General features: G+C 40.5%; 1 protein-coding gene and 1 non-coding gene across 8 annotated transcripts; one reads left to right on the forward strand and one right to left on the reverse strand.

Moving 5' to 3' along the window:
* The first annotated feature begins 15,358 nt into the window (after window positions 1-15,358).
* Window positions 15,359-52,659, forward strand: LOC141140519 (sulfotransferase 6B1-like). Of its 7 annotated transcripts, none has more exons than XM_073627807.1 (4): window positions 15,384-15,705; window positions 18,461-18,570; window positions 33,350-33,444; window positions 52,489-52,659. In XM_073627807.1, exons 1-3 carry the CDS (start codon window positions 15,507-15,509, stop codon window positions 33,419-33,421), a joined length of 381 nt encoding a protein of 126 aa, XP_073483908.1. In that variant the 5' UTR covers window positions 15,384-15,506; the 3' UTR covers window positions 33,422-33,444; window positions 52,489-52,659. The 7 variants fall into 7 exon arrangements, with proteins under 7 accessions (XP_073483902.1, XP_073483903.1, XP_073483904.1 ...); XM_073627806.1 differs by lacking the exon at window positions 52,489-52,659 and adding an exon at window positions 45,290-45,347 and having other exon boundaries at window positions 33,350-33,448; XM_073627805.1 differs by lacking the exon at window positions 52,489-52,659 and adding an exon at window positions 45,290-45,347 and having other exon boundaries at window positions 15,385-15,705.
* LOC141141930 (U2 spliceosomal RNA) lies at window positions 34,714-34,913 on the reverse strand. Its single transcript, XR_012244276.1, has one exon. It is a non-coding gene; the product is annotated as a U2 spliceosomal RNA (small nuclear RNA).
* Window positions 52,660-72,089: the final 19,430 nt, after the last annotated feature.

The raw sequence follows: 72,089 nt of genomic DNA on the forward strand, positions 1-72,089 counted from the left end.
CCTTTCACACTGGGGCGGTGGGGGCGTCGGCGGTAAAACAGTGCTATTTTTAGCGCTGCTTTACCGTCGTTTTCGCGGCAGTATTCGGCCACTAGCGGTGCAGTTTTAATCCCCGCTGGCGTCCGAAAAAGGGTTAAAACCGCTCGCATAGCGCCGATATAGCCATGGTATAGCCGCGGTATAGCCGCACTGCCCCATTGATTTCAATGGGCAGGATCGGTTTAGGAGCGGTGAATACACCGCTCCTTCACCGCTCCAAAGATGCGGTTTGCAGGAGTTTTTTTTTTCTCTCCTGCCAGCGCACCACTTCAGTGTGAAAGCCCTCAGGCTTTCACACTGAAGAAACAGTAGAGGCAGTTTTAGGTCGGTTTGCAGGCGCTATTTTTAGCGCAATAATGCCTGCAAACCGCCCCAGTGTGAAAGGGCTCTTAGTGCATTGACTATAATCCTGTTTTGTTGTATGCAGTATTTACTTAGCATTTTTGCTTTTTGAGGTAAATAAAGGGATGGTGAATTGACATTTTCAATATTGCATGCAATATTTGGGGAAAATGTGTCACGTGACCCAAATAGTAGTTCTTAAAATTTGGGAAACCCATGCCCCCATGTATAGGTATGTACTTCTTTCTGATCAGTACATGAATCTCTCATATGCACCAACATTTGTCAGACGTATGCGAGGCACAGTTCTAAAGAGTGTCTGTGTCACTCTATGAATTGAGAAAGGAGTGTATTTTAGTTCTGAAATCCTTAGCACATGGTGGCAGCCCTGCCTACTTAATTTCTGATGGATTAGAAAAAACACAGTGCTCACCTGTTCTCTCCTCCTCCTTATCGTCATAACCCCATCTGAAGAACAGGTAGCACAGGAAATTATCAACTCGTAAGAATACTGGCAAAATCAACAGTTTTTTTAAATGTTGCACTTGTCCAAAAGATATAACAAAACACTTTCAATAGTATATTTATCAGACCAAAAAGGAAACAAATAAGAGGAGTTCATTGTTAGGGTTTACAGTATATGCACTTCAACACATTGCCCCTGGCATTACATCCAGGGCCGTCTTTAATATTGATTGGACCCTGGGCAAAAATTTTCTTGCCCCCCCCATGCAATTTCACTCTCCACCTGCTCTGAGACATGCAATAAATAGCAGCTAGACTTAAAATCAATTAACTGTATCAGATCAAGCAGCAATTGCGATTGGTTGCCAGCGGTTACAGCATATCATTACTGCTTATTGACTGGTTGCTAGAGGTTACAGCACACATTACGACTCACTGATTAGTTGCTAGAGGTTACAGCAAAAGATTTCTGCTTGTTAATTAGTTGTTAGAGATTACTGTACAGTATTACTGCACACTGATTGGTTGCTAGAGGTTACAGCACATCATCTCCTCACTGCAGGGAAGTATTATATACATATGAATGCCGCCTTTATTTACATGTCAATACCACCGACCGCAGCTATTTACTTATGAATGCCGGTTATTTACATGTAAACACAGGGTCTGCAGGTGAGTCATCTGTATACAACAATAAGGGAGAGCTGGACAGCATTAGTACCAGCACTTCACACTGAGATATCGGGACACAACACGGGACTAAAACTTCAAAGGACAAGGAAATTTAAACTGGGATAGTTGGCAAGTATGAGGCAGCTGCTTTGGGCCCCACAACAATGACAGGGCCCAGGGCAGCTGCCCCTTTTGCCCTGCCTTAAAGACGGCCCTACTTACATCTATATGCGGCATCCTGAAAGTGATACTTCTTCTGAGGTAAATACGTACCAATCAGCTTCTATATTTTATTTTCAAAGCTTAACTGAACAAGCTGAAGATAGAAGCTGACTGTTCGTCATGTACAGCTGCTCCAGATTCTGTCTGCCAAAGTTTTGATATATTCCCCCCCAATTTATCCTTTTCTCCCAGCCAAAGAAATAAAATATCTGCGTGTAAAAAAAATAAAAAGTAGATAAAATATTTCAGATTATGTAATGTATACATACTGTATATGGTATCGCCAAAATTTATTATGAGTTTTTTTGTTTGTTATTGGGTAATGACAATGGCAATATCCTGAAAAGAGCAAAGTATAATTGATGTACTAAGTAGTTGCAATGATATATACAGTTTTACTAACACATGTCAAAGTTGTAAAGCAGCAGTCAGGCACTATGATTTGTTTTATCTTCAGACACTAAGGGGCTAAGTAGGTGCATAGTTCTGTTTTTAAGTGCAATATAAAGTAAAGTGTGCAATAGCCATAAACTCTCAGTGCTCTCTATAATCTTCCTATTAGGTGAACTAACCTCTGTACAAAGTTTTTTATTACCTTTTTCTCAAAGCCACTGGACCTGTTTGGTTTTTCTTTTCTCTTTATCCTTCTTAAGCAATATATTCATTTACCAATAATTAACAATAACATTTGATACATGATCCCTCGTTTTGAAGTCACTTCAAGTTTATCAAAAGATTGTAAAATATCCCTTTCTCACCAATTCACCAGGTGATAAAAGGCAAATGAATAAATATAATAAAAACGATGCACTCATTCAGCGTTTTCATTCAGCAGTAATAATGAACATACAGTGAGTTGCCTATACTAATGACTAGTTGCTATTGTTTTTTGAGCAGCATTCTGCATCGGTGTGCATGTGGGAAGGTTGAAATAGTTAGTTAGGTGCTGTCCTGGCGTGGGTAGGAGTTAATGCCTTTCCTGGTTCATTGGTCTTTTTGAAGGGTTCTTTTCTGGGTCCAGTTCTCTGGTCCTGTGTGCAGTTTCTGGTACAGAATTGAGTTTGGCGCTTCCCTCTGATGACAGCACCAGAGAGAACTTCTCTGAACCATGGGAGCCATGCACTCCTCTATATGGGAGAACTAAAGGTCTCCACCCATGACACAGGTGGACACTAATGAGAAACACTGATGAGGGAGTGGGGTGCTCCTGCCCAAAAGAATTTGGTCAAAATCCATACAATAGACAAACAAGATATTTGGGGGGCACACCCTAAAAGATGCATTAAAGATGGTGCAGCCATAAGACCATACAACAGAACAAAATATTACAGCGCGCACATGCAAAAAATACATTTACCTCCTGTAGGGCTATTTAAAACACCTAGACATTTTCAAAAAACATTATAAAAAAATATGGGGATTTGGTCACACCATATTGTTACATGGTGCTTAAGCACACTTACTGCAACAAATTACCCCATGATTAGTGGGTCCTACACTATCCATAGACTGGGAGATCCTGCATCCTGCATCTTTTAGGGTGTGCCCCCGAAATATCTTGTCTGTCTATTGTATGGATTTTAACCAAATCCTTTTGGGCAGGAGCACCCCACTCCCTCATCAGTGCCTCTCATTAGTGTCCACCTGTGTCATGGGTGGAGACCTTTAGTTCTCCCATATAGAGGAGTGTATGGTTCAGAGAAGCAGGATTTCCCAGTCTATGGATAGTGTAGAACCAACTAATCATGGAGTACTTTGTCGCAGGAAGTGGGTTTAAGCACCATATAACAATATGGTGTGACCAAATCCCTATATTTTTTTTAGGTGTTTTAAATAGCCCTGCAGGAGGTCAATGTCTTTTTTCCATGTGTGCGCTGTAATATTTTGTTCTGTTGTATGGTCTTATTGCTGCACCATCTTTAATGCATCTTTTAGGGTGTGCCCCCAAATATCTTGTTTTTCACAATTTGTAGGATATCTCGCTGTTTGGTAGGACTGGGTGACTGGCAATAAAGCACAGGAAATCTCAGGATTTCTCAGGCTGTGTTGGACAGTCTCTGACACTCAAAGGAGGACAGCTTGCGCTGCTGAGAAAGGAAGCGCTGCACCCACATCATCGGGATCCTTTTGTTGAATCTAAAAATACTGGATGAACCCTCTGCACACTGCTATACCCTTTCAAGCAAACTCTGCAATAAAAAAATAGGGATATTTAATTCACACATATTGCAATACATATTTAAGCTGGCCAACTGCGTCATGGGTGAGCACAGGTGTATCTTGTTTCCATTGTATTGCAGGTCAGGGGCCAGACCTAAACCATGTAGCTGTCCCCCATTTTGTGTCTGTGTGCCCCAGATTGGCATTGTGTCCACAGTAGCATTTGCAGTGGCAAAGCAGAGTAGAACTGGATAAAGATTGATTACTTTGACGCAGTTGGCCAGCTTAAATATGTATTGCAATATGTATGAACTAAATATCCATATTTTTAGTGCAAAGTTTCCATTAAAGGTTATAGCAGTGTGCAGAGGGTTCAGCCAGTTTTTTGTGTTAATGTGGTCACACCACTTTAGCACCTGGTAGATTATATGCATGTACAAGCTACTGGAATCTGAGCACAGGTATATCTTGTTTCCTCCTGTTGAATCAGTGCACATTCCTTGCAGTTGTAGATTTCAGTAGGTTCTGCCTTGGGGGGGGCGTGTTTTGCTCCTTGAGGGAGCACGAGATGGCTGCTGTGGGCAGGACAGGGGCTACTTCGATGTCCTCTCAGCTAGAGTCAACATTCTCCCCTGGGCGTTCCACCGGATAGTGAGACAGAGCGTCAGAATGCCAGTTAAGCTTTCCAGGCTTGTGGTGGATCTTACACTTGAACCGTGCCAGGCAGCAACCCCCCTTTGCTACATTGCCCCTAGTTGTGCTGTATCCAAGAAAGCAAGGGGGTTGTTGTCCGTGAAGACCTCTATGTCCACCCCTGTGAAGGTACTCTGCAAACTTTCTCGATGATGGCCCACAACTTAAATTTTGAAGGAGCTGTAATTATGAGGGTTCTTTTCAGTGGGCTTCAGGCTGCAGTTGCAGATCACCCATTCACAGCTGTCTTGTACCTGAGTCAGTACAACTCCCAGGCCTTATAAACTCCCATCTGTATACGCACAGAAGGTCTTGGAGTAGCCTGCATAGGCCAATAAGGCTGCCAAAGTCAACTTTTGTTTAAGCATTTCAAAGGCCTATTGTTTGGAGTGGTGTTACTGGGCTTGGATGGTGGGCAGTCTTTGGGGATGCCAGTCCTGTATAGCCTGTACCTTAGCTGGGTCTAGGGAGACTCCCCCCAGCTTCTACAGTATGCCCCAGATACTGGATTCTCTGTCTCATTAAGCACAATTTACTGGGCTTGTTTTTCAATCCATACAGTGCTAGGCAGGTGAACACCTGGTCCAAGTGCTTAGTATGGTCCTCAAAGGTCTTGAAGAAAATGATGATATCGTCCAAGTAGGCTAGAACGATCTTAAAGTTGAAGTCTTTCAGGCATCTCCCCATTAAGCGCTTAAATGTGCTGGGGGCAGTACTTAGCCCAAAGGGCATTCGAGTAAATCCATTCGGGGACCCGCCCCACACCTGGATTACATAAGCAGGTGAGCTTGATTGCCTTACCATTTCACTATGTGTTTTACACCCGAGAGGTAGCACACACAGCTCATTCACTGGATACACACATGTAAATTATGTACCTTTTTCTTTTCATTTTTATCCTCACACATGCAATATACCTATTTATATTAGAATATATATAACACTTTTTTAATATATTTTTTTTCTCTTCATATTAAACACACGTTTTTTCACTTTCCACATTTTTCCATTTTTACATATTTTTCACATTTATATATCATTTTTTTCAGAACACATTTGCAAACATCCTCACACATGTGGAACGTGTTGTGGTGATCGAGCATTCTATGTGGATGTTTTCTTGGCTGGGGCGGGGTCCCTTGCCTCAGCTCCGGAACAGACAACCCATTTGGGGTCCCATCTCTCTTGATGCTAGCCCAGCACTGTGCTTTAGCCAAACTGTGAGTATAGATCTCTTTCTCCCCATGAGGTTTTTTCTCCCCTTATGGGTAGAATATATGAACTTATACTACATATCCATTTTTATTTACAGTTTATTTCTGTACCCAACTCCTGATGAATGGCATATAGCCATGAAATGCGCGTCGAGTTTCCATGGGGTGCCCAGCCAAGTCTGGCTCACGATCTAGTTACTGGCCCATACATACATTCAAAATTAATTGAGTACTATTTACCTTGTTGTCACTATTCTCATCGCACTGACTGTACTAATTTATTGTATTGTAATGCTGATTTGTTCAATAAAATCTTCTGTTAAAAAAAAAAAATTGAGTACTATGTAACTATCTATGCGGATATGTATTTTTGTTTGTTTCTATAGCAGCTCTGTTGCATATGGTGTACCCATGCCCGTTAATAGGAAATATCCTGTATTATATCTACAATTAATCATGCTCAAGATTGATATTTTTTACCTTATTGCCAAATGCCTTTTCTATGACATGTTACATATTTGTATTTATACCTTTTTATCAATATCCAATACTTCTCATGTGCTGCCAAGCTGAAACATTTGTATCCATCATGGCCATGCCATGTGTGCATGTGCATGTGTATATATATGAAAATACTTTTTTACTTGTTTCATACTATTATTACTAATAAACAATGTTTACTAACCACTCTACCTCCACAAGTTAATTGCCCCATTTACAGTCCCACATTCCTTTCTTATTTATAGGAAGAGAGCAAACCACTTCCTGAAGGGGTGCCAGGAGTAGTTTTTGTTTGGGGAGTGTAGGGACAACCCCCACCTGTTTGAGTTTTTTCCTGCCTGCCCTCTGGTGAGCTTCATAGGCTTCTATCATGTTGAGTCACACAGCTTGCAAACCACAGCCCTATGCACGCCGGCTGAAATGCTCAAATTTGGCCAGCCAGCAAGATAAGTCCTTCAACATGTTCATGCCCACAACAATAGGTACAGCTGAACTCATATCCAAAGAGACACTGGGAGTGCTGCACGTCATTCGCCTAGGTGAGAAGGAAAGATGGGGACAGCACCAAAACCTTCGCACAAAAGAGGTAAAAAGGTAAACAAATAAGAGAGATATGTATGTAGCTGAGTGGGGGAGGGTTGGAGTGGAGGATAACTTGGTGAAGATCTGCATTAAGTAAAAAGTCTCTACTCATTTAGGAAATCAACCTCATTATAAGAGGAACATCAGTGCTTTGTAGAAAAAATCAAAGCAGATTATAAAAAAAACCATACTGATACACAAGTCTACAATCGAGCCTTTTGGCTGTATAGTGACTAATCTAACAATCCCATGTGTTTCTCTTGCTGTAATTAGTGGTTTCCTAAAATAACATGTAGCATCCCAGAAATAGCAGTTAACGGGGTCTAGGCTGCCTAGGTTCTGGTGGTTCCTGAGGTGAGGAACTCTACCTAGGATATTAGCACCTGACAGGTGCCTATTTGCAAGTAAAGTCTCTATGTCCATAAGGGCCCATTCACACTACTGCATTGCACAACATGTGGTAAAACACACACACATTGGGGGTTATTTACTAAAGGAAATTCCACTTTGCACTGTAAGTGCACTTGAAAGTAAAGTCGCTGTAGATCCGAGGGGGACATGCAAGGAAAATAAAAAACAGCATTTTAGCTTGCACATGATGGATGATAAAATCAGCAGAGCTTCCACTCATTTCAGATCTACCCCTTAGATTTAGAGCTACTGCACTTCCAAGTGCACTTGCAGTGCAAAGTGGATTTGCCTTTCGTAAATCACCCCCATTACCACCATTACACCATTAGAACACCATGCACACATTGGTGCATTGTACTATCTTTTATTTTGAATGGCACATCCATCTATGTCCAGAACAGAGCTGCTTTACAGCCCACCACAGCACATATAATGTATGGTAGTGTGCTGGGCAAGAAAATGCAGCAAGGTCTATTTTTTTCTATGTGGAGGAGCATTACAGCACAGTAATTTTGGTTGCCTAACGCAATACAAAAAAAATGCGTGAGCTGTGTTCCACTGCAGTCAAATGTGAATGGGCCCTACGGTCCCATTCATACCTTCCTGACGTGTTAATGTATGTTGTGTTAATGTACATTAACTGATGCTGTTTATTTTAATAGGCTGCGAACATACCATGACTGACCAGAAAATGCGCATGCCAGATGAAGGGTCCCTTCGAGGTCCCAAAATGTGACCATCCAATAGAGAAAACTGATGTGTGCTGAGAACATATCTTATCCATGTTATCTATCAAGACCAGTCAGGAGTAATTTCAGCAATTCGATAACCAAAGGGTCATATCAGTATGGTATGAGGTGGGAATTTGCAATTCATCCTGAACTATTATCTGATGTAAAATGGTACACTGTAATGGGCATACATCAGAGATGATGTCCTTTAGTAAGTTGGGGTGTGATTCGAAATAATGGCACCACGTTGCACAGCCCTGTTGTATATGGTGACCAGACGTCCCCAATTTCCAGGGACAGTCCCCAGACTGAGTGCATGGTCCCCACTTTTGCCGTGACGATCCTGGGCAGGCAGTTTCCCAGTGGACGGGGGCCACATTGGCTGTGAGAGGAGCCAGGTCTGTGACTCGCTATTGCAGTAGTACTCGCAAAGTAGCTGGAGAGGAGGCGCTGGAGCGGCTCCAGCCTGACTGTGTGCTACTTGTAGCCACCACTCCTCCTCTCCATATGTCAGCTAGAAGAACTGGTGTTCTTTCGAGAAAGTTCCCCTCGGTGGATAACGACCCCCCTGTCCCACGCAGGCGCAGCGCTTGCGCAGTAGGAACAACAAGGGAGCCGCCGAAAAGAGCCAAAGCTTAACACCTGAGTCAGCTGTACACGGCGCCTGCGTGTCAAGACTATTTGAATAAAAAAGACTTTGTAACAGGCCCCTTGCGGGCTCGCTACGCTCGCCACGCTTCGGGCACGGCTTCGCTGCGCTCGGCATATTATTATTCTAACTCTATGTCCACTTGGATGGTGGGGCTTTAACGTGGACATAGGATAGATTGTAGTGCGCAGGCGCCGTGTACAGCTGATGATCAGCTGTTCATCTTCGTCTATTTTCGGCAGCTCCATAGTCGTTCATACTGCGCAAGTGCAGCGCATGCGCAGTACAGGGGGTCCTTATCCGCTGGGGGAACTTTCTCGGCAAGACACCGGCCACGATCCCGGGGACACATGACCGCCCCCTCTCCCAGCATCCCGCCCCTCTCCTCCTACCTCTGCTCCCTCATCCAATCACTCTCCTGGCAGTAGCAATACATAGGGGAGAGAACAGAGCACAGCATTCCTTCCCCTCCTTCCTGTACTGCAAAGAATTATGGGTATTGTAGTCCAGAGGGCAGGATTGCATGGAGCTACAGAGTGTAATGGCCACAAGCACAAGAAAGAGATGAGTTTCTATTATAACATTTTAATAAGTAATTTTTCTCCTTCACTGGTGGGCGCTCATGCCGTGGCAATGACAGGCGGCACTGATGGGCACTAACAGGCAGTGTCACTGATAGGTGGCACTGACAGACAGTGGCACTGATAGGCACTCATGCGGTGGCACTGACAGGCTGCACTGATGGGCACTGATAGGCAGAACTCATAGGCACTCATGCGGTGGCACTGACAGATGGCACTGATAAGCACTGACAAGCAGTGGCACTGATGGGCGGCACTGACAGGCAGTGGCACTGATATGCATCACTGATGGCACTCATGCGGTGGCACTGATAGGCGGCACTGACAGGCAGTGGCACTGCTAGGTGGCACTACTGGGCACTCATGTGGTGGCACTGATAGGCGGCACTGATGGACACTCATGCAGTGGCACTGATAGGCAGCACTGATAAGCGGCACTAAGGGACACTCATGCGGTGGCACTGATGGGCACTCATGCGGTGGTACTGACAGGTAGAAAAATCATTCTATAAACACATACCACATACACTGCATATATAATTTGAGGAAAATATGCTCATACAATAGTTTACCATTTGCCAGAAAAAAAAAAAATGGCCCCAGATTTCATTTTGAAAATCTGGTCACCTTACTGTTGTATGTGTATTACCACAGCACGTAGGTGTGAAGCAAAACTAAGAGCCAGGCTGGAGGAGAGATGAGTCTGCAGTGGTCTCATCACCTGCAAGTTATCTACTGTATTGTTCTGCTGTATAAAGGGCCAGCTTTACTGAATTTTGCTTTTGTTCTTAGTGCTTATCCAGCATTAAAATATTTAGTTAGCACTCATAACAGCAGGCTTATTTCCTTGCTACTTGCCAAAAACAATGCAAGGACTAGAATGCCATATCCCACCTGAACTACACCCTACACCCTCTGGCTGCAGTCGCAATGAACACAATCTAGTTCCCATTTCTCATCTTCCCAAGACCAGACTCCCTTTCTCTTGCACCCTTTGGAATGCCCGCTCTGTCTGTAACAAACTCACCTCTCTCCATGATCTCTTTATCGCTAACTCATTTAATCTACCAGCCTGGCTTCATGAATCTGACACTGCGTCTTCTGCTGCCCTATCCCACAGTAGTCTTCTGTGGACTCACCCCCCCAGACCCAGTGGACGCAAAGGAGGGGGTGTTGGAAGACTTTTAGCCCCATATAGCACCTTTCAGGTACTTCATCCACCTCCCTCTCTGTCATGCTCCTCATTTGAGGCACACTGCATTCGTCTCTTCTCCCTAGTTTCTCTAAGGATAGCTGTGATCGACCTGCCCCCTGGACCGGTATCAACCTTTCTTGATGACTTCTCTGCCTGGCTACCCTACTTTCTCTCTTCTGAAATCCCCACTATCATTCTTGGGGACTTCAACATCCCTACTAATACTAACACTCCTGCTACTTCCAAACTTCTCAATCTAACCTCCTCCTTTGACCTGAAACAATGGCTCCCACCTATGCACTCTGTGCAACCTCTCCAACTATCAACCCTTCTCTTCTCTACTTTGCTAATGACCACCTCTATGACAAAGTCGCACCCCTGTCCTGCACTAACCTAGCCACTTCTGTCCACAACACTTCACTTCTAGCCTCACTGGACACACTGGCCCCCCTCACTACACACAGAATCAGGCCCTGTCCCCTTCACCCTTGGTAAACAGATGACACTAGAAGTCTGAAAAAACACAGCTGTGCTCTTGAGTGCCTGTGGCATAAGACAAAGTCCCAGAAAGATTTCAGCCAGTATAAATCTGCCCTCCAAAAAAAAAGAAAAAAAACCTGCCTCCTCACTGCCAAGCAGACCTATTTCATCTCTCTCATTAACATCTTATCATCCCGTCCCCGTCAACTCCTCTCTACCTTCAACTCTCTACTTCGTCCTCCACTGCCTCCACCCATCTACTCACTCACAGCACAGGAGATTGCCAATCACTTCAAACAGAAGATTGATACAATTTGTGAGGAGATCTCTACTGCTCAGATACCCTCCACACATTACACTTCATGCCCGCAGCTACAATCATTACCTCCCTCTTTCAACCCCACCACTATAGATGAGGTTGCTAAACTAATTGCTAACACCCATCTTACCACCTGCCCTCTGGATCCTGTTCCCATCAAATGCTACGTTCACCCTCCAGCTCTATTCTACACTCTCTAACCCACATCTTCAATTTCTCCCTCTCTTCTGGTATCTTCCCCAACTCTCTAAAACAAGTGCTTGTCAGCCCCATACTTAAAAAGCCCTCACTGGACCCATCCAATCTTAACAACCTACACCCCATCTCCTTGCTCCCCTTTTTATCCAAACTCCTTGAATGCCTGGCCTACAACCGACTGAGCAACCACCTTGCTGATATCAGCCTTCTTGATCCCCTTCAGTCTGGATTTCATCCTCAACACTCCACAGAAACTCCACAGAAACTGCTCTGTCCTTCTTTTCTTTATGCTCTGCTAAAACTAACAAACGATCTACTAACGGCCAAAACCATATTCTGTACTCCCACTTCTGGACCCCTCTGCTGCCTTTGATATGGTTCACCACCCCCTCCTCCTCAAAAAACACCACGCCTCTGGTCTCCGTGAATGTACTCTTCGCTGGTTCTTTTCCTACTTATCCAATCGCACCTTTAGCGTTACTTACAATTCTACCTACTCCTCTTCCTTTCTCTGTTGGGGTCCCCCGAGGTTCTGTTCTCAGACCTCTCCTATTTTCAATCTACACCTCCTCCCTGGGTCAGCTGATAGCCTCCCATGGCTTCCAATACCATCTCTACGCTGACGACACGCAAATCTATTTCTCTACCCCTCAGCTCACTCCTCCAGTCTCCTCACGTATCACTAATTTACCATCAGATATATCAGTCTTGATGTCACACCACTTCTTCAAACTTAATCTATCCAAAACTGAACTTATAATTTTTCCTCCCCCTTGTGCCTCTTCTCCTGATCTCTCTGTCAAAATCAATGGCACAACTATAAGCCAATCCTCATATGCTAAGGTCCTAAGTGTAATCCTGGACTCTGAACTCTCCTTTAAGCCCCACGTCCAATCACTGTCCAAATCTTGCCGCCTCAGCCTCCGCAACATCTCCAAAATACGCCCCTTTCTAACCAACAACACAACAAAGCTCTTAATTCACTCCCTGGTCATCTCTTGCCTCGACTACTGCAACTCCCTCCTCATTGGCTTACCTCTACATAGTCTATCCCCCTTCAATTCATCATGAATGCTGCTGCCAGACTCATCCACCTTACCAATCGCTCTGTGTCTGCTGCTCCTCTCTGTCAATCCCTTCACTGGCTCCCGCTCACACAACAAATTAAATTCAAAATACTAACAACTACTTACAAAGCCATCCACAGCTCTAACCCCAGCTACATCACTGACCTAGTCTCTAAATACCAACCTAATCGTTCTCTTCGTTCTTCTCAAGACCTCCTGCTCTCTAGCTCCCTCATCACCTCCTCCCATGCTCGCCTCCAGGACTTTTCCAGAGCTTCCTATGGTACTCCAAGCTCCTCATTCACTCCCTTGTTATCTCTCGCCTTGACTATTGCAACTCCCTTCTCATTGGCCTGCCTCCCCATAGGCTATCCCCTCTTCAGTCTATCATGAATGCTGCTGCCAGACTTATACACCTTACCAACCGCTCAGTGTCTGCCAACCCTCTCCTCCAATCCCTACACTGGCTCCCAATCACCCAGCGAATTAAATTAAAAATACTAACCACAACATACAAAGTCATTCACAACTCTGCCCCGAGCTTTATCACCAATCATGGCTCCAAATATCACCCAAATCGTCCTCTCTGCTCTTCTCAAGACCTCCTACTCTCAAGCTCTCTCGTCTCCTCCTCCCATGCTCGTCTCCAGGATTTCTCCAGAGCCTCTCCCATCCTCTGGAACTCACTACCTCCGCTAGTCCAGCTATCCCCTACTCTTGCTACCTTCAGGCGATCCCAGTAAAAACATCTCTTCAGGAAAGCCTATCACGTCTCCAACTAATCTTCTACCACTTCCATCAGCTCATTCCGCACAGTTACAACCTTTTGTTCCACTTGACCCTTACTTCTAGAATGTAAGCTCTAATGAGCAGGGCCTTCTGATCCCTCCTGTGTTGAATTGTATTGTAACTGTACTGTTTACCCCATGTTGTAAAGTGCTGCGCAAACTGTTGGCGCTATATAAATCCTGTATAATAATAATAACTACAATCACACCCATTAATTGGCCCCACCATACAATGCTTTCACAAAGTTTGCACCCACACCTCTTTATCAACCACCCCAGGCCCGCTAACCCCAATTAGAATGAACCCAGACTTCCCCCCGGGTATGAATCACCATTCATAAAAGACTATTGGTCGGAAGACTAAATCGTAGCCCATCATTTTTACGAACATGGTAATATTTATCGATCTCTCACCTACCCGAATGGACAAACCACCCATCCCCACCTGGACGTTTTTTACTGCTCACACACTATGTCAAATCCCTAGACAAAAACGATTTCGGCTCAAGACGACTAACACCTTTTAAAATACTCTGCATACAAAAATCCCCACAACATCTTCTTATATCCACCATGCACTCACTTCTCCACATGGATTACCATCCTAATGATACTAAAGCATGTAAAACCTGGGAAAGAGACCTTTCCCTGACCCTATCACAAGAAGAATGGGAACAAATATACCTCAATTTACACAAAGGTTCTGTAAATGTCTCCACTCAAGAGAATGGATAAAAAAATCCAATCCCGCAGGTACCGTATCCCATCCCTTTTACACAAAGTTTAACACACGATGCCAGAATCTTGCTGGAGATGCCAAACAGACCGAGTCACAATATTACATATTTGGTGGTCCTACCCACACATCCAAAACTTTTGGCAGGAAGTTTGCCGCATTAATTCTCATGTGACAACCTATGACTTGGAACTATCTCCAGCTCAATTCCTATTGCACCACTCACCCCTTCCACACAAAACCTACCATAAATAACTAGGCATAACTGCATTTGATCAATGCAGCATATACTGAGGCTCTGCCCCCCCCCCCCTCAATCAAGGAATGGTTCAACGGAATTGACAAGGTCGTGGAAATGGAAGAATTAATTCACATCGCACAAGATGCCCCCCAAAAAATTGGAACCAAATGGGAATGCTGGAAACACTTCAAGTCGACCACAGAATTGTCCCGGCTGCACAATGCGCCCAGCCAATAATAGAACCATCCTAGCCAACTTTCTGACTCCCAATAATTACAATACCCCCATAATATCACATAAACTGTTCCCTTGATCCTATCCAATTAGGGGTGTCCCCCTCTGAGACACACACAAACTCTTAGGAGTGACACATGTTAGGTTAGCTGATAGAGAGGGAAGTAGGAGACGACCAACTACCCTTTCCCTCCCCCCTATTGTTTTTTCTTTTTTTTTCTTTCTCTCTCTTCCACTCTTTTCATTTCCATCCCCTACACTTCCCAACCTCACACTTTCCTCCTCCCCTCCCCTACTCCCCTGACTAAGCCATTCTCAAAAGTCCACCATGCATACACCACTTAAGCCCATCTCATCGCATTCAACATGAACCAGATCGTTTACGAATCTCACCCAGCGATGGATCTAACCTACACCACAACCGATTCCTTTATGCGCACTTACCTCTTAGAAAGCAATGACCATGACCACTATATCCATAAACAAATAGACCTCTAAACAACTTTTTTGTTTGAGTTACTTGTTGCTCATAGATGTTGTCCACATGGACCCGTAGAATGATTCGGAACTGTACCAATGTTCTCAAGGTTTATGCATTGTTAAATTAATCTCACTTATAACGTGAATCTGTATTACCAATTGGTAACCATACAACTACTGTTCAAAATCTCTGTATGTTACTTTTTCTCTTAAATAAAAATCGTTATGCAAAAACAAGCACAAGGGATGAGCTGTAAATAAATGGAAACTTTGTTTTGATCCTGTCTACATTACCCTTTGTACGGACTAAGCCTACTATTTCCTGTCCTCATTTGATACTAAAATCTCACAATGTAATCAAAATTAGGTAATCTGATCTGCTTCAGGCTACTCCCTCCCTATACTTCTCAGCTCCTTTACGTAAAACCAAGGAATGGGAAGAAAACACAGCAGTCCGATATCTAGAGCTCCAGCATTTCAAGTTTTGAAGTCTCAACTCCATTATAATGGCAGACATGACACAATTTCTCCAAGAGGTCACAAAAGCATTTGAGACTTCTAAAAATATCCCAAAGGATGAGTTAATTTTTACGTATGATGGAGTGTTGTATCCAACTGCAACATGTGACATGGACACATTTAAAGCTTTGGAAACATTTGAGACACGTGAGGATGATGTTATGTTGGCAGCTTATCCTAAGTGTGGTAAGTAAAAATGTAATAGAATTGGTTCAGATTTAACTTTACGGGAACTAGCAACATAATAACCCATTTATAACCAAATGGAAGTTTTTGTATGTAGCAGTTTACTCATTTTTGATATGCGAAGGTTTACTCAACAATAACTTTTAACTGCTTCATATACCAAAATCATTTTCCCACTGTTTTTTTCTAGCATATGTGGGACTTTTACTGTTTTTTTTTTTTTTTAATCCCCTAAATCTATTTTTATAATATGCAGAGAAATGGGCAGAGAAATGGAGAAAAATGCTATTTGTCCAATCCTTTCACCACCAGAGCCATTTTTGCATTTTTTTTTCTTCTGTGAACATAATTAAATGTACATTTTAGGCCTGAAGAATAATTAAGAACAAACTAAGCATTTAAAAAGCAGAGCCTCTGGACAATAAAATGCGGTTCTCAATAATCTACATGGGCGCTTGTGAGTGCTTTGGCAGTTCATTGATTCTTCCTGCTACAGGAACTGCCTGTATGATGTACGGGCAGCCAGTTATCATGAGAGTCTGCAGGAGCTTGAGAATGCTGAAATCTGCTGATCACCAAAGACATGCTGGTAGGTTAATTGGCTTCTGTCTAAATTGGCCCTAGTATATGAATGTGAGTTAGGGACCTTAGATTGTAAGCTCCTTGAGGGTAGGGACCGATGTGAATGTACAATGTATATTGACAGCGCTATATAAGTACCCTAAATAATAATAATAATAATCACGGGTGCAATGCTCTGCAGGCTCCTTAGGAAAAAGATAATAAATGCACATTTTTTTTACCTACAGAAAAATGTTTTTTTTTTCAAAAGATGAACTTAGCCTTTAAGTTATTTTAGTGCACACATACACAAAATATTACCCAGTGTTTTTCTTAACATAAAAAGATGAGCTTATATCAAGTAAATGGATATCAACCATGTCAAGCTAATTTGCATGCGTCGATGATATCCACATTTGTACATAGGTATTACTTTAAAAGCCCTTACAGGTCATTTGTTTAGAGTTACCCATGAATGATGGCACTGAAATTACTACTCTCACTCTTGCACGTGCAGTGATTGCTGATATATTTTTTTGTACACAGGCACACCCAACACGTGTTAAGGGAACAATTTTTTTTGTTATTATTGTTTATGCATAACGTTTAAAAAAAACAACAAAAAAAAAATTTCACTTAATTTTATTACTATCGCATACAGGGCTTTCCAGACCCTATGTGATAGCATGACAGGTCCTTTTTAGAGAGACATCAGGGATCTATTAGACCTTTAAGGTCACCCCTTGACCCAGTGAAGTTGATCAAGCACAGATCATGCTTGATCAGCTTCTTCAATGACATTAGCCAGATACTGACAGCTCTGAAAATGGATATGACGAGAAGCTCATCACATTTGACTTCATTTGGTGCAGAGATGATCAGTGAATGGATGTTTATTGATTGACCTCCACTCTCACTGCCATGGCAGTCTCTGGATTCAGGAAGGGCAGCAAATATATGGTGTGTGTGTGTGTGTGTGTATATATATATATATATATATATATATATATATATATATATATATATATATATATATATATATATATATAAATATATATAGTAGTGAGTGTACAGCTTGTATAACAGTGTAAATTTGCTGTCCCCTCAAAATAACTCATTAATTAATGTCTAAACCGCTGGCAACAAGTGAGTACACGTGAGAATGTCCAAATTGGGCCCAAAGTGTAAATTTTTTGTGTGGCCAGTCTCCGAAGGGTGGGGATCATGCTCTGCTTCAGTATGTCACAGTACATGTTGGCATTCATGGTTCCCTCAATGAACTGTAGCTCCCCAGTGCTGGCAGCACTCGTGCAGCCCAAGACTATGACACTCCCACCACCATGCTTGACTGTAGGCAAGACACACTTGTCTTTGTACTCCTCACCTGGTTGCCGCCAGACACACAGGACAAGGTTTATCTTGGTCTCATCAGACCACAGTACATGGTTCCAGTAATCCATGTCCTTAGTCTGCTTGTTTTCAGCAAACTGTTTGCAGGCTTTCTTGTGCATCATCTTTAGAAGAGGCTTCCTTCTGGGATGACAGCCATGCAGACCAATTTGATGCAGTGTGCGGCATATGGTCTCGGCCAATCAGGAGGGAGAGTCCCAGACGGCCGAGGCACTTGTGGACATCGCTGGACAGAGATGGGGCTCAGGTAAGTATTAGGGGGGCTGTTGTACACAGAAGGCTTTTTATCTTAATGCATATAATGCATTAAGACAATGGTCATCAACCCTGTCCTCAGGTCCCACTAACAGGCCAGGTTTGCAAGATAACTGAAATACATCACAGGTGATATCATATGCTGCTCAGTGATTGCAGTATTCTAGTCTGCATCTCCCCAAGGTAATACATAAAACCTGGCCTGTTAGTGGGCCCTGAGGTTGATGACCACTACATTAAGATAAAAAACCTTCTGATTTTAAAATCACTTTAAGAACAAACCTGTGTGTGTATGTGTGTGTATATATATATATATATATATATATATATATATATATATATATATATACTGTATATATATATATATATATATATATATGGTGTTTTTACAGTATGATTGCCACTTTACAGATATTGTATACATACTATAAATGTGGATAGCTTTGGGTTTTTAAAGTTCATAGTAAATGTATAATTGCATTTTGTTCATATTATATGCATTGTCTCTTCTTCTTCGTGGTATTTTTAGGCTCAAACTGGACTACAATGCTTTTACATAGCATTGTTCATGCAGTGCACAATAAACACCCATCTGCCATCATTCCAATGATAGAATTCAAATTCCCCGATAAATTTGAGGTATGTGCAATTTGTATCAACTAGTGTTGTATAAAAGAGTGGGGCATGGATAAGAAGTGTGCTAACAACAACCAGATGTCTACTTTCATTAGCTCTAGGAATTACTTCTACTTCTTAGTAGTGCAAGACTATGTGTGTTATATGTATTCCCAGCAGGAATTAAGACCTATAAATGTATTTTCCCAACTCAAGAAGCAGTATTCTCAATACACCATACCATTCTAATGACCAAAAAGTGTATATGGCCTGAAGAACAAGTTTACAGTTAATTATTAACCCCCAGCTCCATAAGCTGTCCTAAATTGAACCCTTCACCCACTCCCCCGACCTGGGTGTTTACTTACCTCCACTGATAGGAGCAGTCTTCCTTATTCTTTACACTCTGGCTGGCTATTAGTAATGCAGTAATCCCTCAAATGAGACATACAGTGGGTAAAATAAGTATTGAACACGTCACCATTTTTCTAGGTGAATATATTTCTAAAGGTGTTATTAGCATTACATTTTCCTTGTCAAAAGAAGTTTATTGAGTATACAATGTTATAAAGATACATAAAGTAAGTTTACAAGGATCTATAAAGTAAGCTCATTGTTTTACAGTAGGGTTTATATAGGTAAATATCATGAAATTTCAAATATTAAACATTGGGTTCACGTAAACCTAAATTAAAGATATATATCATTTCCTTAGTTACTTTTGTAGGTATTTAAATGATTTATACCTACTATACATATTGTTTACAAGTAGAGTGTATATAGGTCAAATAAATTCTGATAATGAGCTTTAATCGTAAGGTGGAGAAAAGGAAAGAGAAAGAAGAAAAAGGGTTGAAAGGTAGAGGTATGGTCCACAAGGTTGTCCCGCTCGTCAGTTTATTATTCTTTTTAGTTCTCTTTGAAGCCTTAGAATGGGTGTCTCTGTAAGTCATTTAATCTGTTACCATGGCAACAGGACAGAGTCATTGAAGTTTGACAGGAACTGTTGTTTTATCCAAGGATGCCAAAGTTTTTCAAATTTTGGAATTTGATTTTGATCGATGGCTACCATCTTAGCATGGGACATTGTATTATTCATTCTGTGAATTGTTTCTGCTAGTACCAATGTAGGAGATTTCCATGCCTTGGCCACTGTTTGTTTTGCAGCCGTTATTAGTTGGATCATAAGTTTGAATTGAGAGAGTGTTAACCATTCCGGTTTTAGATTAAGTAAAGTTAAATATGGATCTGGTTGTATTATTTTTTTAAATATTTTAGATGCAATCACGAAGACTTCCTTCCAGAAGGTTTGGATTACTGGGCACATCCACCATATGTGTAAATATGTGCCTATTTCTGGGCATCCTCGAAAACAAAGAGCTGAGGTATTAGGTGAATATTTTGCCACTCTAGCGGGTACAAGGTACCAGCGAGTTAGGACTTTATAATTTGTCTCCAGTGCTAAGATGTTGGGTGAAGATGACTTAGATGTGAGCCATATGTTAGACCAGTCCGTGTCTTCTAAAGTTCGTCCCAGGTCCTCCTCCCACCTCTGAACGTAAGAGGGTCTCTTAAGATTTGCTACTCCATATAATTGATTATAAAGTGATGAAATTGTACCTTTAGCAAATGGATCTTTTGTACAGATTGATTCAAAAATGGATAATTGGGATAATGGTGTATCCCCCTTTAGGAATGGTGTATAGAAATTTTTGATTTGGAGATATCTAAATATCTCAGAGTTTGGTAGATCATATTTTTCTCTAAGCGATGGGAATGAAAGGAATGATTTAGATGCTATGAAGTCATTTAGTGTCTGAATGCCTGATGTTGTCCAAGCTTTAAAAGAATTTGGGTAGATCCATGCCGGATAAAAGGCCGGATTTCTGATAAAAGAAAGGAGAGGATTGCGTGGAGATTGTAACTGATATTTGGTTTTTAGTTTATCCCAGAGAGATAAGAAGTGTTTGGTTATGGGATTATGAATTTTAAAGCGGTCTTTAGGATCAAGCCATAATAAATTTGATATTAATAGAGGGTCATTTTCTGAAGCCTCTATAAATACCCATAATGGGATTTCCTGTTTTGCATGGTATTTGGACAGACTGGCCAAATGTGCTGCTCTGTAGTAGTTAGTAAAATTAGGGTATCCCAGGCCTCCTTTATTTTTGGGAAGATGTAGTGTGTGTATAGGTATACGTGGTTTAGAAGAGCCCCATATAAACGAAGTTGCTCTTTTTTGTACTATTCTCAAAAAATAGGAAGGAATTGGAATAGGGAGGACTCTGAATAGATAAAGCAATTTGGGTAGAATAGTCATTTTGATTGCATTAATCTTCCCTATCCAGGATAAAGGAAGTTGCGACCATTGTTTTATTGGTTGAGAATAAGTCAGAATGAGATGCTGTTAAATGAATTCCAAGATATGGGATTGATTTTTCTGCCCATGTGAATGGGAGTGCAGCCCTAGCCGGGATCAATTCCATGTTTGTGAGTGAAATATTAAGCACTAGGCATTTCTTAGGATTAATCATAAGGCCGGATAGGGCTGCAAATTCATCAAGAGCTGGTATTAAGTTAGGACCAGAGACCTGTGGTGATGATAGAAAAAGTAATATATCGTCTGCAAATATACATAATTTGTGTGTAATACCTCCTACTTCAATGCCAGTTATAGTTTGGTTTGTTCTGATGTATTGGGCCATGGGTTCGAGTATAAGGGCAAATAATAAGGGAGATAATGGGCAACCCTGTCGGGTACCTCTTTCGATATTAAAGGCTTCAGATTTGTATCCAGCATATTTTATATAGGCTTTGGGTTTATTATATAATGCTTTGATCCATGTTAAAAAGTGGGGTCCAAAACCCCATTTTTGTAATGAATATTGCATATATTGCCAGGATACTGTGTCAAATGCCCTCTTAATATCGAGAGATAGAAAACATAAAGGGATTTTCCGTTTTTTAGCAATATGTGCCAATAACACTGCCCTGCGTATATTATCGCCTGCCTGTCTATTTGGCATGAAGCCTACTTGATCTCTATGTATTAATTTTCCTATAATGCTATTGAGGCGTTTTGCTATTATTTTTGCTAATAATTTAATATCGAGGTTTAACAGAGAGATAGGCCGATAATTCACACAGGAAGTATCATCAGAAAGGGGTTTTGGGATCATACAAACAATTGCCATTAGTGTTTCTTGCCGAAAAGAATGTCCATCTAGAAGTTTGTTAAAAGTTTCAGTGAGAATGAGAGAGAGTGTTTCTGAGAATGTTTTATAGTATAAAGCCGAGTAGCCGTCTGGGCCTGGTCTTTTGTTAAGTTTTAGGTCTTTTATGGCGTTAGCAACTTCATCTATAGTTATAGGCTCATCCAAACTGCTTTTTTGATTCTGAGATAACTCAGGTAAGGTTATTTTTGAGAAGAAGGATTCAGCCTCTGTAGGATTAAATTCATTGTTTGTCTTGTATAAAGTTGCGAGATGTGAGTGAAATTTATGGACTATTTTAACTGGATTACAAGTGTAAACATTTTTTGATAATTTCAAACGTATTGGTTTGAAAGATTTGTTAGTTGAATTTAATGCCCGAGCCAAATATGTACCTGGTTTGTTTGTATTCATGTAGAAATTGTGTTTGGAGCGTTTGAGGGATTTATCAACTGACTCAGTGAGAAATAGATCGTATTCCAATCTAGATTTTTCCAGATGAGATTTTGTACTCTGAGATGGATTATCTTGAAATGATATGTAGGCTGCATTAAAATTGAGTTCTAGTTTTTTTGCTAGATTTTTGCGTTCCCGTTTAAATAGTGCCATTTGTCTTTGTATTGTACCACGCAAGACAGGCTTATGAGCTTCCCACAGTGTTATTGGGGAGATGTCTGTTGTATTATTAATTGATATGTATTCCTTTAAAGCTTGTTCAATGGCCATCTGATGTAGTGGGTGTTTGAGCATTATGTCCGGTAAGTACCACGTTGGGTCATGCGCTTTTGGTATGGCTGAGGCTATAGTAGTGTATACTGCATTATGGTCAGACCACGGAATCTGAATTATATCTGATGCAATAATTTCTGGTATCATTCCTATTGTTAGAAAAATATGATCTATTCTGGTGAAGGTTTGATGAGGGTGCGAGAAATAAGTGAATTTCTTTTTCATTGGGTTACTTTCTCTCCATGAATCTACCAGATTGTATTTGGAAAGAAGTTGAGAAAAAGGTAATCTAGAGGTTATTTTGGATGGTGTAAAAGGTGATTTATCTAGAAATGGGAGGAGGACCTGGTTCGAATCCCCACACATTATCACTGTTCCTATTTTGTGTGTATTAATCACTTGTAATATATGTGAGAGGAATGGTGTAGGTTGTTTGTTAGGAGCGTAGTAGGAAATCACCGTGATTGCTGTATCCATTATATAACCCATGAGTATCAGGTATCTACCTTCTGGGTCTTTAATTTCTGATGATAAGGTGAATGGTGTGGATCAGTGAAATGCAATTAGAGTTCCCCTTTGCTTGGTACAGGCAGAAGCCGTGTAAATTTGTTGATAAAAAGGAGAAATATATTTTGGAGTAGAATCTTTGGTGAAGTGTGTTTCTTGGAGGCATACTATGTGAGCCTTCTTGTTATGGAAAGTACGGAAGGCTTTGGTCCTTTTTTGAGGGACATTTATTCCCTGAACATTCAGGGAAAGTATATTCAGTGGTGCCATGGCAACAGATCAAATAGTTTTGACTTTTTGTTATGCAGAGCTGACTGCGCAGATCAACCTGTGTGGACTGAAGAGATGAATAGATAGAAAAGAAAGCAGTGAATTCTGGAGTAAAGAGTAAACAAAAAACATATGAGATTAGATGATACATTGTATAAATTATTTTTTGCAAGTAATCACAATTTACCCGTGAAAGAGAATAAATATCTCTCTCAGGGGAATAAGTGCCTTCGTCACACTCCCACATAATATGGTTGGGAGAATGAGGAGGGCTAATGGGGGTACACGGATCTTTTCCGCTTACAGGAGAGAAGTGCTATGTCAAAAGACATCAAAATGATGTTTCATTAATTGGAGTGCAGAATATAGTTTTTGTTGAAATTATTTATTCCAGGGTGGTTGTATATGGTTAGTCTTGCCCTAGGCTAAATAATTCAGTTAGAAAGGTACTGTTAATAACTTTGGTATTGATGAAGATAGTTTGAATTATTTTGGGATTTTAACCCTTTTAGAGTAAACAATTACTGTATTTATTGGCGTATAACACTCACTTTTTTACCATGAAAATCGGGTGCAAATAGCGTGTGCGTGTTATACGCCAATACTTCAATTTCAGCTGCCTCGGAGGCAATGGGCGGGGGATGAGTGCCTTCAGATTACATACAGTGAGAATCTCCTGTTTACTTGGTGGCCCCTGTAATAAGAAGTCAATAGATGGCAATGGTGAGGCTGCTGCATTGATGGCAATGGTGAGGCTGCTGCATTGATGGCAATGGTGAGGCTGCATTGATGTGGACTAATAAGGCTGCATTGATGGCACTTATAAGGCTGCAGGTGGGCATTGATCAGGCTGCATTAATGGCAATGGTGAGGCTGCAGATGGGCACTGACCCTTATTTTGCTTCAAAAGTTCCTTATTTAAAATTTAAGTTTTTTTCCTGAAACTTCCCTCTTAAAATGAATGTGCGTGTTATACGCCTGTGCGTGTTATATGCCGATAAATACGGTACATATTTTATTCATATGTAACTGTTTAGATATGTTAACTCATAAAATTGAGGTTGTATTGCTTCAGATTAGAATAAACAAAAACATAATTCTAGGAACTAGTTAGGTAATAATATATTTGTTTTAAGAAAAGAAAGAAAAAGCTTCCATTACTTCTGGATTATTGAACATATTTGTCCTAAAAAGTAATAAATCTATTGTTATTACCTGAAAATATATAACTGAACAAGAATTTCCTTATTTCACTTATATATTCTAAGGCTATATGAATCAGAAGTAATAAGAAAATAACTGGAATGTAACATGATCCCACACAGTGTGTGACTATCAGAATGCAGTTACATTCAGTTATAAATATAGGTTTTATATAGAGAACCATCTCTTAGTATAATAAATGAAGAGATATCAGGAATTAGGATGTCAGTCCATTGAATCTTCTTGGTCCATGGATGATGTGGCATAACGGCCTCTTTTGTGAGAATGATGATTCCCATTTTGTTCTGTAATTTTCTGGGTGCTGCCTGAAGGTGAAGATGATGCCATTCTTCTGCGTGTGGGAGTGTTGCTGCTTGTGGGTTCTGTCAGATTTAATTTTAAAAGGGTTTGTTGTAGTTCATCTGCTGATCTGCTTCTGTAAATTGTACCTTGGTAGTTAAATCTGACTGAAAAGGGGAAGCCCCATTGATACATAATGTTGTGGCGTTGCAGTTCCATTAGTTGGGGTTTCATGGATCGTCTTTTAGTAATAGTAAGTTGGGATAGGTCAGCAAAAATGTGATAATTGTGTCCTTGAAAATTAAGTTCCTTTTTTTCTCTTGCAGCAATTAGTATTTGTTCTTTCGTTCTGTAATAATGAAATTTTGTGATTATATCACGTGGGGGTCCATCTTTCTTTTTGGCTGTGAGGGCTCTGTGTACTCTGTCCAGTTCTAAACGTTCAATAGGGATATCTGGCTTTAGTTCTTGTAATAGAGCAGTAATAGTAGATTGCAGGTCTGTCACAGATTCAGGTATTCCCCTTATGCGCAAGTTTGAACGTCTGGCTCTATTTTCGTAATCTTCGAGCTTAGTTTGAAGTATTAAATTCTCTTTTTTTAATTGTTCCAATTCTGTTATATTTTCTTGGGTTGTAATTTCAATTTCATCCATTTTTATTTCTAAGGCTGCGGTGCGGTTTCCCAGCTCTCTTATTTCTTTGGTTAGGCTTTTTGTTATTTGATCTGAGGTTTGTTTTAAAGCCTTATGAAGCATCTTTTCAAATTGTAATAATATTACTGGGGATACTGAGGAGGCTTGTGGAGAAGTTTGTGAGAGGATTTGTTCTGTATCTGACTCAAATGGAGAGTCTTGCTGTGACATTTTCTGTCTGTGAGAGCGCCCTGATGCTGTATCTTGTGAGGTGACTGGAGCTGCTTCAGCTGCAGTGAGTGCCTGTGAGCTCTTTGTGAGGTGATTTTTATTTCTGCCACGGTTTCCTCCCAGTACCATATTTCCTCCCCAAACTTTCACAGTTTGTTCCCTGGGGCAAAAAGGTTCAAATGGATACCTTTTGAGCCTGCAGGCTCCGCTTTGTCCTTCTCTTCTTTCCTCAGCGGTGTGGAGCTCTAACAATGCATGTCTGCTCCGCTAGGCTCCGCCTCCTGCCCCCTTAGCATTACATTTTCAAACAACCCATGCAATTCATACATACAAAGAAACCAAAACAAATATGTTCAGAAATTATGTTATGTGTAATAAAATGTAATGACACAAGGAAAAGGTATTAAACACGCTAACCAAACATGTATTTCATACTTTGTACAAAATCCTTTGTTGGTAATGAGAGCTTCAAGATGCCTCCGGTATGGAGAAACTTGCATGCATTGCTCGGGTGTGATGTTGGCCCATTCTTCCGCACAAATAGTCTTAAAATCCTGATGGTTCCACGGGCCTTTTTTATGAACTCGGATCTTTAGTTCTTTCCATAGATTTTCTATTGTATTCAAGTTAGGCGATTGGCTGGGCCATTCTAGCAGCTTTATTTTCTTTCTTTGAAACCAATTGAGAGTTTCCTTGGCTTTGCGTTCGGAATCATTGTCTTACTGAAATGTCCGCCCTCATTTCTTCTTCATCATCTTGGTAGATTGCAGCAGATTTTTATCAAGAAAGTCTTGGTACATTTTTACATTCATCCTTCCTTAAATGATATAAAGTTTGCCAGTATTGTATGCTGAAAAACAGCCCCACACCATGATGTTTCCACCTCCAAACTTCACTATTGGTATGGGGGTGTCTTTGGGGTGATGTGCAGTGCCATTTGACCTCCAAACATGGTGTGTATCATGGCATCCAAAGAGTTACATTTTTATCTCATCTAACCAGACTATATTCTCCCAGTATTTCACAGGCTCGTCTAAATGTTGTGCAGCAAACTTTAAATGAGCTTAAACATGCTTTTTCTTTAGCAATGGAGTCTTGCGTAGTGAGCGGAATACCGGCCATGGTGGTTGAGTGCATTACTTAATGTTTTCTTTGAAACAATTGTACCTGCAAATTCCAGGTCTTTCTGAAGCTCTCCACAAGTGGTCCTTGGCTCTTGGACAACTCTTCTGATAATTATTTTCCTTGTCAAAAGAAGTTTATTGAGTATACAATGTTATAAAGATACATAAAGTAAGTTTACAAGGATCTATAAAGTAAGCTCATTGTTTTACAGTAGGGTTTATATAGGTAAATATCATGAAATTTCAAATATTAAACATTGGGTTCACGTAAACCTAAATTAAAGATATATATCATTTCCTTAGTTACTTTTGTAGGTATTTAAATGATTTATACCTACTATACATATTGTTTACAAGTAGAGTGTATATAGGTCAAATAAATTCTGATAATGAGCTTTAATCGTAAGGTGGAGAAAAGGAAAGAGAAAGAAGAAAAAGGGTTGAAAGGTAGAGGTATGGTCCACAAGGTTGTCCCGCTCGTCAGTTTATTATTCTTTTTAGTTCTCTTTGAAGCCTTAGAATGGGTGTCTCTGTAAGTCATTTAATCTGTTACCATGGCAACAGGACAGAGTCATTGAAGTTTGACAGGAACTGTTGTTTTATCCAAGGATGCCAAAGTTTTTCAAATTTTGGAATTTGATTTTGATCGATGGCTACCATCTTAGCATGGGACATTGTATTATTCATTCTATGAATTGTTTCTGCTAGTACCAATGTAGGAGATTTCCATGCCTTGGCCACTGTTTGTTTTGCAGCCGTTATTAGTTGGATCATAAGTTTGAATTGAGAGAGTGTTAACCATTCCGGTTTTAGATTAAGTAAAGTTAAATATGGATCTGGTTGTATTATTTTTTTTAATATTTTAGATGCAATCACGAAGACTTCCTTCCAGAAGGTTTGGATTACTGGGCACGTCCACCATATGTGTAAATATGTGCCTATTTCTGGGCATCCTAGAAACCAAAGAGCTGAGGTATTAGGTGAATATTTTGCCACTCTAGCGGGTACAAGGTACCAGCGAGTTAGGACTTTATAATTTGTCTCCAGTGCTAAGATGTTGGGTGAAGATGACTTAGATGTGAGCCATATGTTAGACCAGTCCGTGTCTTCTAAAGTTCGTCCCAGGTCCTCCTCCCACCTCTGAACGTAAGAGGGTCTCTTAAGATTTGCTACTCCATATAATTGATTATAAAGTGATGAAATTGTACCTTTAGCAAATGGATCTTTTGTACAGATTGATTCAAAAATGGATAATTGGGATAATGGTGTATCCCCCTTTAGGAATGGTGTATAGAAATTTTTGATTTGGAGATATCTAAATATCTCAGAGTTTGGTAGATCATATTTTTCTCTAAGCGATGGGAATGAAAGGAATGATTTAGATGCTATGAAGTCATTTAGTGTCTGAATGCCTGATGTTGTCCAAGCTTTAAAAGAATTTGGGTAGATCCATGCCGGATAAAAGGCCGGATTTCTGATAAAAGAAAGGAGAGGATTGTGTGGAGATTGTAACTGATATTTGGTTTTTAGTTTATCCCAGAGAGATAAGAAGTGTTTAGTTATGGGATTATGAATTTTAAAGCGGTCTTTAGGATCAAGCCATAATAAATTTGATATTAATAGAGGGTCATTTTCTGAAGCCTCTATAAATACCCATAATGGGATTTCCTGTTTTGCATGGTATTTGGACAGACTGGCCAAATGTGCTGCTCTGTAGTAGTTAGTAAAATTAGGGTATCCCAGGCCTCCTTTATTTTTGGGAAGATGTAGTGTGTGTATAGGTATACGTGGTTTAGAAGAGCCCCATATAAACGAAGTTGCTCTTTTTTGTACTATTCTCAAAAAATAGGAAGGAATTGGAATAGGGAGGACTCTGAATAGATAAAGCAATTTGGGTAGAATAGTCATTTTGATTGCATTAATCTTCCCTATCCAGGATAAAGGAAGTTGCGACCATTGTTTTATTAGATTTGTGATCTGTCTTAATACAGGAGGATAATTGGTTGAGAATAAGTCAGAATGAGATGCTGTTAAATGAATTCCAAGATATGGGATTGATTTTTCTGCCCATGTGAATGGGAGTGCAGCCCTAGCCGGGATCAATTCCATGTTTGTGAGTGAAATATTAAGCACTAGGCATTTCTTAGGATTAATCATAAGGCCGGATAGGGCTGCAAACCCATCAAGAGCTGGTATTAAGTTAGGACCAGAGACCTGTGGTGATGATAGAAAAAGTAATATATCGTCTGCAAATATACATAATTTGTGTGTAATACCTCCTACATCAATGCCAGTTATAGTTTGGTTTGTTCTGATGTATTGGGCCATGGGTTCGAGTATAAGGGCAAATAATAAGGGAGATAATGGGCAACCCTGTCGGGTACCTCTTTCGATGTTAAAGGCTTCAGATTTGTATCCAGCATATTTTATATAGGCTTTGGGTTTATTATATAATGCTTTGATCCATGTTAAAAAGTGGGGTCCAAAACCCCATTTTTGTAATGAATATTGCATATATTGCCAGGATACTGTGTCAAATGCCCTCTTAATATCGAGAGATAGAAAACATAAAGGGATTTTCCGTTTTTTAGCAATATGTGCCAATAACACTGCCCTGCGTATATTATCGCCTGCCTGTCTATTTGGCATGAAGCCTACTTGATCTCTATGTATTAATTTTCCTATAATGCTATTGAGGCGTTTTGCTATTATTTTTGCTAATAATTTAATATCGAGGTTTAACAGGGAGATAGGCCGATAATTCACACAGGAAGTATCATCAGAAAGGGGTTTTGGGATCATACAAACAATTGCCATTAGTGTTTCTTGCCGAAAAGAATGTCCATCTAGAAGTTTGTTGAAAGTTTCAGTGAGAATGGGAGAGAGTATTTCTGAGAATGTTTTATAGTATAAAGCCGAGTAGCCGTCTGGGCCTGGTCTTTTGTTAAGTTTTAGGTCTTTTATGGCGTTAGCAACTTCATCTATAGTTATAGGCTCATCCAAACTGCTTTTTTGATTCTGAGATAACTCAGGTAAGGTTATTTTTGAGAAGAAGGATTCAGCCTCTGTAGGATTAAATTCATTGTTTGTCTTGTATAAAGTTGCGAGATGTGAGTGAAATTTATGGACTATTTTAACTGGATTACAAGTGTAAACATTTTTTGATAATTTCAAACGTATTGGTTTGAAAGATTTGTTAGTTGAATTTAATGCCCGAGCCAAATATGTACCTGGTTTGTTTGTATTCATGTAGAAATTGTGTTTGGAGCGTTTGAGGGATTTATCAACTGACTCAGTGAGAAATAGATCGTATTTCAATCTAGATTTTTCCAGATGAGATTTTGTACTCTGAGATGGATTATCTTGAAATGATATGTAGGCTGCATTAAAATTGAGTTCTAGTTTTTTTGCTAGATTTTTGCGTTCCCGTTTAAATAGTGCCATTTGTCTTTGTATTGTACCACGCAAGACAGGCTTATGAGCTTCCCACAGTGTTATTGGGGAGATGTCTGTTGTATTATTAATTGATATGTATTCCTTTAAAGCTTGTTCAATGGCCATCTGATGTAGTGGGTGTTTGAGCATTATGTCCGGTAAGTACCACGTTGGGTCATGCACTTTTGGTATGGCTGAGGCTATAGTAGTGTATACTGCATTATGGTCAGACCACGGAATCTGAATTATATCTGATGCAATAATTTCTGGTATCATTCCTATTGTTAGAAAAATATGATCTATTCTGGTGAAGGTTTGATGAGGGTGCGAGAAATAAGTGAATTTCTTTTTCATTGGGTTACTTTCTCTCAATGAATCTACCAGATTGTATTTGGAAAGAAGTTGAGAAAAAGGTAATCTAGAGGTTATTTTGGATGGTGTAAAAGGTGATTTATCTAGAAATGGGAGGAGGACCTGGTTCGAATCCCCACACATTATCACTGTTCCTATTTTGTGTGTATTAATCACTTGTAATATATGTGAGAGGAATGGTGTAGGTTGTTTGTTAGGAGCGTAGTAGGAAATCACCGTGATTGCTGTATCCATTATATAACCCATGAGTATCAGGTATCTACCTTCTGGGTCTTTAATTTCTGATGATAAGGTGAATGGTGTGGATCGGTGAAATGCAATTAGAGTTCCCCTTTGCTTGGTACAGGCAGAAGCCGTGTAAATTTGTTGATAAAAAGGAGAAATATATTTTGGAGTAGAATCTTTGGTGAAGTGTGTTTCTTGGAGGCATACTATGTGAGCCTTCTTGTTATGGAAAGTACGGAAGGCTTTGGTCCTTTTTTGAGGGACATTTATTCCCTGAACATTCAGGGAAAGTATATTCAGTGGTGCCATGGCAACAGATCAAATAGTTTTGACTTACTTTTTGTTATGCAGAGCTGACTGCGCAGATCAACCTGTGTGGACTGAAGAGATGAATAGATAGAAAAGAAAGCAGTGAATTCTGGAGTAAAGAGTAAACAAAAAACATATGAGATTAGATGATACATTGTATAAATTATTTTTTGCAAGTAATCACAATTTACCCGTGAAAGAGAATAAATATCTCTCTCAGGGGAATAAGTGCCTTCGTCACACTCCCACATAATATGGTTGGGAGAATGAGGAGGGCTAATGGGGGTACACGGATCTTCCGCTTACAGGAGAGAAGTGCTATGTCAAAAGACATCAAAATGATGTTTCATTAATTGGAGTGCAGAATATAGTTTTTGTTGAAATTATTTATTCCAGGGTGGTTGTATATGGTTAGTCTTGCCCTAGGCTAAATAATTCAGTTAGAAAGGTACTGTTAATAACTTTGGTATTGATGAAGATAGTTTGAATTATTTTGGGATTTTAACCCTTTTAGAGTAAACAATTACATATTTTATTCATATGTAACTGTTTAGATATGTTAACTCATAAAATTGAGGTTGTATTGCTTCAGATTAGAATAAACAAAAACATAATTCTAGGAACTAGTTAGGTAATAATATATTTGTTTTAAGAAAAGAAAGAAAAAGCTTCCATTACTTCTGGATTATTGAACATATTTGTCCTAAAAAGTAATAAATCTATTGTTATTACCTGAAAATATATAACTGAACAAGAATTTCCTTATTTCACTTATATATTCTAAGGCTATATGAATCAGAAGTAATAAGAAAATAACTGGAATGTAACATGATCCCACACAGTGTGTGACTATCAGAATGCAGTTACATTCAGTTATAAATATAGGTTTTTTTATAGACAACCATCTCTTAGTATAATAAATGAAGAGATATCAGGAATTAGGATGTCAGTCCATTGAATCTTCTTGGTCCATGGATGATGTGGCATAACGGCCTCTTTTGTGAGAATGATGATTCCCATTTTGTTCTGAAATTTTCTGGGTGCTGCCTGAAGGTGAAGATGATGCCATTCTTCTGTGTGTGGGAGTGTTGCTGCTTGTGGGTTCTGTCAGATTTAATTTTAAAAGGGTTTGTTGTAGTTCATCTGCTATTCTGCTTCTGTAAATTGTACCTTGGTAGTTAAATCTGACTGAAAAGGGGAAGCCCCATTGATACATAATGTTGTGGCGTTGCAGTTCCATTAGTTGGGGTTTCATGGATCGTCTTTTAGTAATAGTAGGTTGGGATAGGTCAGCAAAAATTTGATAATTGTGTCCTTGAAAATTAAGTTCCTTTTTTTCTCTTGCAGCAATTAGTATTTGTTCTTTCGTTCTGTAATAATGAAATTTTGTGATTATATCACGTGGGGGTCCATCTTTCTTTTTGGCTGTGAGGGCTCTGTGTACTCTGTCCAGTTCTAAACGTTCAATAGGGATATCTGGCTTTAGTTCTTGTAATAGAGCAGTAATAGTAGATTGCAGGTCTGTCACAGATTCAGGTATTCCCCTTATGTGCAAGTTTGAACGTCTGGCTCTATTTTCGTAATCTTCGAGCTTAGTTTGAAGTATTAAATTCTCTTTTTTTAATTGTTCCAATTCTGTTATATTTTCTTGGGTTGTAATTTCAATTTCATCCATTTTTATTTCTAAGAAGTCTTTAAATTATCTACTCTCACCTCCTTGTTTGTTATGACCAGTAAAACCCTTAAAAGGACAAAGTGACTGGGGCTTTCAGTCCCTCATTTTAACCATGGACCTGGGGCCCACACGTGTCTCTGCAGGTGCCACAATGCCATTGGGGGTCAAGGGGTTGCTACATATGCAATTCTCTGGAACATAGGGGATGGAAATGTTACATCAGCTGTTCATTTTAAATTATTCTCATTTTATTTTTATTTTGTTTACACTGGTCAAATGATATATCACCCATGGGTAACATCTTTACGGTGATCTCCAGGACCTCAGGCAAGTCAGTTTGAGGCTATAATAGCAAGGCACCTGGAATTGAGTTCTTGCAAATCACAAGCCATTTAAATAGAAAAAGTGTATAGTACTAACTACTTCCAAGCATATAGGTTTTAAAAGAATCAATCTATTTAATTGAAACATTCTCCGCCCATACCATCTCTTCTTTGAGATTAATTAGTTATATTTTTAATTATATGCACTAGTATTTCTGAAAAAATTCTGTAATCACTTTCTTCTGGTTATTTCAGTTGTCTGGGGTTCTTACTTTGACCATGCTGTTGTTTGGAATAAACATCTTGACACAGACACAGTTTTGTTGATGACTTTTGAAGATATGAAAGAAGTAGGTAAACATTCTGCAATATTTTTACTGAAAGTTTAACCTTTGCTGAGGCTTCAACTGAGATGACTACCAATACTATGTATACTAAGATTAGGTTATTGCTCTAAAACTTCACAGTGGGTGGGTTTCTGATCTCTAAGAAGGCAGGGCTGTATTTAGACATCACACTGTACTAGTCTCTACCCCTTATGCCATTGTATATTTTTAGTAAAAATTAATGTTAAAATGCATATTGAATGCATGTTGTATTTTTAATTGAAAAACGACTTTTCAAATATACTGGCTACAAGAAAGTATAGGTAGTTTTATTCTTCCTTAACTATAATGAGCCTTCTTTTATCTCTTAACTCCCCCTGCACCCCTTTTCCCCTTTTAGTTCTCTTTTAAGATTTAGCCATAAATATATAGAGGTTATCAGAAAAGGGTAATAAAACAAGTTTTATCTAGGATTGTAAATTTTGAGGCTTGGTGCTGCCCCTCTAATCTTCTGCCCTAAACACTGGTCCATGATTGTCATTATGGTATTACAGCCCTGTGATCTGGATAGTTTACTTCCACAAGCACTATTTGAGGATTACTTTCTCAAAGAGTTAGCAAGGCTCCTGTACTGAATTCATTGTAGGTTGTGCAGAGTTAAAAACATGGTTCTTCTAAAGTGGTAATTGTTAAGTTCTGAGTCATGGAGGGCACTTTTTAAAGTAAGGAGTGTACTTACCGTAGTTGAAAACCCTCAAATATTCCCACAGAAGTGACTAGCCTCAGATGATACACGGAGATGAAACAAAGTCTCCTGTGCACGTTGTACTTGTTTATCTGTAGCTATATCTTCACTAGATCATTCTAAAAACACATACTGTAGGGGTTGATATATTAAAACTGGAGAGTGCAAAATCTGATGCAGCTCTACATAGAAACCAGTTTCCAGGCTTTTGTCAAAACTTAACTCCAGGGGCACATACTCCATAGGCTTTCAGGACCAACCCTGACCAACGACCCAGACCACAGCAGCCCCCACTCCAGGCAGAAAGGCATGAAGTTCAGGGAGCTTGATGAGAGCCCTTTACCATCAGGCTCCACCGTCGTTCTCATCACTCCTTTCTAATTACATTCGAGAAATACTAACCACTCCCCCCCAAAGGAGGAGTATGTTTTCTCTCCCGAATAACTGCCTGTAGCTAGAGCTACCACAAGCTAGGCCAGAAGGCCAGGGACCCGTCCCTCCAGCCAGACCCAGATGCAGCACCCATCCTCACCAGGAGCACCCTTCCGGAAGGCTCAGACTCAACCATCGGCTAGCCCCCAGTATCTGTCGGGCAGCATGGCATAGTCCCTGCTGAAACCACCTTTCCAGGCACTATAACACCATTGAAATTGCTGGTCCTTCCCAACGAGAGTAGCACAGCGTCTCCTCTGGAAACTGATAAGAACAGATACTACACTTGATCTTAGCCAAAAGGCCAAGACGCTTTTAAGACTATCATCTTATCTAAGCTTCAATTTCTACATAATTAGAACTTTCCGTGTATTTCTACACATAAAGAAAATGTATAAAATTCTAAATGAAAACCTATATAGCTAGAACACTGCCTTCATGAGGATGCCAATAATATCACATTTGTAAATTCAATATTAAAATCACCCGATGCTGTCCTTCAAAATCAATAACCATCAAATCATTACCCATACATTAAGAATAAAAAATAAATGCATATATACCTTTAAAATTAATATAATAAGAGATAAAAAATTATACTAAAATCCATACCTTAAAATTTAATGATTAAAAATATATATATGTAAACACATATAAAACATAAAAAAATTATTATAAAATTATTATAAAATTAGTAGAAAACTGAAGAGGGGGAATTTATTTGTCAGAAATTAAGCAGTTAAGATCAAAGTCGACGTTTAACCCTTCAGGTGTCAAAACCTTAGTTTCCACAATCCAATAAGATTCTCTTTGAATTATATGACGAATATAATTTCCCCCCTCCAATGCCGGGCCACCCTTTCAATTCCCCAGAATTTTAAACATCTGGGATCCCTATTATGGCATTGTCGAAAAGGTCTGGAGACACTATGAGACCTAAGACCCCTCTTTAGGTTGTTTACCTACTCACCCATCCGAACCCCAAGAGCACGTGAGGTATGGCCCACATACTGGAACCCACAATTGCATTCCAGCATGTAGACCATACCAACAGTACCACACGTGATAGGGTTTTTAATTGTATAAGATTTCTTAGTGGAAAATAAAAATCTGTTAAAAACTAAAAAATCCTGTTTTCTTTGAAAACGGGAGGGTCAATAACCCCTGAGGCTATAACATCCCTCAGTGTGGGAGCCCTTTTGTAAATAAATAAAGGGCATAGGGAAAGGACAGCTCCCAGGACCTTATCCTTTCTTAAAACTTCCCAATGTTTTACCACTATTTTTTTGAACTGTTTGTGTTGAATATTGTAATCCAATATGATTTTGAATTCATATTTAACTTCCTTTTTATTATTGGAGTCAGCAATGAGGTTGGTCCTATTCAGAGAGCCAACCCTTGCTATTTCCTTCCGAATAACATCCTTACTATAACCTTTTTGTTGGAATCTATCTGCCAGAACATTAGATTGAGCCAAAAAATCACTATCAGAGGTACAGTTTCATCTAAAATGAATGAACTGTCCCCTGGGAATGTTACAAAGCCAACTTTTGTGACGGCAGCTATCCAACGGAATGTAGCCGTTTCTGCCAGAAGGCTTAAAATGATTCCGTGTCTTAAATGAATCTCCATCCTTGAAAATCTCCAGATCAAGGAACACAATCTGTTGAGAATCTATGTTCCACAAAAGGGAAATATTATTCATATTGGTATTCAATCTAAGCATACAAGTCTCCAGACTACACATGTCCCCTTCCCATATCATGACGAGATCGTCAATATAACGTTTGTAGCATTTCAGCTGTTGTGGGGGATCTTGAAAAACACTTCCTCCCATAATGCCATAAATAAATTAGCAACACTGGGGGTGAATTTCACCCCATAGCCACGCCCATAGTTTGCAAATAAAAATTCTTATTGTACCAAAAATAATTTTTGGTCAAACAAAATTCTAAACATTGTAAACTTTCTGTGTTTGCTAGACAATTTGGACCATAACAATGCAAGCTGTCAAACATACATGGGACACCTTCCAGAATCTGAATAAACTGTTTAGTGTCTCTAAGAAAAGACTTATCCTCTGAGACGCTTGGTTTAAGAGAAAAATCAATATACTGGCCTAATCGCGCTGACACTGAATCTATGCCATTGACTATTGGTCGCCCAGGTGGCTGTAATGTGTTTTTGTGGACTTTCGGCAAAAAATAAATTATAGGGGTCCTGCAAACACTAGGATCTAAATAATCTGCTTCTTTTTTAGTAAGCACTTTCCGTTTAAGGCCCTTCTGAACTAAAAGACCCAAGTCTTCTTTAAATTCAAAAATAGGGTCGCTTTTGAGTAACTTATAAGTATTAGTATCTTCCAAAAGGCGGCACATTTCCTCTTTGTAGTATTGTTTATTCATCACTACCAGACCACCGGATAATCACATCTTTTTTGGACTCTAAAGAGGCGATTCCCTTTTTAACAAAGGAGGGGTCTTTAATTTTCCTAACCTTCATCAAATCCAAATCACTCAAAACCATACTCTTGAATACTTCAAAGTGTTTAGTGTCCACATTGGGAGGGTTAAAAACTGATTTGTTCCTTTTTAAACAATTTAAACAACATAGACAGAATATCTTGCAGGCAGCTGCCTGCAGTTAGACTACAAATAGTGCCAGCTCTCTGGATTCTCTGTAAAGTTGCTTAGTAAGAGTTCAGCTGCAGACAGTGACTCAGGCATTAGGGGATCAGGTGTATCTTCCACATTCTCCTCACCTGGTCCCCAGGTTGAATCTTTGGATGTGTCAATACTGTCAGTGGCACTGGATTAGGGGGGGGGGTGTTTCGGGGCTTTCGTCTTCAATGTCGCCAGGCTCGGGACTATGATAGGCCAGAGGCTTGATCATGAGGGGTGGCAGGTACCAGTCAGTTGGAAGTTTACACATCAGGGGTAAATCCATGGCGTCAAATGCCTCCCAGCCATCAACGGGTTTTAGCATATTTTGATTCTGTCGCTTCTTCACAGGGTCAGGCCTCTCTGAGACCAGATCATAGACAGGGGTAGGTGGGAAAGGCTGCCCTACCACCAGATATGTGGTGCGCTCTAGCTTGCTTCTCTGGGTTGGCATTCTTTATCAACACCCAGTCCCCCGGTCGCAGACAGGTTCAGGAGCCATGTCCTGTGCTTGTCCAAAAACATCTGCTTGGCTTTCCATCCACCCCCACTGTTCCTTTACCCAGGAACTAGGCGTTCTGAACGGGAGGTAATCCCGGTGTCCCCAACAGGAGGTCCAAAGGAATTCGACCATACCATTTGAACATCATGCGCATGACCTGTGGATTTGAGCCATGTTTTTGTAGGCCAATATTATGGCTCCCACGTGTTGTTACCACCAATCATTGTAACTGAGCTCTAGGGTCCGCAGCATTCACAGTAGGGTGGGATTGAACTATTCACAGGTTTCATGAATCATTCACAGGTGCCATTGCTTTGAGTGTGGTAAGGGGCAGTGGTGTCGCTAGGGGGGGCGGACCGCACCGGGTGACACCCGCCAGAGGGGTGACACCTGTGGGCAGCGATACCGCTAATGCCATGTGGTGTTCACCCCCTATACTGATCTTTCGTGTCTTGCCGGCTGTCTCACACAGCAGAGCGGACTGAAACCGCCTCCTCCTCCTCTGTTTACATTTACTCCACCGTGTGAGAGGGAGGAGGGAGTCCAAAGGACATGCCGCTGTAACCCGTGCTGTTCTGAGGTCTGTAAAGTTTAATGTCTGCACTGAGGTAGGGCTGCACTGATGGAGGGGGGTCTGCACTGAGGGGGGTCTGCACTGATGGAGGGGGTCTGCACTGACGGAGGGTATGCACTGATGGAGGAGGGGTCTGCACTGATTGAGGGGGGGTCTGCACTCTGCACTTGGGGGTCTGCACTGATGGAGGGGGGTCTGCACTGAGGTTGGTGTGGTCTGCACTGATGGAGGGGGGGTGGTCTGCATTGAGGGGGGTCTGCACTGATGGGGGTCTGCACTGATGGAGGGGGTGTCTGCACTGAGGGGGGTGATCAGCACTGATGGAGGGGGGGTCTGCACTGAGGAGGGTCTATACTGATGTAGGGGGGTCTGTACTGCGGGAGGGGGTTCTGTACTTAGTGGGGGTTCTTTACTGAGTGAGGGGGGTCTGTACTTAATGGAGGGGGGTCTGTAGTTAGTGGAGGGGGGGTCTGTACTGAGGGGGGGTCTGTACTGAGGGAAGACTATAGTTGGTGGAGGGGGGTGACACCAATTTTTTCCCCACCGGGTGACACCAACCCTAGTGATGCCACTGGGGTCAGGGAGACTTGGGGCCCATTGTCAAGACCAGAGGTGTCTCCCTGACTCGGTTGAATTGATGATAGGCAACTCCTATCCTCATATTGATTAGTGGTTCCAAATTAATAATAACTACTGCAGTAGGGAACAGACACAAAAGATACGCTCAGCATCTTTCCAAATTACTGTTCTGCTTTATTATGACGCAATTGAAGGTTTTTATGCACATGATTACGTAGGTATCACATTAATATTACAATTGTACGTTTATGGTAACAAGGGGCGTTACATAGGCAGGCTTATTCTAATCAGGACTCAAAAGAATGTAAACATTTACTGAAAACATTATTAGTGCCGTGTGCACAGTGAGGGCAGTGTGCAATACATACAAAATACAATACAATTATATACAGAACTTACAAATTTCCATTACAGTCTCCCCTCTTTTGATCAATATTTTGATCACTAACCATACCTGCTATCACCTTTAACCTGGAACCTCCACATGCTTAGGTGGAGGTAGTCCTAGCCAAAGAGGCAAAAAACTCCATTGTGGAGAAAATAATAGCTGAGCAACTTTTTCATTACAAAATGACTTTTCATTGTGAAAAACAAATGATTGATAAGACATATTTACAGAGTACTGGCTGTACACTCCTGTGGCCAGAATGGCCTTCTAGCTTAATTGTTGGCATGCTGACTTATCAGCATATGTAAACACAGACAATTCTACATAAAATGGAAGACGTACAAAAGACAAGATATGACTTCAACATGGCTAAACTACTTTTCAAATATATATATATATCCCTTACAATTAAAGTAATTTAATCAAAAAGTACCCTAGACTGTGATCACAAGAGGGAAACAAATCAAACATTCAGGCAAAAGGTTTCTAGTTTCTTACTCTACTTTGTCCGCTACATTGTAGACAGTAAGGGGTGTAAAAATAAAACCCCAAAACTTCTATTAAGGACTCTCCTATAAAAAATGATTTCCTCTGTTACTCTCTGTACTTTCTGGCACTCTGTACTTACAAACTACTTCTGATAACACTTTTTACTGTGGCCTTTGCAGTAGCATTTGCCACTGGACATCCAAAAAACATGTCCATACAGACAAAATGCATACTCGTAAGATCCTGACTTGGGCATCTGGATATATCTTTTATGTAATCTCTGGGAGGGATGTTCAGCTTTTGGTAACACCTTTGGTAACAGGTAAAACAAGAAGTGGTATGTTAGTAAAACAACTGTGGTGAACCCTGGCTCTATCCCATGCTCATTTACTAAGGCAGCCATAACTGCTTGTGACTGATGACACGGTCCATGTGTCAAGCTGAAGGGAAAAGAGTGGCTGGCAGACATAAATGATCACCTTTTCCAAAGTCCTGTTTCATAAGAAGTTGCCCCCTGTGGACCACTTGTTCTTCTCGTTCTGGGGTCCTTAAAGTTGAATTATTAATCCCAGCTATACTGGGCCAGAACTAGGGTGGAATCTGTGAGTTGCACAGACCCATCAAGTGTCCGGGGCTGTAAATGCAGCATCCCTAGTCACCTGGTCTGCTCCCATGTGTGAAAGTTAATATGGCTACCTCAGCAAGAACCTGGAAGGCTGAAAACAGCCGATCAAATTAACTTGGCATGCTTGATTGGTTTACCTGCCGAAGTAAAAACAAACTTCTGGCCCTTCAAATGGAACCAAAAGCTCTCTATATCTCGACTATCTATATAAATATATACTCTTTTTATAGCTCACAGGCTTTGCTAAAACATGGAGCTCTGCTTCTTGAGCTGGGGAAAAAGGATCCAATGACTTTGAATACAGAGTATCCTTCTGGGTGATAAACTGCATACTCAAATCTACAAAAAATTAAATATCTGGGTCTTCAGGGAGTGTGTCCCGCACTGGGCTCACAGCAGCTGATTCCTACACCATCAATTTAACACATGCGTCTTTTCCTTTCTTTTGAATAAATGTACGCATTTTTCATTGTTAGATTTGTACATAAACAAACTCATATTTTAAACCTTTCATTAAACAAACATTTAGTTAGCTGTATATTTGCTGCACAGAATGTCGGACCATTAAAAATTAAATGTTTGACCAAAACAATATCTAACTTTGTCTAATAGCACCTTTGCATAAAGCCACAGCTCTGATATATCGGGGTGAACCCTTCATTACTGGGTCCAGCTTGCATAAATATATTACAATGGCTTGTTTTCTATCACACTGTTTGTATAAGAACTCCAGTTTCATGTTTCAAAAGACAACTTCTTCCTGGCAATATTATAATAAATGATAACAATACCCTGCGGTCATGGAGAGATGCCCATAAATCCAAAATATTCTTCTGCTTATACCACTGCACTTACAAGAAAAATGGGCACATCATTTCACAATCCACACATTCTGCTTTGGATTTCAAAAATAAAAATAAATAAAAACAAAAAGACCAACAATCTGTATGATGGACCAGAAAGCATCAAAAACTATAAAACAACTGGCTGCAGGTGGCATCTATCCTAACAGGGTGTGTGGACTTGATGTGATGGGTCTGTTATATTTAAATTTTATTTATAACAACTCTCACATCATGGACTGACATCAAGTTATTATCAAGAACCTTGAAATTTCATTTTTGTAGAAATACTTCTTATGTATCCCATCCATCTTGGCTTTGTTAAATATTATGGCAGCTTTATTCCAAATAACAACCTCATCTTAATCTTTTTTTCTCTCAATAAGGGCTTATTGTATAAATGTAAAATTACAAAATTGTTATCTTAATCTAAACTAATCTCATTCATTACAAATTTCCCCAATAACCTGGACTTCATTTCCAACCAAAGGTTGTCTAAACCAGTTTCAATATATCTATATAATTGTTAAACTCATATTAGAAATTAATACTCATTATTAATTAATTTTACTTAATTTCCCTTTTTTAAATGCACTGTTTCCACTATCAAAGGATATTCAATTTGTGTAATACACGGTTAAATGTAACCTTCATTTTACCATGTTTGGAAAACAGATTCAAAATAATTGTGATCACATTGTTTACCATTAGATTCGTTAACCCGGCACATTTTGTTATAAATGTTTTGTCTAAAAAACTGGAATTGGCATGATGTCCTTCCAGCTTATCACTAACCTCTCATCCCAGCCACATTTCTTTCATGAGAGCACAAAGGAGGGGGTCACATCTGCGTACATGACACACACAAGCAATAGAACTAAAGGTCCCAGCATTCGCACACGCATACTCCAATATCTCTCTAAAATCGCTTACATTTTTCCCATTTGTACACAACACATGCATATCATTCTCTCACTTTCTTTTAACTCTTTAATATTTCCCTGCCTAAATTCTGCTTTCCTTATTTTGTTTAAATAACTTTTATATCTAGCTTCTATGATCAGACGGTCAGCCAGAGTGCTCATCCCATCTTCCCTCTCTGACAACATATAAAGTATTCTGTTTTAATTCTCATTTCTCTGTTTCTGACTCTAATAGTTGTAGTGCCTGACCCCAAATTCATCCCACAACTTAACATGAAAATGTCCCTTTCTGTCTAGTGTTAATGTCACCCTTGATCCATCCTGCTCACATAGATAGCTGTTTCTCTAGCTGTTTACTCTGTGTGATTCTTAGTCCCTGTGGACTTTGGTAACCCAGTTACCCAATGTGGATCCCTGTCCACTCTAACCATTAATCTAGGGGCTCAGTATAGGTGGAACCGCACCTTTGGTTCATATGTAGCGCTCCTCTTGCGCTGGGCATTTTTGAGGGTCTCTTACCCTTCATTCCCTTACTTAATTCAATGCCCATAATGACTGGCCAGTCTTCTCTCTTCTCTACTTGTGCCTATACCCTCTTGCCTCTAAACTACTTTATCTAGCAGATGTACTACATATACCTGTGAACAGTACTATTCTTCCCTTTCTTATTTATAACACTCCGATGGACAATAGACAGGGACAACATAACATATAACCACCAATCAATACAGTTCGATTAAGGGGAGTAAAATAGGTACCCTTTGTCCCGAAAATGCCTTACCGATCAAGGAAGTCTGATAACTCAAATGTAAGCAAAAGGCTTACCTCAGCCGGCTGATTATCAGAAATTCCCGGATCGTCTCAAGCTCCTCGTTTCGGATACTCAGGGTCACCTGGAATCCCCTCCTGGCTGGCTCGCCATGCTGACTCGGTTGAATTGATGATAGGCAACTCCTATCCTCATATTGATTAGTGGTTCCAAATTAATAATAACTACTGCAGTAGGGAACAGACACAAAAGATACGCTCAGCATCTTTCCAAATTACTGTTCTGCTTTATTATGACGCAATTGAAGGTTTTTATGCACATGATTACGTAGGTATCACATTAATATTACAATTGTACGTTTATGGTAACAAGGGGCGTTACATAGGCAGGCTTATTCTAATCAGGACTCAAAAGAATGTAAACATTTACTGAAAACATTATTAGTGCCGTGTGCACAGTGAGGGCAGTGTGCAATACATACAAAATACAATACAATTATATACAGAACTTACAAATTTCCATTACACTCCCTGACGTCAGGGAGACACCTCTGGTCTTGACAATGGGCCCCAAGTTCTGTATCTTTTGTCTGATCATGTGGCACTTGCTGGGTTTAACTTTTAGTTCGTATTGTGCCAAGTGAGAGAACACATGGTAGAATACCCAATCCAGATGTTTCACTTGTTCTTCAAATGTCTTGGAAAAAATTATGATGTCATCGTGATAAACAAATACAGTCTAGAATTCAAGACTGCCTGTTTCAAGGCAGCCACATCTTGAACTAGTTTTGTCAGTAGGTTTGCATGGGTGACAGGGTTGAAGGTGCCAGGGCCTCCTCTTTGAAGTATGCAGGTGCAAATATCTTGGTGATTGCCACCATTGCATCTATTTCCTCCTGTTCCCACACAACTGCTCCCACCACCACATTGTGGGTTGCACCTTAACCCTCCCTTGCAGGGCCCTCTGGACTGGGCCAGTCTTCAGGCCCTTTATGAACTGATCCCTTAATATGAGATCTGCGTCAGTGATGTCAGTGCAGCCATGCACATCCCTCTTCTCCAGGCAACTCCACAGGTTCTAATAAATAAAAATAATTTCTTATGCGCTTAATGTGGAAAAATGTGTTCAGAGCTGCACCCACTAAACATCCCAATACTAGATGTCACAACCAATAAATATACATAATAGGTTTGCATCAACTCAAAAAAGCCAAAATAAGCAGTAAAGGATAAGTGAAAAGTTAAATATATCAAAGTCCAATGATGTGAAAATCTTCAATGTGCTTGAAGAAACTAAAAAAGTTCAAGAGAAGTAAAGCATTCCGTCATACACCAATCTGGTGAAAATATCTTGAAGGGATGAAAAAACACATTGTGCCCTCCACCACAGCAACAATATGCTCTTACAAGATACAATTGATCCCTATAACTGAGATCAGACAAGCATGTTGAGAACAAGCCTCCAGTGATCACAGCGACTTGCCAATTTAAACCTCAGCCACTCCATAGGTCAGCAAGTCAGGCCAGGCAGTACCCACATTCATAGAAAGGAACAGAGGCTGCACATAGTGTAAAACTGCTATGTTAACTTTTATTAAAAATGATCAGGTACTTACAGAGGTAGATAAAAAAACAGCATATACTTGTATGTAACCTCGTAGGCAGGTAAGCTGGTGCCAACAATTTGGAACTTGGAATTTGGAATGCAGGGACACCACTACTGACTGGATTGACTTCATCTTGAACTTTATAATTTTTACAGGCTTTGAAATCCAGAAATGAACAAATTCCAAACCTTTCTGTGGGTACTAAGATCACTACAACCCCTGAGCCTGGAGTTCCTCAAAGTCCTAATGCAAGTCCACTAACTTCTGAGGACAAAGGGAGCAGGGTAAAGAGGAAAAAAAACCCTACAGAGAGGGTGTCAAACATTTGATTTTTTTACCCTGAGAATAAAAATGTGATGACTCATTTGACACATGGTCTAGTCAGTAGTTCACAAATGCTAGGAATTATCCACCCACCTTGAGCTGGACACGTAGGGGCAAAATTTCTTTCAAAGAAGGTAGCAGGCTTCTCTGCAGTCTTGGCAGGCTTGTAATACAGTTAGATTAGATCAATAGCTTATTGCATTGCTGAGTGCATAGACAAACTTGTAAATTATGAAGGTTTTGTAATTTGAACTGTATAGTTCATACTTATGACCTATATCTTTGGGCCCTTCAGCCTAACATTACCACTGTAATAATACAATTGTAGAAATGTACTATTTGTTTTATTCAGCCCCAGTAATATTTATTTAAATTTGAACATTATATTTTTAATATTTAATCTGTTTCTAGGGGAAGTTGGAGACTGGAAAAATTATTTTTCAGGAGCTCAAAGTCAAGAAATGGATGCTGAATTTGAAAAGAGCTTGTCAGGAACAAACCTTGGGAATGTTTTGAAGTACAATATTTATTGTAAATGGTGACAAGACAGAACTATGAGATAACATTTGTTTGATAGCTATATAATAAATATGTGTGCAAAATCAACTCAAAAATGTTTTATTTTTTTTTTGTTACTGAGCCATCAGAGATATTCTTTCACCAGGGCAATGCGAGAAAAGCTACTAGGAATAATACTGTATTGGGGAGGCACATGCGCGAGATCACCTGAGGTAGACATGTCTGCCTGAGCGCTCCGCACTGACCGGGACATAAACCGCTAATAACCCAGGTCTGGACTGAAAACCTGCCTAAATTTATAACAGGTACTTTGCTAATACCCCTGAGCATCTTTTGAGATGATGTACAGTAGAAGGAAAGCTAAACTAAAAACAGGGAAAGCTCAAGATTCTCTGATTAAATCTACCTCAAAAACGGCGGCACTGCTCTCCTCACAGACTCACAGAAACAGCTGCAGCTGCCTGTTTCCATACAGCGCTCTGATTCAGAATATGACATTAAGATTATGTCTAATTCCCTGCAACAGGCTTCACCTAATTTTGAATTAATTAACCAATTTGAGAGGATTTTAAATAAAGCCTTACAAAATACATCAGACGCTATTACACAAAAATTAACTAGAGAAATTCGTGAGGTGGGAAGGCACACATCTATTCTAGAACAGAGAACTGATGAAATGGATGCCACAATATCTAATCAGGCTGAAGAATTGGAATGCCTCAGGGAAGAATATTCTTCCCTCCAAACCCGCCTTGAGGATTTCGAAAATAAGAATAGGAGATCCAATCTCAGTATTAGAGGAATCCCTGAAAATATTGAAGATTTACAGTCCACAGCCACTGCACTATTTCAGGAACTGGTACCATCAGTCCCAATAGAAAGACTAGAAATGGACAGAATGGGGGGGCGTGGCCTGACGAGGCATGTGAGCAGACCTGCTGCACGGAGCTCCCGCTGAGAATCCTGCCTTATATCCTTTCCTCACCACCGTGATCGCCCGTTTTTGCCCCAGAGAGCTGCCTGATACCTCCTGGAGACACCCGGTGTCGATTGCTGAGCGATTGGAGCCGATGATGACCCGGGGGAACCGAATGGAGACCGAGGCCTGGGAGTCCCAAGCTGACCAAGATGGCGCCGGCCGGTCACAGCCTCCTAAAGCACAGCGCGGCCTGGAAAAGAAATCCGAACAGGGGGGTAAGTCCAGCAAACTTCCTAAAAGCAAGGAGCAATCCAGGGACATGCTTTATTATGCTCAAAAGCTGGCCGGACACTCTAATTCCCCTCTGCATGACTCCCCCCAGCCCTTGTACACCTCTGAGCTGATTAACAGGGAGGATACAAGCATGTTAGATGACACAGTGCCATTAGATCTGCAGCAGGATCTCATGTCTGATCAATCTGACTCCCCCACAGAGGACAATGTACAACCTTCTTTGAGTGAAATCCTGTGCACAAATGCACTGCTTCAGTTGATGATTTGAAGGAGAAATTTGGAGGCCTGAAAGAAACAGTGTCCCTTATGCGCCAAGATCTACAAAAGATCAGGGAAAGAACCACAGCAGTGGAGGGCCGGGTGAGCGACGTGGAGGACCAGTTGCCCCCCCTTCACAGAGATGTCAGGATGGCCACTCAAAATGCCTTTCAAGCCCTTAGTAAAACCGACGAAATCGAGAACCGCCTGCGACGCAATAATGTGCGCATAGTGGGACTCCCTGAAAAAGTGGAAGGACGTGACCCCACTGCCTTTATTGAAGAATGGCTACAGGAAGTCTTTGGTAAAGAAGCTTTCTCTCCCATCTACACAGTGGAAAGGGCCCATAGAGTACCCCCACGCCCTCTTCCCCCTGGGAACCCCCCAAGATCAGTGCTGGCCAGGCTCCTGAACTACAAGGACCGGGAGGTGATACTGAGATTGGCCAGGGAAAAAGGCAGCATTAAACACAACGGCACTAAAATATCATTTTACCCAGATTTTTCCACCGAAGTGCAACGCAGGCGATCAAAATTTGCAGATGTTAAAAAGAGGCTACAGGGGCTGCAACTATCCTATGCAATGATGTTCCCAGCCAAGCTGAGAGTAACGGCTAACGGACAGAACCACTTTTTTGAAAATGCGCATGATGCTGCAACATGGCTAGATCATAATGAGCAACGCTGCGCCGCCAGGGCCGGGACGACGGAGCCAGATAAACCAGAGATGGCAGAAGAAATGCAAGAGAAAGCAAGGCGTTCATTTTTTTTTTCCCTTTTATGTATACCAGTTTGAAGAGGAACTATACCAGTTGTTTACACAGCGAGTGACTACCACTGAAATACCGTTATATCTTTCACAACCAGTTTAGTTCACTTGAAGCACAGACCCGCACAGGGGACGATACCGTGCAGAATAAGTAGAAAATGCTTGAAGTCATGGGATGCATGGCTAATGTTTCAATGCCCTGTTGGCATTAATATCCAGGACAGATCGCATACCCTACAGCTTCAGGACAGTTCTGGAGGTATGCGCCACGGTGTGGCGGGATCCAGGGCCCTCAACACAATCTGTTCCTACTTTTGCTTTGGGTTTTTTTTTTTTTCACTGTTTTGCCGCGCAGTTGCGCAAGAGTATCCATCCTTTCGGAACACTGAGCTTCCATTGGGACAACTTTTTATCGAAAAAATGCTTTTTGATGCAACAAATTCTAATGCTCATGGGTAACCATATAACCAGATCAGCTCTGACTCTCAGAAGAACCTCCTCTTATTGTATTTTTGAATATTTGCAATGGTATCTACGCCCATAGTTTCATGGAATGTGCGCGGAGTGAATGACCCTTTAAAAAGGACCATGATCTCCTCTGGTTTGCGCAAATTCCATCCGGCCATTATTGCCCTTCAGGAGACACACCTCCTGGGAGACAATGTGAACTGCCTGCAATATGCCTGGGTGGGCAAGTCCTATCACTCCACTCACACCGCCTATTCCCGCGGGGTGAGTGTACTGATACACAAAGCTTTGACATACCAGGAGCTGGACTCGCTGGTGGATGGTGCTGGTAGATATGTATTCATTTACTGCAAGTTGTATACCTTAACATTGATTATAGCCTTTATATATATTCCACCCCCGTTTTCACGGGAGGTGCTACAGTTGTTGCTGATGTACCTGGCTGGCAAACCTGATGTCCCACTGCTGATCATGGGAGACTTTAACTGCTATCTAGACCCTAAATTGGATAGGCATCCCCCAGTCCATTCTCCTAGGGGTGGTAGGGGTACAGCACTCAGCCGCCTAGTTCTGGAATTAGGTTGGACCGATTTTTGGCGCATACGCAACCCTAATGTAAAGCAGTTTTCATGCTTTTCTAAAACCCACGGATCCCTGTACCGTATAGACCTTAGTATAGGCACCCCCAACTTGCTAGAATATATCTCTAAGATAGAGTACTTCCCTCGTGGAATATCTGACCATTCACCTGTGGCTGTATGGCTGGCCGCTCAACCCCCAACCTCATTACCTAGGGCGCCATGGAAGCTCAACGCCTTTTGGCTGAAATTGTTTAACTCCCCAGAGCGAATTCCTAATCAAATAGAAACATTCTTTAACTCTCATAAGCATTTAACAGGTAAAATTCAAACCTGGGAAGCCTTTAAGGCCTACCTTAGGGGAGTATTTATTGCCGAAATAGCCACGGTCAAGAGAAATTCCTCAGCACTATTGGAGCAGGTTGGGGATCAGGTGCGCCAGCTGGAGCTTGCATATGTTACTGACCCTACAGAGTCTGCGAGGGAGGCTTGGATTTCGGCCCAAGATTCACTGGACCGCTTGAGAACCTCCGCCGCAGAACGCAAAAGGTTCTTTAGCAAACAGGCATTTTATGAAGAGGGGGAAAAAACGGGACGGTTATTGGCAAAAATAGCCAAGTCCCAGCAACTGTCTCCAGCGGTTGGGGCGATTCGAACAGCCGGTGGAAAGGTGGTCAATGGCCTGGATCAAGTTTTATCAGAGCTAGCATCCTTTTACAAAGATCTTTATAGTGCGAGGGATGAATACACAGATAACGAGCTAGAGGTATACCTTTCAGGGATTGATCTGCCCTCTCTATCTGAGGGGGCTAGGCAATCACTGGAAGCTCCCCTGACACTGGAAGAGTTACAACATGCGGCATGTTCCTTTCCTACGTGTAAGGCTCCAGGAGAGGATGGTATCCCCATGGAGGTTTTTGCCCAGTATGGCGAGTGGATAATGCCACACCTTCTGGAAGTGTTCAACGACTCGCTTAAAGAAGGCAGTTTGCCAATCTCCATGACTAGAGCTAATATAATTTTATTATTGAAACCTGGGAAGGATCCGGTTGACCCGGGCTCATACAGGCCTATTTCACTACTGCAAAGTGATGTTAAAATCCTGGCTAAGGCCCTGGCGCTTAGGGTCAATCGGATCATTGACTCCATAATACATCCCGATCAGGCCGGGTTTATGCCGCAAAAATCCACTGCCACCAACCTCAGACGCCTATTTTTAAATATGCAGCTGCAGTCAGATAATAAAGGGAGCAGGGCTCTGCTCTCCCTGGACGCCAATAAGGCGTTTGATAGTGTGGGCTGGAGATATCTATGGGCGGTACTGTCAAAGCTTGGGTTTGGAAGTCGCTTTATAGCATGGGTCAAACTGCTGTATGCCTCCCCAAAGGCGACTATCAGGATGTCAGGTAGGATGTCTCATGCGTTTGCTTTGGGCAGGGGCACAAGGCAGGGATGCCCCCTGTCTCCCCTGCTCTTTGCCATCGCCATTGAGCCATTGGCGGCTGCAGTAAGGGCCAATCAGGGGATCACGGGCTTTAAATATGGGAACCTCCATGAAAAGATTATGCTGTACGCTGACGACATGATGCTTTTCCTGGGGGACACCACAATGTCTTTGGTGGAGGTGACAAGAATCATAACTGGGTTCGGCCATTTTTCTGGCCTGACAATTAATTGGTCTAAGTCGGCTTTGATGTTGCTGGACGAGGGGGGAGAGGTGAATTTACCGGATTCCTGCTCGGTTCCAGTAACGTCATCATTTAAATATCTGGGCATACAAATTTCACCTAAACTTGCGGAATATTGCCCACTAAACATACACCCCCTGTTATCCAGATTTAGGGACAAAATCAACACATGGAACAGGCTCAAACTGTCACTGGCGGGCAAAGCAAATTTAATAAAAATGATTCTAATGCCGCAGCTACTCTATTTTTTACACAACTCCCCAGTAGTGATACACCTAAAGATCTTTAGGGTGGTCAACACTCTTTTCCGGAAGTTGCTGTGGAATTCAGGCACACCTAGAATCAAGCTGGAACAGCTACAAAATCCTAAGGACAGCGGAGGGCTGGCAGTACCCAACCCTTGGCTGTACTATATAGCAGCTCAGATGCAACACTTGGTTGGATCTATGAACCGAGACCCTGCTGGCTCATCGGCGCAGTTAATGCTGATTGGGACAGGAGCGGAAACAATCCCACTAGGTCTGGAGGCTCAGCTGTTTCACAAGTCCAATAAACTAACACCCACTCTTACTTTAATACAGAAAATCTGGAACAAGGGAAGGCAGCTACAGGAAGTGACAGGATTTACGGAATACAGCCCAATATGGGGGAATCTTTCGTACGTCGAGCTAGCAAAGCTGCAACAGGGTCCCAAATGGCGCTCATTTGGTATTATCCTTTTATCCCACATATTTAGAAATGGCAAGCTGCTGACGTTTTCAGAGCTACAAAATAAATACAACCTCCCAAACACTATGTACTATTCTTATATCCAGCTCAAGCATGCGGTGGACACACAGGGAAAAGCTGCTCCCTGGACACTGTCACCCACCCCTATTTTCCATTTGATACAGTCCAGTACAGAAACTAAAGGATTTATCTCATATTGCTATCAAATGCTATTGATGCAACTTTTGAAAGCGCACCCAACTAAGGCACCGTCCCTATGGGAGCAGGACATAGGCCCAATTACGGGAGATCAATGGGAAGAAATTCTGCAATCCATTAATATATGTTCTCTCAATGTGGCCCAAAAGGTATCCCAACTATATATTGTACTTAGAGTGCATTACACCCCACTTAAACTTCACAATATGGGTAAGAGGCCTGATCCTATATGTAGCAGATGTGAGCGACATCAAGGTGATCTCATTCACCTACTATGGAGATGCCCAAAACTCCATAGGTATTGGAGTGAGGTTATTGGAACACTTAATCAAGTGTTCCAGACCACTATTCCCCTTGATCCAATTCACTGTATTTTAGGAGCCCTAGAAGATATTGTGCCGGAAGAGATGACTAGACTAGCACTTACTAGGGCACTGTTCCAGGCACGCAAACTTATACTACTTGGCTGGAAATCGGCCTCGCCGCCATCAGTGAAATCTTGGATAACGCATATGGATAACACCCTGATTATGGAAAAATATATTTATCAACACAGAGGCAGTTCCAATAGATTTGAGAAGATTTGGGCACCATGGTTAGATACCCCTGGACTGAGTCCTAGGGAGCTGGTAATGTCCAGACTGTTGCAGTGCCCCGGTGGGGGCTCATGAGGTTCTGTAAATGATTGCTGATTGTAAAGTAGTAGAGCATTGGAATGATACAAGATTTTCGGTAACAAATGATGAGTGGAATGTACTATGCAATATTTACATGAATATATGTTGTTGCATGATGTCTGTACAATGGAAGCTATGTGAATTTGTTCAATAAACACCTTTCTGATTTAAAAAAAAAGAAATGGACAGAATACACAGGTCCCTAAAACTAAGGAAAGATAATGGTCCCCCAGGGATATAATTATTAAATTACATTACTTCCGAACAAAGGAACAATTACTGGATGCAGCCTGCAACAAAGAATCCTTAATATTTCAGGGTCATCGGTACCAAATTTATCAAGACCTCTCTCAACAGACATTTTTGAAGATAAAAGAAATGAAACCTCATTTACAGGTCCTCCAATATCACCATATCACATACCGCTGGACTTTTCCTTTTGCAATTCGTTTTACATACAAAGGAACTACCTACACTTGTAAAATTGCTAATGAATTACTTTCTACAATCCTAGATCTTGTCAACACCTGAGGCAACTAGAGAAGGATCCAAGCGACGGGCAAATTCTGGTTCCCCAACACCCCAAAAGGACACTCCAGAGCAACCTGCTTCTTCAAGTGCTCATAAGAGAAGCCGTTTTGCATCACCTACCTCAGACACTGAACCAATAAACTAATGAAATGAATTTTGAATGAATGTTTATACCTATAAATGTATATATTACATTATATATATATATATATATATATATATATATTACACTGGGTAAAGTTTTTTATTAAATAAGTATGAATATGGAAAATACTATTCTAAAACACAATATATGTGTTTGTACCTATAAATATATATGTTGCACTAGGTACAATATATTTTTTAATTAATTTATTTTTATTAATTAAAAAAAAATATATATATTTATTTATTTTTTTTTTTCTTAACCACTTGCCGACCACCGCACGCCGATGTACGTCCAAAGTTTGCCGGCGGATATCGTTGTTATGGCAGCAGCTAGCTGCCATAACCCCGGTATCCCCGTTTTCGTGCGGCGGTCAGCTTTCGGATAAAAGTTGTCTCTGTGGCGGATTCGCTACAGGATCACTTTTATCGGTGGCGGGAGAGGCCCCCCCTCCCGCCACGATCCGGTGCCCTCCGACGCTTACCGGAGCCGTCGGTAGCGGCTGGGGCGATCGTGTCTGTCTCCTTGCTGTGCCTGGAGACGAGTGAGGATAAGGTGGCGCCCACTCGTCTCCATGACATTACAGGGCGGAAGCGACATCAAAACGTCACTTCCGCCCATACGTCTTAAAGGCACATTTTTTTCAATGTCATTTTTTTAAATGACTTTTTTTTCTTTTATTGCATTTTAGTGTAAATATGAGATCTGAGGTCTTTTTGACCCCAGATCTCATATTTAAGAGGTCCTGTCATGCTTTTTTCTATTACAAGGGATGTTTACACATTTTTAAAAAAAAAAAACAGTGTAAAAATAAATAAAATCATGTAAAATAAATAATAAAAATTAAAAAAATTTTTTTTGAAAACCCCCCGTCCCGACGAGCTTGCGCGAGAGCAATAATTCTAGCCCTAGACCTCCTCTGTAATGCAAAACATGCAACCTGTAGAATTTTTTAAATGTCGCCTATGGAGATTTTTGAGGGTAAAAGTTTGACGCCATTCCACGAGCAGGCGCATATTTGAAGCGTGACATGTTGGGTATCAATTTACTCAGCGTAACATTATCTTTCACAATATAGAAAAAAATTTGGCTAACTTTACTGTTGTCTTATTTTTTTATTCAAAAAAATTGATTTTTTTCCAAAAAAGCACGCTTGTAAGACCGATGTGCAAATATGGTGTGAAAAAAAGTATTGCAATGACCGCCATTTTATTCTCTAGGGTGTTAGAAAAAAAAACAATATATAATGTTTGGGGGTTCTAAGTAATTTTCTAGCAAAAAAACCTGTTTTAAACATGTAAACACCTAAATTCCCAAACAAGGCTGGTCCTTAAGTGGTTAAATAGTATGTATATGAAAAATACTACTCTAAAACACATGCTCCTTAAGCAAATGGATCTGGATATAATCCATATTTGATTATATTTAGTTTGCGTATGGAGTGTGGATATACCCAGATCTACTTATTATTTTTTTATTATTATTATTATTTGAGATCATATCTCTCTATCTTTTAGTATTTTAAATATGCACTAAAGGATTTAAATCCTTGTTTAATTAAATGAAATTTGGTTATTTAGTAATCCAGTTGTTCTGGACTCCAACTATTTAATATAAAATACCATACCATCTTTCATAGGGGAAGGGATGGTTTACTCCCATTCTATTTCCTATGCTATAAATAGAATACTCAGTTGTTGTCTATCATATCTGGAATGTTGTTTTTTACTCCAGATGTGAATTTTACATAACAATATTATAAAACTATGGACAAAGTTATAGTTCCTATAAAGATTCATAGATTTATTATTAATACAATTTATTATTTCTAGAACCCATAAATAAAATCATTCCACTTCATATACTTCAGGCATTGAACCAGTGAATTAATATATGTGTATTTATACTTGATAACATATAAACTATTCTAGCTGAAATTATCTCTTGATGGTATGAATATAAACAATACTATCCTAACAAACATATCCCTTAGATGAGTAATTCTGGATAAAATCCATAATTAATTCCACTCAGAGTGTCTACAGAGTTTAGATAAGTCCAAATTTGCTTAATATTTTACTATTTGAGATTGATTACCTCTTAAAGCTATTTATCTATGTTTATTTATTCTATTTGTGTATTAAGAGATCTAAGTCTCTACCTATTTAAATAGAATATAGTTATTATAGTGGTTTAGTTATTTCTACACTCTAATTAACTTATATAAGGTAACACTTTATCTTCATGGTAAGTGGGATGACTTGTTCTCACTCTATTTACTATGGTACGGTATGAGTTTAATACCTAGATTCCATATTCAGAATATTGTTTTTATTCTAAATATCGTTTAATATGTAACACTATTATAATTTTATAAACAAGGTCATTGATCTAAAATAGATATTTATTAGTACCTCAAATTTTTAGTCATCTAAGACTTGATTATTAAATGTTTATTTTCAAATTATTTTACATGATGGTCATCGTAGTCCCGGAGATAGTCACTGCACCTCCGATACTTCCTCGAGTGCTCAACAAACAGTTTGGACACTCTTTGGACTAAGTGTACCCACAGGTTGGTACTTACTACTAACCTTTGGATACTTGCTCCTTTTAGGAGCTTTTTTATTTTCCTGTTTAAAAACAAAACTTCTTAATTTATTAAATATATCAATAGAAACTTACCTAACCATTTATTGGCCCTTACTTTATTTCCTGCATCCCCTTCATTGTTTCCCCCTTATTATTTTCCAGGGAGAATTTGATATAACTTATTCTTTTCATATCTCCCCCTTATTTTAATTGTACAATGGCTCCCCTAAATATTGTAACTCTTATAGGGCGTACACACGGTCGGACTTTGTTTGGACATTCCGACAACAAAATCCTAGGATTTTTTCCGACGGATGTTGGCTCAAACTTTTTTTGTCTACACACGGTCGCACAAAGTTGTCGGAATTTCCGATCGCCAACCACGCGGTCACGTACACCACGTACGACGAGACTCGTGGCTTTCAGATCGTTTTCTGCCGTTCAGTTTGTGCTTGTGGGTTTGTATCTGCTCTTCAGTGCGTGCAGTCAGTTCGTATCGGAGTTTTCTGTGCGATCTTGCCCGCTCGTTGCTGTTTTTCAGGTCGCTCTTCACAGGCCTTGCTGTTCTTCAGTGCGTTCTGTTACTTCGTTCTGAGCAGCCGACCATTTTCTAACCATGTTTCGTATGCGTACTCCTCGTAGAGTTCATGCTGTGCGGGGGCTTGGTGTTGGGGTCCTGACCTTGACACAAGTCTAGTCCATGAACAGGGTGGGGAGGAGTTCATGGACCAAGAATTGGTTGCTTCAGCGTGACCAGTTCTCTCATATACCTTTGCTCCGTGAGATCCGTGAGAATAATCCTGATGATTTCAGGAACTTTCTCAGGATGACGGACCCCGTGTTTCACCGTTTGTTGGCTTCGCTGACCCCCTATATCAGCAGGCAGGATACCTGCATGAGGCAAGCCATCACTCCGGAGCAGAGGTTGGTCGCTACCCTGCGGTATTTGGTGACAGGGAGAAGCCTGCAGGACCTCAAGTTCTCGACAGGCATCTCCCCCCAGGCTCTGGGGATCATTATCCCAGAGACCTGTTCTGCCATCATCCAGGTCCTGCAGAAGGAGCATATGAAGGTAAGATTTTTATCCTTTTATATCACATTTTATTGTATTGAATGTTTGCTAATATATTGTATTTCTGTCCTCATTCCCTAATTACCATGCTTGTAATATGCTGTGAATGTCCCCTTTGTCCTCATGCATGCTGGATTTTTATGTAATTATTATTTTAGGTCCTTCATACATATTTGCCCTTCACTAACCTCCCCAGCATGGTGTCTCCTGGCCCTATATTCACCTCATGTAGTCACTTAACAATGTATTTTATCAGCTCCATAGTAGTGCTTTACCCCAAACACCCCCTAAAATGTTTGGAAATGTTATTTTTGATTTAAATTCAGGCAGCGTGGCAGAGGCTTTTTTTTGTGGTGTCCCCAAATACTTTTTAGTAACCCTCCCTCCCCCAACTGCTAAGTCAGCTGATCCCAATTCTCTATCTATCCTCAACCATCTATCTGCTGACTTTGCCAAACCCATACACACTATACCCACCTCTTTAGTGCTCAGATTTATGGATGAATTCCCCAAAGCATGTAGTGCAAGGGCCTGCCTGTATACTTTCCAATGGTACTGTTTAAAGTTTTTGTATCCTATTATTATCTTGATAGGTAATAGCAGAATGTCCAAATGGCCTCAAATGTGTACAGTGTGTATTTATATCTTTGTATTCAGACACTTCTTACCTGTCCAGTGGTCTGCCAATAGTGTAACTAAGGAGGGGCTGTTCAAAGTAATACCCATTATTTAGGAATTCATCTCTCAATGAAGTGAAGAGGGTTACCTGTCCAAGATTTACACACACCCCCTATAATGTTAGAAATGGCCCATGAGAGGGGGGGGAGGGGGAATATGATAGGTGTACCTTATACTTTGGCGTTGTTAAATTCCCCTTAGTAAATGCTATCTGGAGGTTGCCCCATAATGTTTGTGTATAATCTGCTTGCCATGTTTCAGAGTAAAAATAGTAATGTTTATTGTTTTTTCCTCAACAGTTTCCTTCCACGCCACAGGAATGGCAGACTGTGGCCTCCCACTTTGCCGAGCGGTGGGACTTTCCTAACTGCGGAGGGGCAATTGATGGGAAACACGTCCACATCATCCCACCACCCAACTCGGGGTCGTACTATTATAATTACAAGGGGTTTAATTGTATAGTGATGTTAGCTGTGGTGTCGGCTAATTACGACTTCTTGTATGTGGACGTGGGGAAGAATGGCCGGATGTCCGATGGTGGAGTCATCGCCCAGACGGAGTTCTACAGGCGTCTCCAGAATGGCAGCTTGGACTTGCCAGCTCCAGAGGACAATGTGGAAGGACTCCCATTTGTGTTCGTTGCTGATGAAGCGTTTGCGCTGGGGGACCACCTGATGCGGCCATTCCCAATGAGGACCCTCACCCCGGAACAGAGGGTTTTTAATTACCGGCTGGCCAGAGCCCGAAGAGTGGTGGAGAACACATTTGGAATCCTGGCCAGCCGGTTCCGACTATTTCTGACATCCATCCATATGGCGGAGTATAAACTGAACCATATTATACTGGCGTGCTGTGTTCTCCATAACTTTTTAAGGAAACATTCGGCCAACTATGCTGGCTCAGTTGGGCCTGAGGCCGGAATCCTACATCAAACCACACTGACGGCGCTTGAAAGTGGCCGTCCTGGCTTGCCCTCCCTGAGTGCCCGTGATGTCCGGTTACGCTACCTGGAGTTCTTTGCGGGTAGGGGTGCTATCAATATGCCAGCAAATCTGTGAAGCCTTTTTATAATAAAAAAAAAGACATTCTTGGTGGACATTTACTGCTTGTGTTTGTTTTAGCTGAACCTGACAGAAATGTGTTGAGTCCAGAAAATGTCGTGATTGTGTAACCTTATACAAAGCACTGTTGGCTGTTATTTCCTAAATGCAAAAACACATTTCACTACAAGTGCACTTACAACTGCACTGAAACTGCACTTGTAGTGCCAAGAGGATTTGCCCTTAGGAAATAACACCCATTTTTGCAGAAAACAGCAATTACATTACCCCAAAAGTGTTGTATTGTAGTGTTGAGACAATAATCCACACATTCTTGAGTAAGCAACTTTTTTATACCTGCACAATCACATGTGCATTTACCAAAGGTTTTTAAAACAAACCAACATGTTTGTTGTATAACAATTTTTGCAGTAGCATTATCAAAAAATCGAAATGTCCATTTCAGATAAAACAGGCCTGTGTAAAACCAACAAGAAAGGCAAAAAACTTGAACTTACAAAGTTCACATTAGGTAAAACCTGAAGGCAATATCAGACATGAGTATTTAGGAACTGGGTTTGATATAGCGTTCAGATGGGGGGAAATCACCCCTGGAAAAGCCAAATTTGGAAGATGCACACCAATTTACGAATGTTAACATGTGCTATCTGCCATCAGGGGGGATCAAGGGATGTGTTTTGGGGGAGCAAGCCCTTCCTCAATGCTACTTCATAATTGAGGAAGGGGTTGCACCCCCAAAACACGTCCATTGATCTCCCGTAATGGCAGATAGCACATGTTGGTACACTGTGTGCATCCTCCAAATTTGGCTTTTCAAAACATTGCAAAAAAATTTAAAAGACTGGACCACAATCCAAAAAGTGATTTTGTGGGGTTTTAAATTCGCCCCAAAACATCAATGATGTTATTATTTTTTTTAATAACATCATTGATTTTTTGCTGTGTTTTGCAGTTCGACATTACACCCCATGATCTCCCCGATCAGGATCTGGGCACTTTCTGATGTGAAACGTTCTGGATCCACAACATCACGATCACCTAAAAAGAGAGAAACAAAACAAAAACAGGTCTCAAAAATCTGCCACCATCCATCTCGTTTACCTGAGCCTGTGGTCGCAGACACTCACCTGTTGTGGTGCCAATCTCCACCACATCTTCTTCTTCCTCCTGCTCAGCTTGGGTTGGTGGTATTTCACCTTCTTCCAGAGGTGGGGGGTCTCTGGTCTCCTCGGATGAGGGGTGTCCTCCGAGTCTTTTCTCCCCTATGTAAAACAAAAATGGTATAATTAGCACACAGATATTTGATGGCAGAACTATAAATAGGAAACATTGCTTGGAAGTGGGGTACAAGTGTCTATTTTAGCCGAGTTCCAAGATGTATTTTTTTTATTGGCCTTTGGAAACATTGCTTGGAAGTGGGGTACAAGTGTCTATTTTAGCCGAGTTCCAAGATGTATTTTTTTTATTGGCCTTTGTCAAGCTGCAATACTCTAGCTGTTTAGTACAAGCTTCACAGATGGAGACCCCCCTATAGTATACACTGGAGCACCTGTGTGGCCCCCCTAATAAAAATGGTGTTCTTGTGTCCCACACTAGTGCTCCAGTGTCCAGATGTGAAAACAGCTGCTCAGTGTCCTCTCCTTACACAGAATCTAGTTGGCATTTCATTCTAGTAACAAACCCATCTACACAAACAAATATTTGGCATCCAAGTAGGCCCAAAAAAAATTTTGGAAAATGCATATGGCCTAAACAATGGTGTTTTAGAGGCCAAAAGAAAAATGTTTGATACGAACGAATAATGGGCCCATGAACATTAAAGTTGCCCTTTTAAACTGTACAATTAAGAAAAGCATATGGAGCAGCACGAACGCAATAAAGACAGAAAGAATAGGAACACAGTACAACTACTTACTTTTTTGCAGCACTCTCCAGATCTTTCGGTACTGCTCTGGCTCTCTTAACTTCAGGTCTGACCACCGCTTCCTGAGCTGATCTTTCGATCTTCGTACCCCGAAATTCTTGTGAAGGCTTTTGACCACTTTCGCCATGATCTTTGCCTTTCTGACATTGGGGTTGGGGTAAGGCCCATACTTTCCGTCATAGTCGGACTTCTTCATGATGTCGACCATCTCCAACATATCCCCAAAGGACATATTTGTTGCCTTAAAACGTCTCCTTCTGGATCGGGACGTATCCGGATCCGGGCTTTCCTCCTCCTCCTCCTCAATGCTATAATTAGCACACACCTGCTCTAACCATGTGCTCTTCACCCACTGCGCCGAACGAAAAGGGGCGGGGAATAGACTAGAAAGAACGTCAGGGGCGGGCAGAGTTACGCGCATGCGCAGTGTGTATAAAGCGTAACATGCGTGCGTATTACGTACGATCTGTGAGCGGAGGAAGGAGCATTGGACGCGCCGATTGTAAGAACGAAGGTAAGAGACAAACTTGTGCCTATACTGCTTCTACATTGAAGCCTATATTGTAACCAGATTAGGAGAGTTTTGTCTGACATTAGGCTTTGTCTTGTGTTGTGTCTTGCACTGAACATGGATATCTTAGTGAAAGACAATGACTTCATGTCAGTTTTCATAGATATCTTAAGGGAACTGCCCTGTCTGTGGGAGATTAAACACCCCCATTACAAAAACCAAGCAAAGAGGAAGGCAGCACTGGTGCAATTGTGTGAAATTGTGAAGCAGGTGATCCCCACGGCAGACATCACCTATTTAAAGATCTTCATTGGTGGCCTGAGGAGTACATATCTAAGGGAGCGCAAGAAAGTCCTGGATTCACAGAGATCCGGAGCAGCAGATGACATCTATGTCCCCAGGATGTTGTACTACGACAGGCTGCATTTTCTGGCAGGCCAGACTGAACCCAGGCCATCCCTCTCCAGTCTTCCTTCCACGCTTCCTTCCCCTCCAGCTGAGGCTTCTGACGCCCAACCTGGGCCTTCCAGGCCACATGTGGAGGAGCCCAGATTGAGCCAGGTATAGCATTCCTCTAAATATTTCTGCTTGTCCAATCAATGATGTTAACTAGATGTTAGTTTGGAGTACTAATTTAGGATTGTGATTGATGAAGCAAAAACTAAAACCATGTCCCTTTTTCATACACAGGGAAGTCTCAGCCAGGAGGTGGCCGGGCCGAGCCGGCTGGCTGATCTGCAGGTCCCTCCACCCCCCCTGGAAAGAGAAAGTGGCAGTAGGAGGAGTGCCCTAGAGGAGGCTACCGGAGGAATCTTTTGGAGGGCTACAGAGGTCCTGGGAGCACGACAGACCGTGGAGGAGGACATTGCTGCCATCATTGCCTATAAAATGCAGAGGATGGAGGAGGGCCAACAAGTCTTGTGTGAGGCGCTCATATTGGAGGCTCTTAACAAAGGTATGAGGGGCCAAATGACAGCTCAGACACACCTTTGCAATGGTCCTCCTCCTCCAGGTCCTCCTCCTCATCCTCCCTCTCCTCCAGGTCCTCACAGTCCTCCTCCAGGTCCTACTCCTCCTCCTGCCACATCTCCAACTGCACAGCCACAGCCCGGAATGAAGCGTGAAAGGAAGACCAGAAAGTGAGGACCCTGGATCCAGTCTGGTCGGCCAAAAAATGCAGCCTCTTGTGGTACCACAGCCTGGGGACACAGATGTCATCTGCTGCTATCCGGATCTCTGCGTATTCTGTACCAGACTGCCCTCCCTTACATATGGACTCCTCAGGCCACCAATTTTGATGTTCAAGAATTGATGTCTGCCGTGGGGGTCCCAGGCTTCGCTAATTTCTCCTGTTGATCCAGTGTTGCCTTCCTCTTTGTTTGGTTCTGAGCCCTTAATAAAGGATTTTTGTTTTGAATTATACTCTCCTATGTGTTTTACTTCAAAAATGACAGTTGGTTTGTGAGGATTCAGGTACATTTCAAATATACAATGTGAAATTAACAAGGGACACCAACACCAAACAATCTCCTTGAGATTAAATAATAAAAGATATCAATGGTGTTGGGGTAACTTCACACACAAAACACACACAAAAATATTCTGGAGTAAAAATAAAAATAACATTGAACAAAGATCAGCCTTTGAAAAAATCCAAACATTAAATAAAAAAAAAAGGCGTAAAATCCCCAAAAAATTAAATAAAAAAAAAAAATTCTGTCAGATGTGACAACTAATAACAATATATTCAGGGAATCCCAATAAAAAAACCAAAATAAAACTTTGTGAGAAGTGTGTGTGAATATGAGCAGCAAAACTACTTAATTCTTGTCACATTATAAAGAAGAAGAGAGTGCGCTGTATTAAACCATTTTTAACATTGCAGCGTGACGAAAGTGCTGTATCCATTGCGAACGCTAAGTTTACCAGAACGAGCTGTTCCGTCTTGGAATTTCTTCTGAGCATGCGTGGCACTTTGTGCGTCGGAACAGGCCACACACGGTCGGAATTGACGCGATCGGATTTTGTTGTCGGAAAATTTTATCTCCTGCTCTCCAACTTTGTGTGTCGGAAAATCCGATGGAAAATGTCTGATGGAGCCCACACACGGTCGGAATTTCCGACAACATGCTCTGATCGGACATTTTCCATCGGAAAATCCGACCGTGTGTACGGGGCATTAATGTACAGGGCCTAAACTCACCCCCAAAAAGAACTAAAGCTTTTCGATCTTTCTCGAAACTTAAAGCACACGTGGTCTGTCTTCAAGAGACACGTTTATACTTCATCAGCAGAAACTAAACAGAGGTGTTTTAATTGCATTCCATCATACAATGCCATTCACACTTTATACAGACCCTGAAGGTCGATACATTATATTGACAGGCTTTTTACAAGATACCAAAACTACTATAGTTTCATACTATGCCCCAAATAAAAATCCACTATCCTTCCTTTCCCATTTGTTCTCTGTCATAGAGACTCACAAACGCGGCACACTTATAATGGGTGGAGACTCTAATCACGTCATTTGTCCATTCCTAGATAAATCCCCAATTCCAAGTTGCACTCAACGCTGTTCGTATCAACAACTACTTAATCAACATTCCCTATTAGATACAATTCTCCCGCATAGACCATCTTTTTATTAATGTCAATATTTCAGCATATATCTTAGACTCTACTATCATACCATGTGCATGATCTGATCATAATATAATGCTAACATTCCTTTCCTCATTGATCCCTCGACCGAATCATAAAACATGGTATATAAATGACGGTATTGCTAGCACAGCCTTCATATAGACAGATCATTGAGAAAGCTATTAAAGGTTATATTGCAAACAATAACACTAATGATATAAACCCTCTAACTTACTGGGAAGCTCTTAAACCATATATTAGAGGTTAGATCTGTATAAGTCAAGATTCTCATTTCTATAAACAAAAGAGACAGCTTCACAAAAAACTAGAAACAGCATTCTATAAAGCTTCAGAGAAATTCCAATCTAATCCATCCCCATCAACAAAACTACAATATGGCAAAACACGTTTAGAACTTGATCTGTTTTTAACGGAATCAGCAGAGAAGATTCTCCGAAAATCTAAAGATGTTTTCTATATGAAGGCTAAGAAACTGGATACTTTCCTAGCCCTTGCACTACGAAAAAAAATTCACAACCCGAAACCTATAAGGTTGAAATTGACCAAAGATAACAATACTAGTAATCCAATTAAAAGTCTGCATGAATTCCAAAAGAGATTATCTGAACTTTATAAAGACTCCCATGATTTTGACCAAACTAGACTAAGTAATCTCCTGTCCTCAATTACCTTACCTTCACTTACTAATCTCAACAAGAATCTCTAGACAAACCTATAACCGAACTAGAAATACAAGCAGCAATAAAATCATTAAAACCACGCAACACCCAGGTACTGATGGTTTTTAAGCCACCTAATATAAAAATTTGCTGATCTGTTATCACTGATTATGGTTGATGCCTTCATTTCCCTTCCTATTGGCCATTCTTTCCGTCCAGAGTGCCTTATAGCTTCAATTTCTATAATACCAAAGCCAAATACAGATGATACTTCTTGGTCTAATTTTAGACCCATATCAATACTTAATATTGACATTAAATTGCTGGCTAAAATCATCTCAACTAGACTTAATCCTATTATGGGCACCTTAATACACCTTAATACAACTGGATTTATTCCTTCCAGACAAGTAGGAGATAACATACGCCGAGCCACAATCTTAGCCCATACAGCCCGAACTCGAAACATTCCAACTTGCTTCCATTCATTAGACATCAGAAAGGCATTTGATTCCTTGTCCTGGCCCTATTTAAATGTAATTCTCCATAAATGGGGATTTGGTACACATTTCCTCAGATGGATTTCTGCCCTATATCAAGATCCAAAGGCTTTTATATCCTATTTTGGATTTCGCTCAAACTCTTTTGCTTTTGAAAGAGGAACGCGCCAAGGATGTCCCTTATCCCCACTCCTTTTCGCTTTAGCAATAGAACCCCTGGCCCAACTCATCCAAACTAATGCTGATATCAGTTGATTAGAACTTGGAAGCCATCATCATAAAATATGTCTATTCGCAGATGATGTCCTAATTTTCCTTACTAGTCCCCTTTTATCAGCACCAATTCTTCTTAAAATCCTGGCTGAATTTGCACATATATCTGGCCTCAAATTGAATGCACAAAAATCTAAGGCACTAAATGTATCATTATCACCTGAACTTCAATAACAACTACACAGCTCTCTCCCATTTACCTGGTCAATGACTCATATCACCTATCAAGGTATTAATCTCACAGCTAATCCAAGTGATCTTTATATGTCTAACTATCCCCCGATTTTAACGCAACTATAAAAACTATTCTCCACATGGTCATCCCTACCCCTAGCATGTATGTGTCGGATAACTGTTATCAAAATGTCCATCCTCCCAAAGATTCTCTATCTTTTTAGAGTACTTCCTATAACAGTTCCCTCACATTTCTTACGCATCCTTCAACGCAAAACCACACAATATATTTGGAATAAACTTAGGCCATGCCTACCTAAACAAATTCTATATGCTCCCAAAATAAAAGGAGGGCTAGGGGTACCAGATTTTACGAAATATTATTATGCAGCACAATTAGCTCAATTAACAAAATACCATGCTACTAAAGAAATAGCTTTGTGGGTAGCATTAGAATCAGTAGACTGTGATCCACTTTCCACTGCAAACCTCCTCTGGCTTACCCCCAATCAAAGAAGATATATCACTAATTCCTACACTAAACACAGCTTATCTATATGGGACAGGCTAAAAACTAGATTTGGTTTCCAATCTAAACAAAACCCATTACTCTCTTTCCTTCATAATCCTTCCTTTTAAACGGCATGGTCCTCCTCACATTCTTTTTCAGCATGGTCTAAAGCAGGTCTACTGCGAATAAAGCAATTTTTTCAATCTTCCAATATAATACCTTTCCCAACTTTATGTGAGCAATATAATTTACCACAAACAGAAACCTTCAGATATCTCCAAATTAAGAATTTTCTAACTCCATACAAACCAACAACCACTACACCTCATACTTTTTCTATTTTTGAACAAAGCTGTATATTAGATCCACACAGAAGGGGACTGATTTCGGATTTATATGCTCAATTAATCTCATATACCCCCCCCCCCATCCTACACAGAAAATTGGGAGAATGATCTTAACCTCCATCTCGATGAACAAGATTGGGCTCAAATCTGGCAAACAACTAAATCGCCCACTCCTAACATTGTAGCCCTTGAGACCAATTACAAAGTTCTTACTAGATGGTATTTGGTACCAGCACAATTAGCCAAATTTAACCATCAATACCCTGCTAACTGCTTTAGAGGATGTACAGCACTGGGCACACACACACACACACACATCTGGTGGGAGTGTCCCATAGCCAAATCATTCTGGAAGAAAGTATTCAAAATTCTTTTGACAAAATTTAAGATGTCTCTAATACCTGATCCAACTGTAGCTCTATTAAACTATAAACCCCAAAACTTGACTCAACGTCAATTTAAACTACTATTATTTATAACAACAGCAGCTAAAGATCCATAGCGAAAGCTTGGAACTAACTCACTTTGCATACAAATCGTTAAACAAAGAGTGACACAAATCACGGTACATGCAAAGACTGAAGCGATTTATCTAGACAAAATCCCCAAATTTTAATCCATATGGAAACCATGTATAGATCATTATCTCCCACCAGGCACAAATAAATCATCAATATAAACACAAAATAAGATAAATACTATACTCTCTTTGATACATGTTTTATACTATACCACAATATATTACTCTCTGGAAGGTTTTTCTTCATCCCCTTTCTACTACTAACCCTTCCCTTTCCTTACCCCCTTCTTATAGTACAAATAGGGGCAGAAAATTTGCTCACCTACTATCCCAGGGAATACCAAGCCACAAAGACGGACCTTGGCCCTGATTGTAGTTTATAATCCATTATTGTTTTATATTGCTTTATATTTTTATTTTACCATTACCCCTCTCTAACATTAGGTATTTATAATAATACCTGACTAATGTTCTTACACTTGTAATCTAATTTCTATTTTGTACATTCTATTTTATTCTTCAATGCAAATATTCTAACACACTGCATTATCTATTATATAATCTATCATAATATACTACAATCTTACCTTTATTTTATTAATTCTTATTTATATAAGAAGTTTTAATGTATGTTGTGACTTTATCTCGTAATGCTTGTTTTCTTACAATACTGATTTATTGTAATTCATTGCAATCTATAAAAAAATTTAAATTATTTAACGAGAAGGAATTATACTGTATTAACTCCACAGTTGTAATCATATTGAACACTCCTTTTTATATCAAAGCTCCTCACCAGTGAGTCCCTGAACTGCACTGACTAAGGACTCAGACAAGTTGTATATTTACACAGAAATCGTACCGCTTTAAATTTCCAAAAACTGTTTAAATCTGCTTTCCCTCCAATAGTTGCATACTCTTCAGACACAGTTCAGACAACTTAGTCAGTACAGTAACAGACATTCTTATAGTACAAATAGGGGCAGAAAATTTGCTCACCTACTATCCCAGGGAATACCAAGCCACAAAGACGGACCTTGGCCCTGATTGTAGTTTATAATCCATTATTGTTTTATATTGCTTTATATTTTTATTTTACCATTACCCCTCTCTAACATTAGGTATTTATAATAATACCTGACTAATGTTCTTACACTTGTAATCTAATTTCTATTTTGTACATTCTATTTTATTCTTCAATGCGAATATTCTAACACACTGCATTATCTATTATATAATCTATCATAAAATACTACAATCTTACCTTTATTTTATTAATTCTTATTTATATAAGAAGTTTTAATGTATGTTGTGACTTTATCTCGTAATGCTTGTTTTCTTACAATACTGATTTATTGTAATTCATTGCAATCTATAAAAAAATTTAAATTATTTAACGAGAAGGAATTATACTGTATTAACTCCAAAGTTGTAATCATATTGAACACTCCTTTTTATATCAAAGCTCCTCACCAGTGAGTCCCTGAACTGCACTGACTAAGGACTCAGACAAGTTGTATATTTACACAGAAATCGTACCGCTTTAAATTTCCAAAAACTGTTTAAATCTGCTTTCCCTCCAATAGTTGCATACTCTTCAGACACAGTTCAGACAACTTAGTCAGTACAGTAACAGACATTGGCATTTTCTGACCAGAAATTTGATCACAGGTATATTCTTGCATCTATACTATAGCCAAAATACAGCATTCCAGTGCATGTGCAGTTTGGTGCAGATTGCCCAGACCATGCACAGTGTAATGTGAATTGTCTAGAAGCCTCCTCGGAAGCATGACATAGGTATCTCAGGGGGGTTTTGGGGTGCAATGTCACCTGGGTGAGAAAGAGAAGTGCAGGCTTCATGAAATAATATGTTTAAAAAAAATGTATCTGCAATTTCATGAAAGGAGGGGACTGAAGAAGCAATATTCTCTAACAAAAAAGGAAATGAAGATCTGATATAATACCTATTTAGCAACAACAACCTGCTGCTGAATCTCACTTTTGCATATAGAGGAATAAATGTTGCCTATCAGTGCTATTTGATCCTAAACCTCCATGCAGTGTTGTCAAACAGCAGCCAGGGCCGAGCAGAGCGGCCGGAGTCTGTGGGACTGGAGTAAGGAAAGCCAGGAGAAGGGCTGTGAGTGCTGTTTGGACTGGAGAGGACTGAAGGGATCACCTGGAGTGGAGAGAGACTGTCACTATGACTCAGGAGGGGACGTGTCATGTCGGTGAGGTGTCAACATTATCTGTGCTGCTGCTCACTGCTGTCGGTTTCACTGTGACAGTAAATTTCATGTGTGTGTGTGCCTGCCTATTCTAATTTCTTGTCCTCCTGAGTCCTGTCCCTGAGCTCCTTACTTACTATATTGAAAATAAGATAATAAATATCTTTTTTACCCCTAATATCTACCTTTAAATCACATTGCTAATTGTATAATATTTTACTTATTTGTAGCCTAAATAATGAACATTGCACTTAAAATTGTAATTTTGTAACTTTTGGAAATGCCAGTAAAAACGTGGTTGTGCCAGTAAATTTTGGATGTTGTGTAAGTCATTTTTAGGCCTCATGCACACTGGATGTTAAAAAAAACACCAGCAGCGTTTGCTGTAGAAAGCTGTAGCTGTAGAATTAGTTTTTCAGCGTTTTTTTTTTTCACATTTTTTAGCTGTTGTGTTTTTTTAGCAAAATTATACTCCCACAAAAGCTTATGGCTTAAAAACTCTGATAAACGCAGAATAGCTTTTTTAAGCTTTTATCAGAGTTAGAGCATTTTTACAGCTAAAAAAATCCTCTTAAAACCCACTAGTTCTGTTTTTTTCAGCCAGAAAACGCAACTGACAAAAAAAATGCTGATAACAGCCTATATGTGCATGGATACATAGAATAACATGATGTGGAGTTTACTGGCTGCAGACAGAAATGCCTGAATCCAAATCAGCAGCTGTAAAAACGTCCAGTGTGCATGAGGCCTAAATCTGGTAGGTTGGCAACAAGGGTTCAAAAAAGGAAAAGAATTGCACTAGGTGCATGTTGAAAAATGAAAAAAAACGTGAAGGATATCCTGCAGCTAAGCAGCTAAGCACTATAACCCCGATATAGGGCACAGAGAAATATGTACAGAGATAGGAGTGCAGCGCTGGATAATGATGTGTTTACAGGAGTGCAAATTAAAACAGCCTACAATAAACCAAACATATGTGATCGTGAATCAAAATACAAAATGACCATCCAGTAAAGAAACAGTCCATATGTGGTAACATTTAAAAATGTGCATAAAAAAATCAAAAATTAATAAATAACAAAAAATGCATAAATATGAAAAAGAAGGAGTCCATATGTAAAAAAGTGCCCAAATGAAAAAATTATTTTTTCGTGAAGGACCCAAGGTCTGTATTCTCCACCACTTGTGTAGCCCGTCACCTTAAAGTACAATGGGGGCTTACCAGAAAGCCTGCGACCGCCCTTCTCAGGGGGGTCAAAACAGACTTAGTAGAACCGATAGAGATGCTGCTGGAAACCTCACGGACTTCCCTCATGGACCCCGCCGTTCCGCCCAGCGTAGCCAAAGAGTCCCACTACACCATCTAGAGGATGAAGGGGGAATGACAGCCAAAGCAACAGCTGGGAAAAGGAGATCACACAGCAGCCCAAGGAAGACCTACCGCGGTCCACACAGCAACAAAAGGGAGACAATTGGGTACAGCAACACCATGTCCAACAACAAAATGGTCACCACAGGGGAATCAATCAGGGTCAAAACAAGAAAATAAAAAATTACAATATATTGTATAAATCTACATATAGAAGGTAATACAAATTAATAACTAAAAAATTAAGGCTAGAGTAGGAGCCTCACTTTAAAAATAGCTGCTAGCAGTTACACCCACATTAGGATTAGCTTTGCGTTTACCCATCATGAGATGTTTCTTGTGTGACACCTTGGTAATGAGACACCTTTTTTTATAGGCCATCAGTTGAGACTGAACCAGCTGATATTCATTTGCACTGACAAGGGGCAGGATTACTTTCTAATTATTGATAGATTTCAGCTGGTGTCTTGGCTTTCGATGCCTTTTTGCACCTCCCTTTCTTCACGTGTTCAATACTTTTACCCTGTGTCATTCCATTCTATTACACATAACCTAAATTCTGAACTCATTTGTTTTGGTTTCTTTGTATGTATGTGTATGTAAATATTTAGAAATATATTTACCTAGAAAAATTGTGACGTGTTCAATACTTATTTTACCTGCTGAATGTATATATACAGATAGAATGAATAAAAAATTGAATAATTACATGTGGCTATATATATATACACTTTTGTAAATATTTTATTATATCTTTTCATGTGACAACACTGAAGAAATGACACTTCGCTACAATGTAAAGTAGTGAGTGTACAGCTTGTATAAGAGTGTAAATTTGATGTCCCCTCAAAATGACTCAGCACATAGCCATTAATGCCTAAACCACTGACAACAAAAGTGAGTACACCCCTAAGTGAAAATGTCCAAATTGGGCCCAGTAAGCCATTTTCCCTCCCCGGTGTCATTAGTGTTACAAGGTCCCAGGTGTGAATGGGGAGCAGGTGTGTTAAATTTGGTGTTATCGCTCTCACTCTCTCATACTGGTCACTGGAAGTTCAACAGGGAAAAATTAGGGGGAAGAAAAAGATGGAAGCCACCCAGAACTAGGGGAACCCCTCACTCTGTGTCACATCCCAATTAATAATACACAGAAGAAAATAAGCCCCAGGGGATAATGCGGACACAGACGAATAGATAAATGGGGATACACCTCAATTACGTAAAAATATTCACTTTATTATTACAAAATGATAAATATAGCAATGAAAATACAAAAAAGATAAAAACAATAATACATCTCAATAGAAAAAATTGCTAGACTTGTATCACCGACATGTTTCGGAAGCCAAAAGAAAGTGCTTTTGACATTTTATATATCCTTCTTTGAGGTTAATAGTGTAGCAAACTTTTCAGTATTCTATCAAGGAAGGGGAAGAGAGAGGGAAAAGGGGAGAGTATTATGTCAATATTGAAAAAATGTATTTATCAAAAAGCAATTGATTGAAGCACAGTGGTAATATAACACATGTATAATTTGGAAAAAAAAAGGGATATACATAGATAAGAAAAATCTATATAAGCATGTGTACTTACAGATATATATTCAAGTCTGATAGACATGCACACCAGTAGATGCAAACGTCAGGCCAAGGGTATTTGTTCAGCCGTGCCTAAATAGCTCAATTCATAGGATGTGAACTGAGGAATGAGTCCCCTCAGTCTTACACATGGGAAGTAGATTTAGAGAAGCTGTATTTGTGGCAGGTATGTTGTATATCCAAAAGACAGCACACCAATGCTCGCAAGGATACCCCAAATGGGGGAGACAGATGTCTGGGAATGTAATAGAGTGCAGATATAAAACCAGCAACAATAAAGATGTATATGAAAGTGTAAGCATAAAGCATTGGTATTTACCTCAAAGGTGGTGATTCAAACTTAGACACAGAAGTCTCTGACGTTTCTTGGCTTGTGCAGCAGTAATTGCCATCCACAGCCAGAGTATAAATGCCCTGAGATTAGGTGAGTATATTTGAGGTTAATTGGACATATGTGTGGACTTAGAAGTAGGAAGGGAGGGGAGGGGCAGGAACAAGCGCTGTAAAGCGTCAGCCAACCACTCCCCCAAACACCTGTCATTAAGTACCAGATTCCCCATCCATCTCCCAGCTGTATCCCCCGGCCGATGCGGCGTCTGGCGTCACTGCGCCCACCGCGGTGACGTCAGACGTCGACACGGCCGCCGACACGGAAGTAGGCGGATGCGCTGGGAGATGGAAATACCCAGTGCGCATGCGCGGACACGAACTGTCCGCATAGGGAACTCCGCCGATGCCACCCTCAAAAGGGA

This window comes from Aquarana catesbeiana, linkage group LG04, assembly GCF_042186555.1.
Source record: "Aquarana catesbeiana isolate 2022-GZ linkage group LG04, ASM4218655v1, whole genome shotgun sequence".
In the NCBI taxonomy this organism is placed as follows: domain Eukaryota; kingdom Metazoa; phylum Chordata; class Amphibia; order Anura; family Ranidae; genus Aquarana; species Aquarana catesbeiana.

Bases quoted from the DNA above. Each gene is read 5' to 3' on its own strand.
- LOC141140519 (XM_073627801.1), top strand. From the start codon at position 15,507: ATGGCAGACATGACACAATTTCTCCAAGAGGTCACAAAAGCATTTGAG. The intron at 15,706-33,349 runs GTAAGTAAAAAT...TGGTTATTTCAG, and splicing joins GGCAGCTTATCCTAAGTGTG to TTGTCTGGGGTTCTTACTTT. The intron at 33,445-52,488 runs GTAGGTAAACAT...CTACAATCCTAG, and splicing joins CTTTTGAAGATATGAAAGAA to ATCTTGTCAACACCTGAGGC.